Here is a 72,089-nt window from a genome sequence, read left to right as displayed (position 1 = left end):
GACTTAGGGAGGGGTTAGGCATCTGAAGCCTCAAAGCTTTCTTGGCTGCCAACTAACTCCAGAATGACCTAGATCAGGAGGCAGATTGTGTCAACAAAGATTCGAGGCATGTTACATTCTGCTTTGGAGTAACCACAGAAGATGCTTGCTCTTGGTAGGCATAAACATCACCCAGGATTGCGCCCTGCAGGAATGCACAAAATGGGCTGTTTTGTGAGAGGAGTTGGTATAATGAGCATTTTCTGGATGCTTCCACTGCAGCAAGCTCTCAGTCAAATGCCAGGGCAGTATCTGTCTTGTTTTCAAAGGCTGATGTGGAGGGGTTGGTATTGCTGCCTTCTCTGCTTACCTGAGAAATTAGTGGTTGGAGCACATGGCCAGAAAAGGAGAGCTGGAGATCTGTCACTTAGGCAGCAGAGGGTCAAATCTGTATCTCTTATAAGAAATAGCCTAATTATTGGGATAAACGGTTCAGTGAGATGGAGGGATGCTCCGTCCCTGCTGTTATGTGCTTCTACATGTAAAAGATGTGAGCAGCCTGAGGTCCTTCTCTTGAGACTTAGTGAGCTCTTTCACTGGAAGGAAACCAGTCCCTGGCAGAGGAATTGGAGTGCAGGCAGGTCCCTCCAGCCTCCAGGCAAGGTGATTGTGCTTGCTGGACTCTGTGTCTCACTAGCAGGCCTGGAAGTGCCGTGCACTCCATGGGGCATCACCAGCAGCACAGAGGCAGGGTGCAGCCGCCAGCGATGGGGCAGGCAGTGGCTTTCCCTGGACAGAAAGAACCTGTGCTTGCTGCCTGGCGTGTGTGTGGTGCTCACTGAGGTGCTGGGTGAGGTACTTGAAAGAGTCTGAAAGAGGAAAGCAACCCTGCTCTGTCTGGGTTTTCCTTTAAAGTGCCCTCTGTCTGACAGAGCGGGGCTCAGGCGGTGACAGACAAGTGTAATTCCCAAAGGGAAACTGTTCAGCATTCAGATTAAAACATCTCGGACTGCAGCCCCAGGATAAAAGTCGGGGGAAGGATGAAGCCCCCTTCAAAACACAGAATAGGTGCTAGAGAGGGAGAGGTGTTGCGGAGGAGCTCTTATACTCTGCTTTCATATATACTGTTAAGTGGTAAAGGCAAAGTGGTGGGCACCTCACAGCCATGCGTTCTCTTCCCTCCTGCAGCCTGAAGCCAACAGGGGCCCCCAAACGGCGAGGTGAGGTGGGTTGCAGAGGTGTTTGGGGCAGGGCAAGGAGCGCCAAAGGCATAGCAAAAGCTTGCAGGCTGAGTGGCAGGGCTCGTGGGCACTGTGAGCACCGGCCAGTGCCCGAGCGGGACCCCCTGCCTCTGCGCTGCGGACAGCCGCGTGGCTATGAGTGTCAGCGGGACAGAAGAACACGAGCCCTGCCCAGTTTCGCATTCAGCTTGCAGCTTGGTTGGATGCTTTTGGAAATCTTAGCCTAAATTTGTACTTACTGTATAGATTACAATAAAGGAAAAAAAAAAAAAAAAAGGGTATTCATTAAAGAGTAAAATTGAAATAACTTAGCTGGAATCGATTTCAATTCCTCAACTTGGTTTAACCAGTGTGCGCTGTGCACTTCATCTGTATGTAGTATGATTGTAATTATGATATCTTTGTTAGTCTAACTCCCAAGAACAAAAAAGTGCTTAGACATTAGCTGGCTATCTTCCTGATTTTTAAAGCCAAATATCTAATTAGAGCAGTTCTGTTTCTTACATTTATTTTCAGTTCTAGAGAGTGAAAGACAAGAAATCTCAACACAGCTGTGGCTCTTTTATAAACTTCAGCTTATTAGAGCTTTTGGGTCAAATTCTCTGGTGGTGTAACTCCACAGACTTACATTTCTGCTGGTGTAACTTTAGATATTTATATAATTCTCTGTACATCTGTCCACATGTGTGTTCCTATGTATATACCAAACCCATAGTTGATATAAATCACTGTAGCTCTTTTGGCTTCTGTGAAACTATACTGATTTCTTACCAGCTGGGTATCCGGTCCACAGCATCTGGTTTTCCTTTTCCCTCCCTTAATAGCACTGATGAATCAGAATTCCTTAAGGAGGATAATACTAAACATAATTAGACAGGATATGTTCAAGAAGAAAATTTAATTTGAAGAGGTTTGCACAGAATTTTTATTGGCCTCAGGTGGGATGCTGGGACTTTATCTTAATGAATCCTTTCTACAGATCCATTTCAAAAACTGCATTATGCTATTATGTGATGGAGTGTACTCTAATGGTGCATTGCACATATGTTTATTCAGTTGGATTTTAAAGTTGTTCCGTAGATTAGTATAATTATTCTGGGCTGCAAAAAAGAAGCACTGTAATGTAAGCTGAAATTTTAAAATAGCTATGCACAGAGTTTATTTAATCTTTGGCACCTACGTACATTAAAGAAAGTCCTGTTATTAAACCAAATATGGGTCTGTGGATTGGAGCTATCCTCAGCATTAACTTGCTGGCTAAGTCACGAGCTTGTTTTGTTTTGTTTTGTTTGTTTTGTCCCTCACTCGCTCACAATTCAGTCCCAGTATTTTATTTTTATGTAATATTTTTGACTTTTGAAATCATATCCGGGTGTTGCCTTTTTATTGAGATTGTGTAAGCACAACGCAGTCTGGGATTATTTAGATAAATCCCATTAGATTTTGTTCAAGCTACTGGGTGAATTATCCTCCACTCTTGCTGATTCCATATCCATTTGCCTTTTATCTTCAGAAAAGCTTGCTAATGTTTATTGTTAACAATAACAGGCCACATCTATCTGTCATTTACCACGGTGTAATTGTATTCTAATTAGGATGCAATGTTTGGGGGACTTGTATCAGAAAGGGTAACAGAGAAAAAAATAATCACTTGATATTGCAAGCTCTCTGCTAAAGACATTAAGAAGAGTAAACAGAAAGAGGTGGAGAGAGGAGAATTGATAAATGATTCAGTAGTCTTCTGTCTGGTGGAGTGTTTCTGAGAAAAATGGGATGGAGCATCTCTGTTCCCTGCTCTGCCCCCAGTCTTGTTCAGCGTGGCATGGAGGGAATTGCGTGAAGGGGCGGGAGGGTCGTCTTTGAGGCCAGTGTCAAGGGGGAAAAGGCAAATTACTTCTGAGCACCCAGAAGGGGGAGAAGAATTAGTGGAGCTGCTAGGTCTGTTTCTCTTCTTCTATAATTGTATTCAAAATGATGGAGCCTTAACAAGGAAGTATCAGAGCTATTGTACAAAAGCAAGCCACAGGCTTCCTCTGTCCTGGCACTGTAAAATGAGATTTACAAGGTGATAAAGTCATATGGAAATGCAATGTCTTCAGTGTCCCTGGTATTTGTTTGCTGACTAATTACTCCTAGCTTAGGGTTTGCTAATTTTTTTGTAGCTTCTGTGTTAACACTTCTCCAATAAAATTGCAAATCTACATTCTCTTCTCTATGTGCATAAGACATCCCATCTAGCTAGTGATTGAGTTCTTGATGAATCTAGCATTACAGTGAAAAATTACTTTGCAGCCATTAGGTATTCAAAACATGCAATCAGACTTCAAAATATAACTATTCAAAACAGTTAATGAAGCTTGCAGAGCCCTGCTGAACACTGCAGGCAAACAAAGCAGTAACCTGTACTGCTGCCTGTAGATTTACAGTTGGTTAAAAAAAAAAAAATAGAAAAGAAAAGAATAATGAGGTATACTGTATTTTCATATTTTCAGAATTAATTTTTTAGTAGGTCTTCTGGGGAAGGTTCAAGACAGGATTTGAAGCTCCAACAGATGATTGCTGCTGCCCCAGAATCAGGTGCTCAGAAAGCATCTGTCAGGGTTCTGACACTGGAGTTAATCACCAGCGTGCAACATATTTTATATCAGCTCAGAGCACCTCTTTCCACAAGTTCTAGTGATGAATGAGTGCACCGCATACTCTGACTCCACATGTTCTCTTTAGTGTAATTAACTGTTTTTCTAGCTTGGGTCCAACCACAGTGCAATCTGATCTTAGTGACGAGAGAGGTTCTGTGCCTGTACGGACAGATCTGATGTTAGATGGCAAAAATAAATAGGTCGCCAGGCAGATGTTGCTTCGTGTTGCAAGGCTGTTCCTTAATTTGCATACAGGTGAGAGATCTAATCTCTATTCCCCTCCTCTTCCAAGCGTTCTGCACCTTTGCAGACTTGGAAATATTCACACTTTAAAACCAGGAAGGAGCTTGGGCTCCTGCTCTTGGGGAAGGAGTCTTAATTTGAGTGGGAAGAGGAGAAAAAAATTGCATCCAGAAACGGTCGTTAGGTCCTTCTCGCCTCGCTCCAAGCACTTCCTAAAGAGTGTAAGTCTGGCTTCAGCCAGGCAAAGTAGCACCAGCCTGAATATCCTACCTTCCTGTTCCTTTAGTATCCTTCAGGGTGGGAGTGGAGGGAAATCATTCCAATAAAATTAAAACAAAAACTCTGAAATGTGTTGTGGCAATCAGTAAATCTATATTCTTACCATTAGATATCATACTTTGCAATGATGAGGAAGATCTTGGCTCAGAAACACATTTTAGAGACATCTTAGTATATCAGGCAACAGAAATGCCCCGTGTGTCTGGGCTGGATCTCCAGCACTGAAAAACTCACTTCCCAGCTTCTGGGTAGCTGCAAAATGTACGCAGGGAGCTGACCACCTCAAGGATGAGAGATTTCTATGTATCCTTATTTTCTTTTGGTCCTGTTAGAGCTGCAAGTACCACAATGGTTGCGGTGTTCAGTGTTCACCAGGGCTCTCGGAGAGCGGAGTGTAACTCTTGTGTGCATCTTCATCTGATTCCTTCCTCTCTCCTGCCCTTTCTATAGGAAATCGAAAGGTTAATGTAAATGGCACTTTCTTTACTTTTTCCACCCTGAACAAAGTTCCACTTTTAATAATCTGACATCTCCCGGTGAAGTAGCCCCATCAGAAATCGGGCAGCATCTCCAGCAGCATTTCATGCTGCATGGAGGAAACACGTTGTGTTAATCCTTAAGATTAATTGATCCAGCATTACAGGAGTTAAACACCATATTTAGGAAACAGATTTGAATCAAAAGTCATGGATTAAAATAGACGCAGTTCTCTGTACAGCTTCTGCCTAAAGCACTCCAGACTTTCTCTGTTTGAGGAATTCCTATTGGCAAGGGGATTGTAACCAGCAATGTGAGAAATAAGAAAAAGGTGGCATTTCTGGAAAGCAGAGGTGTCTGTAAATTGTTCCTGACTAGAGCAGAATTCAGCAAAAATTGGTCCCCTCTCCACTATCTAATAGAGAGTTAAGTTTGGTTAATGGCATTCATGTCACCTGAGGAGTGTGACTTGTTTTTAAGAAGTATGTACAGACTCTGAAAAGTCTTACCTAGTAGCAGTAACGCAGGGCTAGGGTAAATTTATCTATGTGGTGGGACTAAGGTGATTTTGGCTTTCTATTTGTCATGAGTGTTTAAGATGTCATATTTATGTTTCTTCTTCTTTCAACTTCTCTTTTGTTGACAGAGCATAAAAAGATTTCTGTGTTTCCACAGACTACTAAAAAGCCCTTGACTTTCATGCCTCATGGAAGACACTGGTCTGGTTAGCTTATTAAAACAGAAATTGCTTAACAAAGCATTTACTAATGTTATTTGCTGTAATTAAGTCCTGAAATAGGTTCTAAATGGGACTCAAGTCCATCTGCTGGGACAGTTTTGTTGTTTTTTCATACTTTTTTTTTTCTTCTTTAGGAGGAACAGGTCAGCTCCTAATGGTCTTATTTACAGCCATCAGTGTGATACTTTCATGGACACGCCCCAGCCCCCATTTCTGAGTATATACTGTAAGTTCAGTTTCTTAGCAAGTAACTTTGGTGTAGTTTGAGCCGTAAGAGACATGAAACCCCAAACGAAATGGGTTAAGATGGCATTTCCCTTAGAAAATGCCTGTCCAGCAAAATTGAAAGTGTCATCATAACCTGCTGGTTTTTATTAAACTTTTCATTTGGAAAGTTCTGGGGTTTGGCTGCTAGATCAGAGTCAGTTGCTACAACAGAGCCCTGCTGTAGATTTGGGCTCAGGCAGATAAGGCTAAAATAGCTGTAGCCTTCCCAGGCTGTGTCTGTAAGTCATGAATTTTTTGCAGGAAAAAGCCTTGGCCACCAAGGTGACTGGGTACCTTCCGCTACTGCGCCTGATAAAAATGGAGAGGCTTTGATTATACGTTGATGCAGAAAAAGCATACTTCTTTATGATCAAGTTGCAGGAAGGAGACAGCTTCTCCTACCCAGATTTGCTCCCAAAAGACAGTATTTACTGGCCAGCCTGTATAATGATGCAATCTATGCACACAAATACAGAAGGAAAGGCAGCTTTCATAAGACTAGCGATTCTGAAATGATTTACTGGGAAAGCAAACCTCTGGGGTTGCAATGACTTTTTAAAAATGTTGTTTTCCTTAGAAGCAAGCTAAGAACACGAAGGAAACACCTACACCAGGAAACCGATGCACTTAATTAGATCTTGAATTTGCATTCAGTTTAAGGATGGATCAGGCTAACTTTTCTCCCTTTTGTGTGCGCTTTTGCAGAGTTTAATGGGGTTGGGGGCGGGGGTTGGAGGAGTGGAACTGAGTTATTTCGTTTATCTTCCCAGAATTTGAGTTTGCTGCTACAGGCTGTCAGCTACCCGCAAACGAGCACTTCATTTAAAATGTTGTTGAAAAGTTGGGTTCAGTCCTGTTGCATCTGGTATGCAGATGGGATGCTACTTTTTGTTCAAATAAACAGAAGAAGCAATTAAGCCTCTTTTGGAGTAAGATATCTGAAACAATAGGAGGCACCATCTGAAGCACAAGCTCAATCAGATGCTGAACGACGTGGGTAGCAGAGATTCATAAAAGGTTGAATGCAAGCAGAGATTGGCTGAGTGGTTGGGATTATTTTTCCTTTTCCTCCCCCCCTTGTTTTTGGTTATCTGTGTATGAGCAAAGATATGACCAGAAGCAGAGATGGTGGCAAAAGGGGCTAGAGAAAAAAGTCCTATTGTCCCCAGCCTGTTACCAGTGTCCCAGGGCACTCTGGAGGAGCAGGCTCTTGCCCTCCTGCCGCCTGGAAGTGCTGGTGGGGCGTGGGGCCCCCAGGCTGTTACCATTTTAGGTGACTCCCTCTGCCTATGAAAAACCAACTGGTACCCAAAGATCTCATTTGTTTTCTGATTTCAGGCACCCCCTTGACTCAGCCACATAGAAGGCAGTATGTTTGCGTCTCTGGTAGTGGTTAATCTTCTTTTTACACTTGCAAGTAGTTTCATGGCAAGAACAATCCTATACTTTTTAAAATTTATTTTTCTTTTATTTTTCCTTTTTTATTTTTTATTTTTTCTTTTTCTTAAGATTTTTCCTTTTTATTTTCCTTTATTAATTTGTCTTTTTTTATATTTTTTCTTTTTAATTTTCTTTTTGTTTTATTTTTCCTTATGTTTTATTTTTCCTTTTTGACTGCTGCTGACTGCTTTTGGTAGTGGGATATTTATCCCAATAGAAGAACAGACAGGTGATGCACAAGAATACACATACAGCACAGGAATATACAAAGTCCTCTTGGAAAAAAAATATTTTAAAATGCTGCATTTGTTCTCTTCAGGAATGTCATCCTGCCATATGAAGTGACAAATGCATGCACTCACAGTTTATGGAATGTGATGCATCTTTTAAATTAACCCTCTGTTTGTGTCCCATCAGTTCTACCTCAGTAACACAGATAGTTGTCATCTTCATCCTGCCTGCCTTTGTTGGTTTTTTTCCCTAAGAAACCAGGTGCAAACTTCCTCCCCGACCATTCTTCTGCTAACCGACAAAGACAGCACAACTTCTCTCAATTTCCTGTGAAATATGGAAGTAAGATTTCTCCCCAAAGGCTCCATCTGCCCATCTTGGAAGAGCTGCTTCATTTAGTGGAAACCAAGAAGGTTTGGTGGCTCATCCAAATCCTAAATTCATGTCAATGGCAGTGTGAATGATCAACCACTATTTTAAAGGTCAAGTTGGTGCAAACAGGTCACTTTGAAATAAAATATTATTGTTTTATTATTGTTACATTATGGCTTAAAAAAAAAAAGCATAATAAACCACCCTTTCTCAAAGTGGAAGTAAACCAGTTGCATGAGGTTTTTATAAAATGGATCAAAATCTTTGACATTTACAACTGTCATGTACAAATGCAAAGGAAGTACATGTAGGGGCAGAAGCTATTTATTTAATTCAGCTTCAGCATGCAAATAGTTTTGGTGGTCCTAAGATTGCATTATGAAAGCAGAAAATTATCTCAGCCCTATTAGGGCTGCCATAGATGAGTCCCTAACACAAATCATGAGATCACTTTGGACCTCGGTTTCCCATCTGTGCAATGGGATTAGGATTGCTTCCTTAACCTGCAAGGTCACTATGAGAACAACCACATCAGTGATAACGGGGTTGACACCGTCCTGCAAGTGCTGTGGGCAGGAAACGATAAATCTCTGGGATTCTAAAGTCTCCAGATTAAAAAAAAAAAAAAAAAAAAAAAGGATTGCAATATTTTTTTGTTCTATTAAGGCAGCTTCCCAGGATATCAGTGCGATGGGGATAAATACATAGAGGGTGAAGCACAGCAGATACAAGTGAGGCTCATTGGAAAGAACTTCAACCCCCCAGTCACCTAACTTTCTGAAGTCTTATCACACATGACAGTTTGTGAAGGTGATCTTGTTGAAGTTGAGATTAGCAAAGATAGAAGAAGCAAAGCATTTTATTATGTAATAAAATATATTTTATTAAACTTGATAACATACGGGGGTGGGGGGTGGGGGAATAGATGAGCTTTCTGACCCACCTCAGGCCTGAAATATGGTCTGAGGAAGATCTTGGGCATATGTCAGTTTGTCCATCAGTCTAATAAGAGGCACCACTTCCTACAAACTTTGTCCTGTACCGTATACTACACAGTTAAAATACATAAATCAAAATCCTTAAATATAGAGCTGGATAAATAATAAAGCAAAAACAGTTCAAGAAAATATTATGGTTAAGGTAAAAAAAGCGCATCATTTTTGGAGGGTTTTGAGTGAAATGAAAAATAGGACTTTGCATCAATTCAAATTCTTCCTGGGTTGAAACAAAATGTTTCTTTCAACTTTTAGTAACCTTTTGCTTAATCAGATTTCTACAAGTCCATTTAAAATTAATAATTGGTTTAAAAAAAAAAAACAACCAAACACACAACAAGGCTTTTGCAAATAAGTCATATTTCTGGTATGAAATTTTTTGCTTAAAATGTTAAAGATAAATGTTTCAGCTCTCTTCAAGGATGTTACTCTTATCTTTATTGGTAGGAACCATACTCCACACTTCACACATTTGGATGTAAGATTTTCTTTCTCCACCAAAACTTTATTTAGCGAAGTTGATATCCACCCCCTCCTCCTCCACTTACAGCCAGTTGTATTAGAACTCAAATTATGTAGGACTCCAGACTGTTAAATTACGCATAAAATACAGTGATGCTGACATGCCTTTGGGTCTCTATCATGCATATAAAGAGGCTGCATTGTACGCCTGTCTATACATTGGTGCATTTGCTCCTGCCTTTGTTGATCTTACGATACGCTGCTGATACCTTCTGACTTTTGCACGCTGTGGTGAAAATTCCTGTAGGAGAAATACTTATCATCAATAAATTTGATTAAGCCTGTGTTTTCTTCTCCTGGGATTTGTCATCTTAAAATCTTAATGGCATAGCTTTCAGGGCAAAGAGGAGAAAAAGGACAAATGTACTTCTGAGTCTGATACGAAGCCATGGAGCTGATGATGTTTAGGCAAAAGCCAGATGTTATGAAATCATGTTCAGAATCAATTCCGTTATTAATATTCCACTGCTAAAATGAAGAGGGAATTAGATAAAGGCAGAGGGAACCTTGAACTTCTTTAATCCAGCAAGTTGTTGTTTACCTGCCAAAATAATCCTTGTTTTAGATGTAAATCACAGCAAGTTCCCATAGCCAGTACTTCTAGGGTAACCTTATCTCTTGTGGTAGATTTCCTGGGGCCAGTCAAACATAATATGCTTCCAGATGACTACTTTTCATCCAGCAACAAGCCTGAGGTTTGTTTAAAATGCTGTTGAAAGTCAGAAATGAGCAAACTGAAGCATTAGAGTCAAGTATGAACTTGGTATAGTGTACTTTCCATGAACCTGTACAGCAACAACAGCTAAATCTCTTAACAAATACACATCCATTAAGCCTTGGGCTCTGAACACTGACCTCACCCCTCCACCCTGGTCCCAGCCCTGACGTGCTCCTCGCCGGGCTCTTTGGAGGTAAGCCATCTCCTAGGCAACTTGCTTTCACCACCTCTCCTTTGCTCTCCTCTTCTCCATTCATACATAACATCGCAGCTGAGCATCGCTGACCTATTTCAGTCTGTCCAGTAGAATGTCTTCAGTATGCAGGGTTATGACTAAGAAATTTACCTAATTAAAAAAAAAAAATAATTGAAACCAACGACTTTACTTAGCTCTTTGAGCTTACAATTGCCATAACAAAGGTCTTTATTTAAGGGAGTGAAGGAATATGAAACAAATATTTAATGTAAGTATGAGATACTCATATCAGGTGTTGATTTTTTTTAATATATATTTTACTTTTAATGGTGGTTCCCTTTGCCAGCACCAGCTACTCTTTCATATGTCGTATTCCATTGATTTGCATAACAGATCACTACATTGCTGTTGTATGATATTCTCCTGTTGGACAAGAATTAGCAAAAAACAGTTTGATCATAGCATGCTATGACTGCTGTAGATCTGGTTACGACAGGCCATAAATTTGTGGGAGTATTTTTTTTTAATTTTTTTTTTCTTTCAGATTTGAGGGTGCCTGACACAGAAAAGGATGGAAGTAGTGTTGTTTGTAGGCTGGGAAAGTGTATGTCCCATGTAGAGTTGGGTTAATGTTGCAAGCCTCCTTCTTAAATCAGTTACACAGTACTAAAAAAAGAAAAATCACTTTGGTGGTGTCTGTAAGCTTTTATGGTGTTTTTTTCCCTGATATATATGAAAAAAAATGCGTTTTTCTAGAAGGAATATTTAATAAACCCACTAACTGTGAAACAGTGTTGCAGAATACTTGTAGGATGAGAACTACATGGCAAGAATCTCTAACGATGGCAGGACAGTCACACCCAATGATTTCCATGAGAAGCCGCAGCAAAGTTCAGATCTTAGCAGCTGTTTACGATAAAAATGTAGATTAATGAATTGGAATAATGAACAAATTATTCCTGAATGGAATGCAAATAAGTTTATGTAGAAAGTGGTCTATATCATGGTTGCACTGACTTTTCATTCTTCTTTCTTTTTAGAGGTTGACTTTCTCCCCTTTCTTTCATTTGCAGTTTTGTTTTATAATTGTGGCTTTTACACTATAAACTGTCAAATAAATTGTGACAGACCTTAAGTAATTTCAGTAGGAAACTTCAGAATAGAGGAAATGCAATAAAGGAGGTGCAAAATAACCTGATCTATCAGTAATATGGAGAAAATTTTAAAAGAAAATGGGTATATAGCAGAAGAAAACAAACTAGTAATTTGCCTTGTCTGTTCACCGAACTTAAACCTTCTTTTGCTATTAGAAGCAAGGAGTGCATTTCTAGAAAACTGGTTGTGTTAGGCAGGGGAACCCAGCTAGCTACAGAGAAGGAAGATTTCCCATCTCCCTTGATCTTGTCCTCAAGAGACTATGTGACACGCTCGCTTGACAGCATCAACAAACTGGTTTGCAAAGGAAATACCTTTTATGTTCCTTACATGAATCTGTAATCTAGTAATCTTTTTTACCTCTCCCAGAGTCCTAAATTATGCTGAGTTAATAGTTATCTGAGGAGAATTCATGAAAAAGGCAAGCCATGTCTGTCTGAGCTGGTGTCCGTCTAGGAGCACCGTGTAGAGCTGCCAGGAAGAAGTCCAGTGATTCAAAGCCAGATCAATTTTGTGCTCTCTTCAAATGAAGTACACTTGCATCAAGTGGCCACGCCACAGAGCCGCGTGAGTGCTGGTTGGATTCCTCTCTGGTTAAAGAGTAGTTTGATTAATGGTTCTTGATCGCACCAGCTTGGTAGCCTGTATCAGATAAAAGAGCTATTGAAAATCCTGATGGCCACTTACATTATCCCACTAGATGATATATACAAGGGGTATCTCTTGGGCTAAATAAATAAAAACAAATGCAGAATGTCTCTATGGAGAAATGGCAACAAACGTGAATGCAATGAAAACAGAAAATGAGTTAATTGCTATTTAATGTTTGCATGTCATAGTTTTAGGTAGATGCATGTCCAAGCTTTTCTAGCCTGTTGAGACATGATAATTTTTGACTTAAACCTCTTGGTTTTAATCTCAGCACTGTTCATCTGCTAAATACTACATCAAGACTGATTGTTCAAGTTATATCTTATTAGAGAAAAAGGAGACAGAAGTTAGAGATGTTTGAGTGGAGTGAGGAAGGCTATTATGGCAAAGTTGAGGCAGTAATAAATTACGTGCCTCGTGTCATAATTGAGAAATAGCTCAGCTCTGGATGGCGCTTCTCCTTGACACTCATTCCCACACTCACATTCATGCTGCCAAATGAAGTACTTGGAAACATTGGCGATCCTAAAAGAGAAATACCAAGAGAGATGACAGTACAAAAATAAAACCCCAGTGACATAAAAAAGGAACAGATTATTTGTCCCAATGTTAGAGCACAATGCACGGATTTTCCTTTGAAGCGTCTTGAAAATGAGCAGATTTTTTCCCCTTTTTTTAATGTAAAAAAGTGGTTTGAACTATTAAGTTAGGCAGCCAACTTTTAGTCTAGTTTAGGCACGTTTTCAGTCTAGCCTCTGAGTGTATGGATAATTATCAGCAGGTATGCAATAAACTGGTCTTTACACTAAGGGCAGATAACCATCTTTATTAAAAAGACTCGTAAGTGTATCTGTGTCTTTAACTACTTGCTTAGTTCCACTGATATGGCCATATACATAAGGATGACTGTGTTAGGTGAGGTTGATGCAGTTTAACTCTGCTCCACTGAGTAAGGACAGGTTTTCAGAAGTGAGATTATCATTGATTTCCTTTTAAGTTGTGTATGCTCAACCACGGACTTATGTTCTGGATGGCTTTTTTTTGGATATGGATTTTTCCCCCTCTTAGAAAAAAGTGAAACGTTCTCCACAGACATCTCTACTTTTCCGTGCTGATAAGAACAGTGCCTTCTAGACACCATACTGCAGAAAACAAAACCATCCTGCAACTGAATATTGAGCAAAAGTGGCTTTTTCTGTGCAGGGATAACACTTAACCTTGAAATCTGTGTGCTGTGTTCATGGTGAAGTACTGCCCACCACAGAAGAAGATCAAGTTCAAGACCATCTAAAGAACCTGAATGTGCGCAAGTCCATGGGACATGATAAGATGCATCTGTGGGTCCTGAGGGAACAGGCAGATGACGTTGCTGAGCTGCTGTCATATCTGAAAAGTCACGGCAGACTGGTGAAGTTCCCAGGGACTGGAAAAGGGGAAACATAGGCCCCATTTTTAAAAAGGGAGAAAATCTAAAATATGGGGTAATATAGGCCAGTCAGTCTCATCTTTGTGTTCTGCAAGATCACAGAGCAGATCCTCCTGGAAGGCACATGGAAAACAGAGAAGTGATTGGTGACATCCAACATGGTTTCACTTAGGGCAAAACATGACCAAAAAATCTGGTGACCTTCGATGAAAGGGTTGCAGCATTGGTAGATAAGGGATGACTGATGTCACCTACTGGGACTTGGGCACAGCATTTGATACTGTCCCACACAACATTGTCTCTAAAACGGAGAGACATGGATTGACAAGTGAATCACTCAGTGGAAAAGGAATTAGCTGGATGGTCGCACTCAAAGGGTTATGGTTGATGACTTGATGTCCTGGTGGAGACCAGTCATAAGCGGTGTTCCCTGGGTCCGTATGGGGACCAGTATTATTTAACATCTTTGTCATCAATATGGACAGTGGGACTGAGTGCACTCTCAGAAGGTTTGTGGATGACACCAAGCTGAGTGGTGTGGTTGATGCTCTAGAGGGAAGGGCTGCCAGCCAGAGGGACCCTTACAGGCTGGAGATGAGCATATGTGAACTTCATAAAGTTCAACAAGGCCAAGTGCAAGGTCCTGCACATGGCTTGAGCAAACCCAAACATGGATACAGGCTGGGCAATGAGTCGACTGAGAGCAGCCCTGTGGAGAAGGACTTGGGAGTATTGGTGGATGAAAAACACAATATGAGCCAGCAATGTGTGCTTGCAACCCAGAAAGCTGGTCACATCCTGTGTTACATCAAAAGTTGTGTGGCCTGCAGAGCAATTCTTCCCTTCTACTCTGCTCTCATGGGACCCCACTTGGAGTGCTGCCTCTGGTTCTGGGGCTTCCAGTATAAGAAGGAAATGGACTTGCTCAAGTGGGTCTAGAGGAGGCCATGAAGATGCTCAGAGGGCTGGAGGACCTCTGCTGTGGAGACAGGCTGAGAGAGTTGGGGAAGTTCGGCCTGGAGAACAGAAGGCTCTGGGCAGACCTTAGAGCAGCCTGCCAGTACGTAAAGGGGCTGACAGGAAAGGTGGGGAGTGTAGTGGTAGGGCAAGGGGAATGGCTTTAAACTCGAAGAGGGGAGATTTAGATTAGATTTGATTCTTTGCTATGAGAGTGGTGAGGCACTGGCACAGGCTACCCAGAGCAGCTGTGGATGCCCCATCCCTGGCAGTGTCCAAGGCCAGGTGGGATGCAGCTTGGAACAACCTGGTCTGGTGGAAGGTGTCCTGCCCACAGCAGGGGGGTTGGGACCAGATGGTCTTTAAGGTCCCTTCAACCGAAACAGTTCTATGATTCATCTTAATGGGATTCTGGGCAAAGATATGAGTTTTTATAAAGGTTTTTCTTCCTTTAAATGGAAGAACTAAGGTCAACTTGAAATTACCTCCCATTTCAGGAGGTAATTCAGGACTTTCAGAGTAAATACCAACAGAGAAAAGTTGTTACCTCATATGTTTTCTAAGGAATTCTGTCACATTGCAATCCCTCCAGGAATATGCAGATTAAATGGCAGATCTAAGAGGTGAAGAATCATACAAACTGTATCTTCCGCCGCCTAATTACAGCAGCTGGAAGAGGATACTTCACTTTTTAAAAGCTCCAATAGATTTATAAAGGCAACAGTGGAAGTACCACTGGCTGTCAGTTCTGACAACTGTCAAAACTTATTTAATAGCAGCACCTTTACAGATATTGTATTTGTGCCCAAAATGAAGCATTTTCTCTTAGTGTTTTCACTGAAATAACACCTAACTTTTCTATAAAAGTATTTCTATTCAATTATATATGTGTATATATATATACATATTTAAAACAACTATTGTAAATAAGAGCTATTGTCCCTTGCAAAGCCTCAAACCAACTAGGGAGCATCAGAGAGGGTTGGGAAGGATGGGATAGTTCTGTGGTGTTTCTAACAGTGTCTGTAACGGCAGCTGCAGCTGGAAGCAGCACGACTGCATTGCCCTTCCGACGTGCACTGTGCCTCTGTGCCACTCCGAGTGGGCAGAGGTGCTGGTACCCCTTGGCTGTTCAGTTTTGTCTTCATTCTGAACAAGTCTGGGAGGCACAAGAGTTTCTAGGAAGTAGTTTATTAATCTTCAGACTTGTTAAGATATTGCATTGGGTCACAGCAAAGATGAGGTTTGAATGGAAAGATGGAGCCAATCATTCCCAAACCCAGGGTAGCTTATCCCAGCTTGCTGAGTTTTCTTCCCATTTTGAAACAAAAAACCACACCAATCAAAGCGGAGTGATTATAACCTCTTCTGAAAACAGCTTTTACAGTGACAGATGAAATGGCTTCCACTGTGCTAAAGATCCAGCCCCCAGGCTGGCAGCAGTGAAGTTACCACTCTAAGACAGCACTTCCCTGGGTGCAATCCTAGGAAATTACTTGAATGTTGGACCAAAACTACTAAATATTGGTCAGCAGGCACAACTGAGACCAACATGGAACAACAACCACTTAATACTAGCTCCTAAGGCCATTCTGTTGGGATGCAGTCAAAGCTGAGTAGCTTACTTGGTTTAGGGGAGTTCACAGATGGTGTGCCTTCCTGGGTGGGGATACACCTATGTTCTCCCAAAGAACATAGCTGATTCCCCACAGGAGTGGTGGTCTTCAGCTACTCTTCTTGGCAGATAGGGACCTGGCTTTGCCCTCTGTACTTTGGCACTGGAAACTTTTAGGGTTCCTTAGAGTGAGGGAAATGTAGACAAAACTCAGGATGGTGAAAGCATTTTCCTTCTAGACTGGAGCATCTGTGCACTTCATTCCACTTTACACCACTGTAAGGAAGGACTAAATGTAATCTGAATAATAAGAAGAGAATGTTTTGGCACTTTGGTGCCCTGTTTTTAAGGTGTCTACTGGCATTTCTTTGAAATAGAGCAATCCTGACAGTGGTCGCTGATTTTTTTTTGGTTTTCTGTTTTTTTTGTAAAGGACTAAGCAACATCAGTGATTGGAACAGATAGTCACCTAGAGTCTTTCCTTTCTTGAAGAGCAACTGCAGTTTCAAACCACTCTCAATGCACTGTAGAGCTAGCACGCAACAGCTGAGAGAAGTCTTTGAGTAATTAGATCTTAAACATAAATAAAGGGTGTTTTTCTTCATGGATACACTATTACTTTGACATTTTCTTGTCAGTTAAAGTGGATAAAAGTTTACGTTTCAGCTATCCAAGGGAAAAATAAAAATCAGTCCAAACTAAACTGTTAGGTTTAGGCTGAAGTTTAAACAGCAGCTCTGCCATCACTTCAGAAAGGACTCCGCAGATGCTCTGGTGCCTGAGTCAGGCAGTGGACCAGAAAAGTTTCAGGAGCTAGAGCTGTCCCGGGAACCGTGTCTGCAAACACACTGCGGTCACGTGTAGAGAGCGGAGGGGTGAGAACCTCCTTGTAAACTACCCTTGCAAAACGCACCCTCAGAAAGAGATGCCCCAATTTCAAGAAAATTAGGAGATTTAATGTGTGCAGGTGGCTCAGCAAGATGACCTCATGTGCCAGTGGAGCCAGGGTGCCCTGATTGCTCAGGGTATAAGCAGAAGAAGGTAGTTAAGCAGAGAAGCTATTTCCACCTTGGGTGAGGAAGTTGAGGTCAGTGTCAGGGGACACTCCGTCCTTCAACTTAAACTGTTTTAAAAAGAAGAGAAACCCCAGACCACATAACACCCCATGGAAAATTTTATCCCACTTGAGGAAGGTTTTACAATACTTGCTGGCTGCTGGGGAAAAGGGTTTTATAGCAGGAGATGCTGAGTGATATTATTTATGACTGGAGATCCCAGTCCATTGTGCAGTGCTGAACTGATGCCTGCCTTTAGATCTTCTTAGTCTATATGTAGCATGAAAACTTTTTTTTTCCTTCCTGCCTTTTTTTTTTATATTTCTTTTTTTTTTTGGGGGGGTGTGTGTCTGTTTTGTTGCCAGACAGCTTGCTGAGAGTTCCAGTTCATTCCTTCCATGGCTCCCACCCCAGCAGAGCACTGACAGCTGGCAGCCCTACTGCCCCTGGGGCTACTGGTGGCTGTGTTGGGAAATGGTCATGTCGTGGCTCTAGCCAGTCCCAGGACACCAGTAAAACCCAGTGCTTGCAGCTCTGAGTGCCTTGCTCTCAGCAGCATCACCACCCAGACACCCTCCAAAGGGTCTCTGCTCTGCCCGCTCCCACCCACCTTGGGACACCCAAAACACTAGTGGAAGGCCCCTAGATAGTAAAGTCCTTTTCTGAAAGCCCACCTAGCTGGAACCAGTGACAAGAGAAGAAAACACTTTTCTTCTTCATCCAAGGAACCTGGGAGTGATCTCTGTGGACGCGTGCATGGACAAGGTCTGTTCCCACTGGCCTGGAGCTGCAGCCCCTGGTCCTGAGCAGGTCACAGCTGCAGGTGGCCCTCCTGGCCTGGAGGAGGCAGATGAAGAGAGGAAGGTGGGATCAACAAATCTTTGGTGAAGGAAGCAAGTGTGTGTGGCAGCAGGAGATACCACAGTGGTTTTGGGCTGCTTTGAAAGAAAAGAAGTTTAGTAACTGTGTAAAATGTCAGTAGTTTGAGGCAAAAGTGCTGGACTGCCTAGAAAGATGGACTCCTATGTTTTTTCACCCATAATATAGGATGTTGTGGGGCAAAAGTATTATGTTTATTTTAATTTTAAAACATTGCAAAGATTTTATCAAATAAGGTATATATAGTTCCAGGAATTTTCTCATTTGGGGGGTGTGTGTGTTTTATCGGTTTAAAAAAAATTGTGTGCAGATGAGAAGAATTCTGCATTTCAACCTACACTGAAAACTGTGTTCAGTGGGTAGTTATTCTAGTTATTAGAGATTTTATAAATTAATGTTACTTGCTTTTTCTTTTTTTTTAAGGCTAGATTTATTTTGGGGGGGTGGTGGTGGGGCAAATATACCTGGAAGGAAGAGCAATAAAATATCATCATGGAAAAATGATGATTATGGAAAGCCATGCTAATATCTTAGAAGAAATTGTTGCTATTTGCTTTTTTGTACATCTGAAAAGGCTTTCTCTTCTCCACCCCCCACCCATCCCACCCCCACCTAATTGTGATCTGGAGCCTAAATTGTTCAAGTAATGATCCAAACACAAGAAAAAGGAATATTGATACCATGTCACGTCTGGCAAAAGCCAAAATTAAACAGCAAGTCTTTTACCCCGTGGTGGCATGAGGATATCAGGTTCAGATAGATTTAATTTATCAATAGGGTCAGGCTGCACTGAATGTAAAATCAAATTACACCGAAGCAGATGTTGAAGTTCAAGAGGAGAAGGTGTAGATTGATTGGAGCAAGGCCGCCCCTCAAAGGGGCCTTTGTGCGGGTTTGGCTGGGTGAAGCAGCTGACAAGTGGCCATGGGGTCCCGCGGGGCAGCTGTGCCGGGAGCCTGGCAGCTGCCTTTGTTAGGGCCAGGGGCACGCGGGAGGGATCCGGCCTTTAATTGAGCTGGGCCAGGAAATAGCACCGAGGGGGCAAATGAGAGTGAAAGGGCTGAAAGGGACCCAGAGGCCAGATCGGTAAATGTAAGACTCTTACGAGATTTGTTGTGTATGTTATATTTGTATGTATGACATTTGTGCATTTATCTCCAATCTTAAAAGACTTCAGAAGTCAAAATATAAGTGCAGGAGAGAAGTCAGTGGGAAAACTTCTTCCCGGGTGTGGTGGAGGGTGACAATGTGCATCGACCTGGGAGTCCCACAGGTGACGACGACTCTGTAGAATAGCCTTCCACAGCCCATGCTTCTGGGAAGAATTCCTGCCTTTCTGTTTTTGCATTAATAACATAATTTCCTGCTTACTTAACAGATAAAGTCTGGAAAGCAAACGCTGAGGCTTGAGTACAGTTTTTCTGTTTACAGCTCAGTGGTGTTTGCTCCTGGTGTAGCACTTCAGGAACCTGTCTTGGAGCATTTGTCATTGTGAAAACCTAGATGAAGTCCAATTGTTAATACAAACGGTGTTAGTCTGCCTCACGTGGCTTTTCATCTCACTTGTCAAGAGTCAGGGGTGATTTTTAAACACAAAGTGGAGGCGATGAATGCTCTGTAGGGGGTGGAGGAAGAAACTCCTTCCGTCCATCCTCAGGCAAAATGCTGACAGAAGGCAGGGCTCCTGCAGAAGCAAACAGGAGTTTTGTTGTAATATAGACTGTACTTTTTAAGTGTCCCTATCAAAGTAGCCTTATGTGATGCTCGAGCTAATTAATGTACAAAAAGGACTGTGGTGCAAAGCTGTAACACGTAATCTGAGTCCTCTAGCATCAATGACACTTAGATATGTATATCAAGTGGAGAATGGACTCCTTTATGTTCTTTCAAAGCATAAATACGTGATCAAAGAAATAACATGCACTAGAGCTGCCCTTCAGTAATGACCCTAACCTTATGCTTCTCTTCCCATCGCCAGCATCCCCAAAGCACTCAACAGATGTCAAATAGAGTTAAAGTGGAACATATCCATGCATCTAATTTGGAGGCAGAATAATTGCTGGCAAAAGCTGCCAAATTCTAATGTGCTTGTTCAAAAGCTACCTTGATTTACACACCTCTGAGCAACAGTTTTACAAATTATTAGTATTGAGTAACAACCAATGAATTTTGAATGGTGAGACATCAGCAACCGAATTTAGTACTAAACTGTGTAGAAGCATAGCCTGTGAGCTGTCTCAGTCCAGGATGTCTGTTGATTTTGTGTCTATACAGCTCTTCATTTGATTGCCACCTTTACAACCTCTTGCTGTTCACCCAATGCATAATAACAGCTAAATGTCCCAAAAAACTACCCTAAAATGAGGAGCTGTTAAAAAGTGCATATCTACCTTGCATAGCATATTTACAGGGTTTAGCAAAAAAAAGAAACAAACAAAGAAACAGAAAAAAAACCCAAACAAAAAACCCCAAACCGTACCCAAACCAAAACCATAATGAATTTATGTGTTAGTACTTTTGAGATTGCTCTGGTCACTTTGTGGCGCTTTCTCTCTTCCACTCAGGCAGTTTGCTCCTGCTACTAGGGATAAGTAAACCAGTCCTCAATTTTGTGACCTTCCCATTATGCTCCAGCAGTCTTTTCTGTGAGGATCTACAGGACTTTCATGCAAAGGAGTGACCCTCCTGAATGAGCCCAGGAGATACCTTTTCTCCCTTAAGACACAAGAAGATGCTTGGGCAGCCAGTGTCCATGGAAACTCTGCAGGAGCTGGGAATGACTGCAGAAGTCTCCGTCTTTGTTGTATAAGCTGTTCAGAAAGAGAATGGGGAGGGGAGGAGGAGACAGGGAGGTCATAACTTTCTGCTCGCAGAGGTTGTTTTTCTCACCATGCCGGGGTGGACATCTCGATTCCCAGCAAGCTGTTCATGGGTTAAGAGCCTGTTTGCCAGAGAAGGCGGATCCAATCCTGTATTACTTTTCTAGTGTTTTTAGCGTATGCTACGCGAGAAGGCACTGAAAAAACTCCCCTCCGTGCTGAAACTGGTTGTTATCCAGAGAGTTCTCCCTGGTACACTGGCCACACATCCAACAAAGTAATGACTAACTTTCAGCTAGAGACCTAGAGTAACCTCCAAAAACTGCGGGCCAGGAACTTTGGTTTCAGTTCTGGTCTCGGTGATGATTGAGTAGAGTTCCCTCCATGAGACTGCTCAGGTCCAAGCTTTTATATAAATTGTTTTGTGATCTGGTTAGGCCTGGGGCCAGCCATGCTTCCCCATGTGAAGCGTGTTTACAGCTGGAGTAAGACCTGGAGGAGGAGGGAAGGAGGATGATTTATCTAGAATCTGGTTTGATGCCCGGAAAATAGGCATATCATGTGTAAAGAAAATTACATTCACTCTGACTGCTCCAGTGCGCTTAACTTTCTTTTCCCCTTATCTATAGAAATGCTGAGACAGGACACAGACACATCTGAGAAAGATTTGGGGAATACACCTCCTCTTTGGCTTCTTAGAGCAGGAAGCCCTGCCCCACGTATAAAAGACTTGACAATAACACTGAAAGGCAAATCCACAGGACAGCTAAAAACTGACAAAGCCTAGCTATGCCAAGGGCTTGTTGAGCAGGGTAAACATTTCTCCTTGACATACACATCAGCGTTTCTTTAATCGATACCATGAGGGAATTTCAATCAGCCAGCAGTGCCGTGCGGAGCTGTGGTGCTCTCGTCAGCTGGAGTCCCCATGGCTGCTCCGGTGCAGCCCCTCTCTGGGGGTGGGGGGGGCTCTGCTGTTGCAACTGGGACCCCCCAGACTGGGCTGGCCTTGTGTCTGGCCACCCTCCACTCATGGGAACTTTGCTGCAATATAGTGGCTTGAGTGTAACGAATGCAGCCCCTTAGAAATCACTATAATCTCATCTATTTTGTTTATTTTATTTATTACACACTGGGGTCCTGTGTTTTCCCAGAGACTGGCAAGTCCTCCTTGAGCTATGTCCAATGTATTATTCTTACTCTGGAATAATTGCTAGTATTCCATTTTTCTTCTACTTTTTGGCTCTGCTCTGTGCTGTCTTTTCCTGTCCTTGCCTTCTGTGAGTAATACACTTTTTTCCCTGTTGTTTGAAATATTTGCACTTTCGATTGCCATGCTTTTATGCATGAGACCCAAAGGCAAGGAGATACAGAGCACCTTTATGAAGAAGAGTGGGTTTATTGTGTTTAGTATTTTCACTCCCGGCAAAGAAATGCAAATGCTGCCATGAAGCGGTGAGCAAAACCTCGGTTCCAGCTTCCCCTAGCATTAATGATGGGTGTATTTTGCTGCGGCTCAGCATAGGTTCCACCAGGAAAGCACATTCAGACCTGCCAGTTGCTGTAACAGGTGGAAAATTGTTGCTTGCCTTCATGGACTTCCTTGATAATTACTTTAAAACATCCTTGTTCTCCTTTCTGTACTATTTTGTAGGTTTCTAAATGACATCTGTACATTTTTTGAGTACAAGCAAATGATCGAGTTTGATACAGAAGCTTTTAGGTAGAAACACAATACCCTTTTAAAAAAGGTTATATTTAGCCAACCTGTACCTGTGTCTGGTGCAAGTGTTGAGACAGCTGGTTCATTGATTAATAGAGTCACAGGTAAAACCTAATATAATAAACATTTGCTCAATATTGTCTGATTCACTAATCCTTTGTAATGGCATACAGAAAGTCAATATTCCCCGAGTAATGGCATTACTATACAACAGATTCACAGTGTAGGGATCCACGTAGTAAAAATCACAGCAAAATCAATTGGTTTGTTGTGTATTGTGCAGTGGAATGAACCCAAACCTACAAAAAGAAAACAAAGGATGTTAAACCAAGATTGCAGCTCTCCCAGGCTGGGTTTGCACTGCAATACTAACAAGCAGGCAACTGCCATTTAAACCATGCATGCCCCCCCGAGCCTGCTCCCCACTTTGCTGGTGCCAAGGCCAATGGCAGGAAATAGTTACTTTTTTTTTTTTTTTTTAGCCCACTATCTTCATGAAGCAACTCAAGCTGCCTATCTCCAAAATAAAATATTGAGGAAATTGGATTCTAATTGCATTTTGGAAGTAGATATAGGATCCAGCAAATGATATCAGAGAGGCAAATTAATTCCTAGTGTAATTACTTTGACGTCAGTAGAGTTAATCCAGGGATAAATTTGGCCCCATGTCTTCAAGCATTGTTTGCACAGGGGAAATCTGAACACCAACAAAACCCCTGCCCTGAATCAGAAAGCCACCATGTTTGCTGGAGTTCTACATGTTGTAATGGCCAAAAATAAAAAAGAAGGTGGACCAAAGCCTCATATATTTCTATTTGTGAAAGTATAGATTTACAGTCTTTTGTTTGCTGAGCTGCTAAATTCTACTCTGTTTTTCTTTTTTATTCTATTTGGGTTTTGAGTGCAAAGCTCTTAAAATACTCTGCAAAAGAAAAAAATTGTTCTCTTGAGGGAGATCCTGTAAGTTTTACCCAACAAAACCAGTGACAGAGATGGAAGCAGGAGACAAGCAGCCATCCCTGAGGCTAGGCTCCCAGTTTGCTGGCTGCATTAAGCTCTTTGATGACTAACTAGGGAATTTCAGACTATAGAAAGACTAATTAGGGAGTTCAGAAAAGTAGCTGAAAGAAGACACAGTGGCTACACTTGCAACATGTGTCTTGATGCACGAGCTCAAGCCACACCAAACCAGCATCACGAGCCACCCAGGTTTAAAGGCAGTCTCTGGAGTAAGCCAGTGGTGACAAACTGGCCTTACCCTCTGCTTTATAGCAGACCCAGGTGCCTTTGTCCAGTTGTCCAGCTGTTTTCATGCTTCCCCACTGCCTTACTGGTAAAGTCCTGTGGCCTTTGTCAGGTGGACAACGTGTCATGAAGTCTCTCCTTGCTCCTGCTGGCAAAAGCAGTTGGTGTTTGCAAGGTGATGCAGCTTTATTAGAGGCAGCATAGATGCGTGCAGCCAGCTCAGGGCTATGTGCAAGCTTTAAACTTTCCAGCCCAGCCAGTTCAAGTACAACAGAGAAATGCTTTCCATTTGCAGGTTGCACTTTGTCAAGCCTGAGCACTTTGGTGCAGTTTACCAGAGAGGTCTGTATATTCCATCTGGCTTTTGGTAACACTTTAAAAAAAAAAAAAAAAAAGCTTCCTCGAATGGAGCACATCTTTGTTTCCTTGCTACAGTTTTATTTATTACCTGTATATGCTTACTATGATAATATAAGCCTGCTGTGTAAACAGCATGCCACTTCTGCATGTGGACACTGATTTATACATCTCATCATCCGCTGAAGATAAAGCAGGGAAAAGTCCAGCCAAAAAAGATAGCCACCTAACCTATTAGCTAGTAAAGCACATCTTTTGTTTGGTTGATGTGCTGTTTGGCTCAAAAAAGATAATAGATATGCTGATAAAAAGGATTATCACAAAAATTTCTTTAAGTGCATATAACTGAATGCAGTGCTGGAGCCAGCAGTTGCTAAATTAAATTCACCCTTCTGTGATGGAGTCAGTAGATTAGTGACTAGACCTTCAACTTTCCAAGTTCTAAGTTAAACGATTGTAGTCATACAAAAGCGGTTTTGGAAAGGCTTGCTTTTCACTTGCTAATTTATCCTTGTGAAGTATAAGGAGTTTGGTTTGGTTTCTTTCCAGCGAGGTATGTGTCCCAGTGCACTAAACATTTATTAGGGAGCAGAATTTTTATATCAAAGTTGGAAGGCAGATGGTTAAAGTAAAAACCCTGCAGGCTGTTCATTCTAATAAATAAACAATGGGATCTTTATGTTTTGCCTGTTCAACGTTTCTTGAAAGTTGTTCTTCAGCAAACCGCAACACCTGCGGTAACTAGAGGCAGCTCTTTCACTTGCTTCTCTTGCCTATCACCAAGGTTCATAAGGTGCCGAGTGCCCAGTTTCCATCACCCTCACGGGCGCTCTGTGCCTGCTGCTTTCAGAGAAATTAACAGGTGTTTGACAGGTGCTCTGACACCACAAAATGTGTGTCCTGTGTTGATATGGAGACAATGAAAATAAGCATGTGCCTCAGTCTTCCTGAAAAATAAACATCAGCCAAGCCTTGGAGAGCAAAGGGCTTTTAGGTACTGAATTCTTTGTGAGATATAGCCCATCACAAGCTCGCAACTGGTTTATAATTTATAAATGCATTTTATAATATGTGGGAAGAAACTGTGTAACAAACCTACAGGCGCAGAACAAAGTAAATGGGTAAAATGTTGTGCATAGATCACGGACTGAGCTTGTTAACAGACATAACACTCCCATTTCTATTTAACTGGAATGGCAAAACGCTCCAAGTGAGGCAGTAAAACACGGAGTACCCGTGTAAGTACCGAGATGCAGAGCCCACCTTTGTTAGCTGACTCCTGCTTGAGTACTGAAAGCCATTAGCTTGTTAAGACACTGCCGCTGCTGCTACGGTAGCATACCCAAATCCTTCCCATTCCTGTAAACTAAGCAGCATTTTGCTGTGACTAGCAAAAAAAAAAAAAAAAAAAAAAAAAAAAAAGAAGAAGAAAAAAAGAGGAATTCTGCCAGTCAGTCCCATCTGAGCTTTATCCTCTGAGTGTCATATGTCTGTCACATATACTGTGTCCCTTGGAATAATAATAATTGAGCCAGGCAGCTGAGTATTGCTGTGGGTATCTACTGGGGAGAGGGCCCCCGATAAAAGACTCATCAGTTTCAGCTCAGTTCAGTAGACATCTGTGCAGCAGAGGACCTCGTGATGATCCTGGCAGCAGCTCTTTTCATTTGGGTTTGGCTTTTTGTGCTGAATGCTTTTTGTACTGAGTCCCCCGTACCAGCCTGTCTCAGCACTTTCAGAGCCAGAGCTTTTTCTCTCCATAAGCTCTAGGCTTTTTTTACAGGCCACTGGCTCTGACTGGAGCTGTATCCAGAATTACAGAAAGCAGCAACCACCTGTCACCAGGACACTGTGCACGGCGCAGGGGGAGGGGGGGGGGGAGGGGCATGGGGAGATGGAGGGAACCAGCTGAGCACAGGGGATTGCTGAGAAGCAGGAATTCTCCCTTATCCATTTGCAAACATGGGATGTGATAACAGTAGTTGGAAGTTTTGGAGGGATGGGGGGAAGGGGAAATAGAGAAACCAGAAAGAAAAGGATTAGGGGCTAAAAGAGACCCTGCCCAGAAAAGTTGGATAAATTCATCTTTTCAGATTCCTTTATCACTGGTAGGATTTGTTCTACATATGATCTGCTTAGCTCGGGCAGAATCTACATGCGTTCCACGTGTTTCTTGCATTAGTGTAATTTGGCAAGAAATGAAGAGCTGTAGCTTCTAACTCCGGGAAGGCTGTATCGCTTCTCCAGTACTAGGGTGGGTATCAGGGAAAAGAAAATACTCAGTCGCATATGGTTCCTGATTCAGCCACATCAATAATGCTTCGGACTTAATGGCGATGCAGATTCAGTACCTTTCTCATAAAGAGGGCTTAGGGTTACTCTCTGACTACTTGCTAACTCTGCTTAGGGTTACTTATGTGTGGGCTCCTCTGTTCTCACTTCTTTCCCTCGAACAGCATTTACAACGGCTGGTCAGTTTATCTGAGATACTACTGCGAATCGTGCAAGCATCTTAATAAAGCAGAACATCCTAAAAATGTTAAGCCATTTCAGTGAAGAATAATTTTATTTTCTAGCAAGTAACAGAAGTGGATGGAAATTTACCTTGATACTTTATTTTAAAGTATCAATGATAAAAGCTGTATTGTCCATGACAATATCAAGCTTTTATTGGGCAGAATAATGTTTTATTCTATAAAGTCTGAAAAGCATTAAGCTCCCACAGCATAACAGAGGTGTATAATAACAAGAGTTGGACAAAATTCTAATGCTCTTTGCACGAAAACAATTTCCACTGATACTGCTAGAGGAGGTCTTTATTGATTGAAAATTTAACCATCAAAACTACACCACCCATTTTACCTCCCCCTGCATCTAATGCAGAAAGGGCTATTCCAGAGGCTAATCCTCAGATCAGGCTTCTTGGAATAGGACAAATTGCCCTCTGGAGAAGATGGTTGCTCCTTTTGGGTATGCTGTGTACTCTGAAACTGAGACCTAGTTAGGTGCTTGACTTTTAGCTTGCTGAAGCGAAATGAAGTGAACCCCAACCCAAAGCACCCGCTTCTGTCCCAGTGTTCTTAAAGGAAAGGCATGCCAGAACATTAGGTTGTGCCAGAACACAACAGACATTTACCATGTGTCATCACTTTTGGGGGTCTTTGTTTCATCCTGTGCACTGTCTAGAGCTTGCTGATGTATTTCTTTCAGGTGCTGTAACGCTAGGGCTTTCTCTGCAGTCGTTCACTAGGGGCCATTGCCAGTGGCAGGGAGCAGAGCAGAAGGTAGGAGCTCAGCCAGAGCAGCTCTGTTCCTGGTCAAAGGTGTCCTTACAGTCCTGCCGGTGGTCTCACTCCTGAGATATTCAGTGAGAACGCTGGGACCTTTTGACCTTAAAATAAAAGCATTAACAAGATCATAAAAGAGTGTGATGAGATTAGTTTGTTCCTCTGTAACCCAGTAATGTTGGGAGTGGTACAAACAAAGGGACATTCCCTGCTTAGCAAAAACTTCCTTTGCTCCCCTGATTGTCCTGCTTTAGCTTTTCCTGCTTCATTCACCAACTCAATACAAGACCTTAAGAGTGTTCAGCCAAGGCCGGTGTCGGGTCCTGCCCCTGGGCAGGGACAGCCCCACGCACCAGCACGGGCTGGGCTGGCCTGCTGGGGGGCAGCTCTGCGGGGAAGGGCCTGGGAGTGCTGGGGGGCAGCACGTTGCCCCTGGGCCAGCAGCGTGACCTGGTGGCCAAGGGGCCAGTGGGACCCTGGGGGGCATGAGGAGGAGCTTGGCCAGCAGGTCGAGGGAGGGGATGCTGCCCCTCTGCTCTGCCCTGGTAAGGCACATCTGGAGTGCTGGGTCCAGTGCTGGGCGCCCCAGTTCAGGAGACAGGGAGCTACTGGGGAGGGTCCAGCGGAGGTTGTGAAGGTGATGAGGGGCTGGAGCATCTCCCTGAGGAGGAAAGGCTGAGGGAGCTGGGGCTGTTCAGCCTGGAGAAGAGGAGGCTGAGAGGGGACCCTGTCAGTGCCTACAAATATCTTCAGGGTGAGTGCTAGGAGGACGGGGCTGGGCTTTTTCCAGTGGTGCCCAGTGACAGGACAAGGGGCAATGGGCACGAACAAGGAGTTCCACCTGAAGATGAGGAAGAACTTCTTTACCCTGAGGGTGCCAGAGCACTGGGACAGGCTGCCCAGAGAGGCTGTGGAGGCTCCTTCTCTGGAGACATTCAAACCCGCCTGGACGTGACTGTGCAACCTGTTCCAGTGACCCTGCTTGATCAGGGGGTTGGACTGGATGATCTCCAGAGGTCCCTTCCCACCCAACAGTCTGTGACTGTGTGATTCTGTGTGGGACAATAAGAGACAGAAATATACTCAAAGTTGGAATATGGTGGTGAGTGCTCCTGAATCAGGATAGTAGCACGTGCCTTGGCTATTCAAAGGGATATAGCTTTGCAGTGATGAAGGGTTGGGCCAGACCAAATTGATTCCTTCTTGTGCAAATATTACAAAATATATATACTTAAAATATAACCTTACAATGCTTTCATGAAGATGTAAAAGATATAATATGTTTCTAGTAGAGGAGGTTACATGTGTCTTTATTGGGGACTTTAAGATGCAGATGACAAGTTCTTGCCTTCACCGATGACAGGTAACTGCTGTAGTCATAAGGCTGGAATCATGTTTTGGATTTTCTTCAGTGCGATACTTCAGTATTAATGTCAAAAAGTAAAAGATGCAATGTAGTATGTAATGACTTGATTAATTTCAAGTCTTGTTCTTACTTTTGGGTTTATCAAAGACTCTGGAGGCACAAAACTGTAGATATGTACTGAGAAAATTGGGAAATAATAGCTGTACCTCTAGTAACGTAAGGCTCTTGTCTTGTCAGTGACCTGTCACTGAACATATGTTGCAGTTTTTAATTTACTACAGGTGTCATACACCATAAATACGTGCATGTGTTAGCTAATTCTGTTGAACTATAATTTTTTTTGATGGTTTTAGTAACTCATATGCCTGAAAATCCAGGAGGGATCAGGAATTTAGTGTATTCCCTGCAGAAATAAGAAATTAGTTTTGCATGAGGTAACATGCTAGAAGGAGCACAGTGTTATTAAGGTGTTGGGGACAGGACTGCACTGCTTATGACTTACTTAACCACCGAGAACAACTTTGCTTTGAGAGGTGACCTCTTCCAAACTGTCTTCTCACAAGAACTCCTTAATGCCACTGAAAGACAACTCAATATAGCATCTTCACGTCTGTTAGCGCTGCATGTTTGGCTTTAACTTGCAAGTTAGAGGACACCAATACATTCATCTTCTTCCTTCTCTTCTGTTTTCTGTATGGGCTATACTAGGCCACACACAAAGTCAGAATTTGGCCCTTGGTTTCCGTGAGAATACATGTGAAGCATTACTCAAAATGTATTCAAGGATTTTACTAAATCAGTTGGCAATGTCCCCATTTTTACTTTATTTAATCTTTGAAAGATCCCTCCCTGTACATTCGGTTATTAAAAAGTACCAAAACCCTTCAAACCGTCCTTAAAGCAAAAAAGTGTTTCTTTCTTCAAAAATCTTTAGCGAGTTAAAACAAGGGGAAAGGGGAGATGTAAGTGAAGCAGGCACTGCTGATTTTGGAAACCCCTGTTTGTTACTGTCACCTGCCCGTGGCCACCTTACAGAGACACTGGAGGAAAGAAACTTCCTCCTTTCTTAAGAAAGTCTTGAGGTATTCCTTAAATTACTTGCTACTATTTAAAGCTCAACTGGGACAACTTGAATAGCTAAAATTCCTCAAATAAGTTCACTGAATGAGGGCACTTCGATTTGGATAATTTACTTATAATATTTTCTGATTCTTCTCAAACTATATGGAAGAAAAGTGACATGTCAGTCATGTAAAACTTTATCTCCTGAATGATCTTGTTAGTGTGAAATATTAAAACTAAATTTTGATGTTCTTTTCTCAGCTATTTGGGGGTTCTGAAAAACCTTTTCCATATTCCCACTTTGTATATCTATCTATATCTATATCTGTATCTGTATCTATATCTGTATCTATATCTATATCTACATCTACATCTATTATATCTATATCTATATCTGTATCTATATCTTAGACCAGGACATTTTTCCAAGTATAGCTGAAACTTTCACCTTCTCAGGGAATTAGAAAATACTTGAAATGAATATTAAAATTTATAACGTTTATCCTCCTCATGTTAAACCTGGCCTCAACAAGTGGAATCTCTATGGCTTTGTTTTTAGAAAGAAAAAAAAGAAATGTATCAGTGCAGATATCTCCATCAATCAAAAGCATATTTATAAAAATACTGGTTTTCATTTACCTATAAAAATGGCAGTCTTCAAAGGTGAGGATTTGTATGTCTGTAAGAGACATACCGACATACCTGGAAAACTGAACTGGTCCCTCCTTCCCCTACAAGGGCGAAGGTCTGTCCAATGCAGGTGTGTTTAAGGAGGAGGTTACTGCCCTGGGCACGCACTCCTCCTTCAGCCCCCACCCAACAACAGCCCAATGGCCTCAGAGGCCTCACTAACCCTGACAGATACCTGCCATGGGCTCGCCAGCCCCATGGCACTCCAGTTTGCTGTGTCAGGGCGCTCGTCTTCTGTTCTGGTTCTTACTGGAAGAACAGTAACCTCAGGAATTAACTGTTTGATTAGTCTGGAAACTCGGTCACCTAGCAGAAACAGCAGGACAACGCCTGCCTGAATGGAGGATGGCAGTGCTGTTGTACGGCTCTCTTGCAGGCTACGCACCCACCTGAAAGAGGACACTAGGAAATGTTGGTTCTCCCACATTTCTTGCATTCTCCTTCCAACACAATATGTTTTATTTTATGTGGGGGTGTTGGGGAAACGGAGCTCAGTGAGAGCAGCAGCAGCAGAAATAGCAGCGGCAAGAGTCAAATAAATATACACAATGCCTTTGTTAGAGAGAAGGCAGTTTATCAGGGTTTGACTTGGGAGTAGCCTTCCTTCTCATTAATTTCCAAACCACATGATTTTACCTCTTAAAAAGTGTATAGATGCTATATTTAAAACACAATCAGAAATCTGATCTCTGGGGCAGATATGGAAACAATACTAGAGCAGGACTTTGACAGCTGGCATAAGCATAGGTAACTCCGGAGCGTTAAGCGTGATGGAGATGGGGGAAACAAACTCTGACCTCCTTAATATTAACCTGAATGTAAAGTGGGTGGTGCTGAGCCTTGGCAGATGACAGCAGATGGTTGTGATGAACTTGCTGAAGGAAACACTGGGGCTCAGGAGAAGCCAGGGACTGATGTTGCTGATTGTTACCCAGAAAATTCTAGACAAAAATCAAAGATGATCCTGAAGACATTATGGCATAAAGAAGTAAAGTCAGAGTAAGATGGCTTAAAAAAAATAATCAAAGGAATATCTTTGAACGTGCTCAAGATTCTCCTTGTCATTCTTCAGTGCTAAACCTGTAAGCGTGAAGCACCTTGTGAGCTATGCCTGTTTTTTGGTATACTGTTAGGCTGTTATACGGGGAGGTTTCCTTACAGGATGCTATTCCATATTCTAATCCTCCAGCTTCTGCCTGCAGGAGGGGGAGGTCTGGATAGTCCTTCAAAAATGGGCTGAAATGTGACACACCATCAGATGACTGTAAAGATGTGTCAGATGGCTGTACGGCACGTGCAAATCATGCCTCATGCCATCATATTTTCATAGTGTGTTAAGTTAGTAAGTAGTTAGAGTTACAGGGAGTAACCGGTGTACGTGGATGCTGGTTCAGGGGAATTTATGAATGGGGCACAGTATGTCCTCTGCACGCTCTTACAGGACGTATCTTTCAGCAGCATCTGTTTGTTTCTGCTGCTTCTCCGAACAGTAAAAGGGCAAAATGTAGTAAAGGAAATGGTGTGATTATTTTTAAAATATTCCTTAATTACTATTTTGGTTATTGACTTGGTACCTGTACACCTAGAGGGGTCTTCTGTTGCTGAAAATGTGGTTCTAATCAAGTCAACATGGGGTTTGAAGTAGCTCAGGTTATGGCCTGTAGAAATCGAGGTCTTGGCTGACATACTGAATTATCAACATCTCTTCAAAGCTGTTCCGATTTCACGCTTAAAGACTTTGTATCCTAAGAGCCCTTGTGAAGTAATGTTTATGGACTTGTAGTTAAATGCATAATCAAACAGCTCTTAAGAAACCCAGGAAAGGATCATTCTTGCTACTTTTTTCTGCTTCTTTTTCCCCATCAGCTCAGAGCCACCTCCTTCCCGTGGCTGCTGTGAGGTGGCCATGCCACAGTTCCAGCCAGGGGAGCGTGGGGTGCTGGGCACCCTCCCGCCTGCGCTCGGGGCACTGACGCTGCTCCTGCTCCCACAGGAACTCCAGACTGTGCTGCCCAGCCAGCTGCTCGCTGTTCCTCTGCTGTGCCACGTTTGTCCTGCTCCTGTGGCACTTAAAGAGGCTCCTTCACTCTCTTGTTTCTTCGTTTGCTGTTGAGTGTGAATTCTGGGGGGGGGGATGCAAGAATTCATAACAAAAACACAGGGAAAAAAAGAGCGTCTCCATTGAAGTTAATAATCAGCAGGGTCCAAATTACCTCTTATTAGCATTTATTTTACAAAAGAGGCAGGGTATAATTTTGTGATAGATTCAGATTTGGAGAGGGACTATAATCAGCCTCCTGAAGAGCTCTGCCTGAAGTACATGGCTGCTTATTTCTTTTCCAAATTGCACGGCTCTCTTTCCCCCCTCTCTTGCTTCCCCCGCCCGCCCCAGTCCCTTTCTTGATCTCTTTGAATAATGCAATCACTTTGAATAGCCCAGACAGGCCTGAAGATTAGGGAGCCTGTTTGTGGAGCGGGGGGCCAGCTGAATAGGCGCAGGAGGCTGGCTCCCCGGGAAAACAAGGCGCTGGGAACTAGGCCAACTGTGAAGAGCATGTGCTGGGAGGGACTGAATAGGCAAGCAGCCGGCCAGCCCATATGTCAGGCTGTGCCACAAAGACTTCTCTGCACATCTACCATGACAAACAGGATTACCGAAGACAATTAATCTGGCACGCTTTATCAAAATCAAGCGCTGACCCCCAACCTCTCCCCCCAGTGTGCAGCAGATGCCACGCTCCAATTCAATGGAGCTCAAGTGTTCCCTTTTTCGCCGCTGAAAGGCATCCAAAGCCTGAATAAGGTTGGCGTGGACTAATTGCAAACACTGTCTGATGGTGACAGTCCTAATCAAATGAGATGAGCTCACCTTTTCTGTAAACTTCTAATGGGAAGGCTGGCGGCAGCTCCCCATCAGCTGCTGGAAGAAAGAGAAACGCACGGGGCTGAATGGTTTCTCCCCTCCTTTCTCCCCTTTCCCCGCTGGCTGCCTGATGGAGGAAGGGCACAGCCACACACATCCTCCCCTCTTGAGCCTTTTGGGTGTTGCATCACGGGAGGGATGGAGGAGGGAAAGCATGGGAGCTACCTCTGCGCAGGGGCAGGTCTCTGCTCGGCAGCTGCCGAGGAGACGCCGAGAGGCAGCGTGCCGATGCTTGCTGCCATGCTGGAAACCAAGCTAAATGTTCAGGGCCGGTCCCTTGGCTGATGTCTGCCGAGTTGCAAACACCCTCTCAGTATCTGATCCTGCCTGTGGGATGTTCCTCTCAGCATTGCAGTACAGAGTATAAACTTACACTCATTAGGACCAGTCATTTCTTCTCATCTCCCTGCTGCTTGTTTTATTTTATTTACATTTCAACATACAGGAGTTTCAAAAAAGCCTGCCCAGTTGACCTTAATAGAAAATGAAAAGTGCGGTTTGATAAGGGAGTGGGGGAAAGCAGGGGAAAACTAACAGTATTTTATCTTATTGCTTTTGTATTTACCTTACTGCTGTTCAAATAAGCAGCTCAGATGCTCACTGTTCAACCTAGCAGGCTTAGGCTTCTGTCCTACAGAAATCCCCGACGAGCAGCCTGCTCTCAGCAACTGCTCATCCTTCCGCCAGCTTAGCGCCAGCTGCACGTGCTTCTGTGTTTGCACCCTCTTGCACGTTCATATGGATGGAGTGAAGGTTGGCATGGGCATGGATGAATGGTTCTTTCAAGTATTTATTTTTTCTCCCCAAGTTTTCAAGTAAAACTTTTATTCATTTTAGTTAAAATTCAGTAGAACCTCCGTAGTTTTATTAAACAGAAAACACTGATAAATAAATACAAAATATAGTAGCAACCTTTATGAGACAGAAGGCATCTTACAGGATTTTCTACTGTTTTGTAATATTTGCACAAATGAAAGGGTTAAAATGTTTCATTTGGGAAGTACTATAAGAGCTTCTCATAATGTTTTAATATGATTTTTTTTATTAGTCAGACAGAAAATTATCCCTCCTCATATGCACAAAAAAACAAAAATGAAGTTTAAATTATTCGTTACAACCTAAATTTTGTTCAGTTTTTTTCTGTCAAAATGGGCAGCATTTTGTCTTGAGTGGCATTTGCAGCTCCTCATAATCCATCCTCTGATAGAAAGTTGATGTCTAGACATTACCTCTTTACTTATTTTTATGGCTTTCCTCAGCATAACACCTGATGCTTCACCAATTTGAATTACAACTTTCCGCTTAAAGTGAGGGTAGTAAGAGACCAAGATGCCCCATGTGCAGAGAAGGGATCGAGGGGCAAGGAGTTAATGACTTACCTTCATTTCTGAAAGCAACCTGTTAGGACTGGGGACCACCTGGGTCACCGTTTGACTGTGCCCATGAAACCCCTGTCCCTTGAACCTGGGACAGCAGCTCCAGGAAAGCTTCACATGCCTCTGCTGACAGCGGAGGTCATTGCCCAGCAGTGGTGGCCACATAGGTACTTTCTAGAAGCCGCAGTGCCTTTGATTTACTATTTTTCCCCAGTATCAATTCTCAGCACAGTATGTCCGAATTAAAAAAAAAGACCAGACCTGATTACTTTGTGGGCTGACACCTGCGAAAGCCATCGCTGTGTGCCGGCAGCTTTTGCTGGAGCAGCGTTCTCCTGCCTTTAGGTGAAATAGGCAAGAGGTCCTTATTAGCAGCGCATTGCTAATGATGCCCCTCAAATCTGTTAATGTTTCTTCTTCCTGCATATCAAGAATGGGATGTTCAAATGCTAGTTACAGATGGAGGAGCAGCTGATTTTGATATTACAGTGTTTACACTCCAGCAACATGTTCCAGCATCTGAGAAGTGCCGTACTCAAAGTGGGTCCAAGCGGGAAATCAGAAAACAGAGCGAATATTGCTCAAGGCACCCAGCAAAAACCAGCTGCAGATCATGCAGCAGCTCATTGCTGTGATCCTCTGACATCCCATAGCCCAACACTTTCCAGAAATCAAAGGCCAGGTTGTGTTTCTATTCGGAGTGCTAAGGTTGATTTCTAAGAAGTCTCTTGTAATGAAGTGATATATGGAGTTAGGACAGCTAAACTGTAGCTAATGGCTGCTGTGCAAGGAAGGTGAAGGAATGAACACTAAACCTACTTTTTTTTTAAAAAAAAAAAAAGAAAAAAAAAAGAAAAAGAGCACAACAAACATGGAAAACTCATTTCACTGCAAGCTAAAGCAGCAGCAAAAGAATGAAGCAACAAGATATTGATCTCAACTACCTGGGGATCAGGAGGAGATGTTTGCACCTCCCCCCTGGGAGGCAGGAGCTGCTGCAGGGTATAAGCCCCTCTGTGCAGGCTTGCCCAGGGGCAATGGGGGTAACAGCATCCCCGAGGCAGCCAGAGGCTGGCACCTGTGCTCAGAATGAGCCTGGCGACACCTCTCCAACTTCACCTGATCACTGGTAAAGCGGAGAATAATTTGTATCATAATTAGATTAGGAAAGAGAAAGACTGTGATCCTTTTGGCTGCAGGTAATTAAAACGTTTCTCTAAAAACCAGGGATACTTCTTACATGATTTTTATATGGGTTTTGGAGCAGCTCTGTAGGTCACAGTAGTGTACACCACTGCCAGAAGTACCACCGACAACTGAGAGTCTGGAAGGTGGAGCTGATATGATAATAAACGACATAGGTGGGAATTTCTCCCAGCCGTTAGTAGTAGTAGGAACCTGCTCTTAAAAGACAGACTCGAGTCAGATGACATTTTTTAAATGTCATCTGGTTTATGGTGGAGTATCTGCTGCTTCTTCTAAAATGCACTGTATTTGTAATCGAAGTGAAATTCAGAAATGACTTGGTGAGTGTTGACACAGAAAGGGTTTCCCCTTCTCCACCAACCCCCAGGGAATTGTCACTGCCTGCAGACAGCAGGAGAAAGTTTGACCTACTTTGTCATGCCTACTCACTGCTGTCAAGATGTTTTTTACATCCATCAGACAGTAGTCACTGACTTCTTTATTTTCAACACAGACACACACACAGTTTAGTGAATTGGATCAGAATAACAGAAGCCCCTACCTTTCCCAGTCCTCATTCCAGGACAAGATCAGTCTTTCTGAAGGTTAAGTAAATATGCCTTACTCATTTTCTTTTTTTTTGGTGGTGGTTTTTGGGTTTTTTTTTTGTTGTTTGTTTTTTTTTTCCCCTCCCCTCTGGACTCAAACAGATCCCTTCATCTGTGGTGACACAAACATCCTAAAATGCTTCGGAGACTTTTGCTTCCCCTTGAGCTGCTGTCAGGTCTCCTGCCTGGTTCATGCTGAAAGGTTTCCTCCAGGCCAGAATATGGGGTTTAATTCAGATGCCTTACACATAGGAAAACCATTCCATGTCACACTGCCATAAAGCATGGTGTTCCACTTGCAGTAGTGTACTTCTCACGGGTAGAAATACAAGAACAATACCAGAGAAATACAACCAATACATGAAATCTGGTTGTCTCTTGTCGCTGGTGATGTTGTTAATCCCTTGCTACATAGGAAAATAAACCCAAAGTGACTTGAAGAAAGGATCAGCTTCAGTCAGCACAATAGTGAAATGAATTATAACATCACAGAGTAATGTTTATGGCAGAGGAAAGAAAGTGTTCAGTTGCTGGAAGAAAGAAACGTGCGTGTATGAATATGTAAAGAAACTCTGGCAGAGTTTGGTCTAGAGGACTTTGTTTCACTCACATGAAGTATTTTCCTTCTACAAGAAACACTTTCCAACATGAAATGAGGCTAAACTTTCTTGGCTCAAATATCAAAGTGATTGGCATCTATCTAAACATAGTAGATAGCTCAAGCCAGCAGTCTCCAGCTCCTTTTGATTTACAGCCCCCTAAATATAGAGGTACAGATCCTGTCTGAGTAACTCGAGCCAACTGACATGGGGCTTGCTTTCCCATTCGGGTTTTACAAACCTCTTCAAAGTGGTGTAGGGAAGGCTACAAGTCCACAGAGCAGTTTCTGGTTTAGGCCATGTCCCAGCACATGGCTGTAGGGCAGCACGCTGCTTGTGGCACCCCCTGACGTTATTCTTGGCCGTGCATACATATGGTGTTGCCAGGATCCCATTACTTGCTCGGGAGATGTTTGGGTTTGTTTTCTTTTTACCTCGAAGCCACTAATGGCTGGTGCTCCTGGCTAAGGTATTTTTCATTGCTCAGTAGGAAACAGGGGTTTTTTTGGTTCAACTGGAGTTTCAGAAAACAGAATTAGCATGGGGCTGAATGCAGAGTTCAGTTTAACTGAAAAGGAAACATTTCCTTTCTGAGGTTTTAACAATGTTTTATAACTAAGATTGCAGCAAATAATTGCAGGTCTGCAAATCAAACCCCTAGGTTTAGAAAATGTCCAAACATTCTGATTATTTTAATAATTACAGTAAGTCCTTTTTATGCAGCCAAAAGGATTTTCTGAAATTTACAGGAGCCTGCAAAACATTTTAGTTGATTCAAATCCTTATCTCTTAATGAATGTATTTCAGCCAGAAAAAGTTTACTTAGCTGCAAGTACTTGGTCACATAAATAAGCAGAAGGATCTTCTTGTCATTAAGGCAGATTCAGATTTGAGAATGCTCTTAGGACTGTCATGGCATTGCACCCAGAAGTGATGTCTGCTTCACAGAAGGTGGTGGAAAATGGACTCTGCTTCCCTGAGTGCAAAACTGCAAACGAGTTAGTGAGAATGATGCTCTCGAGAGGGGGCTCTGTGTGTCCCATCATGACAGCAGTCACACACCTACTGATTTTCTACCTTCTAAAGTAACTCAGTGAGCAGGACACAGGCCTTCCAGGGATGGCAACTCAGCAGAGCTTTTCCTCGCTGGCTCAGTTTTTAAGCTCCCGCCTTGAGGACAGTACACAAACTATCTCCCACAAGAATACACCCCATAGCTGGATTTCTGAAGACATAAGGTCTTGACAAGAAGCAACAAAACCTGCATGTGATCTGCACCTATGTTAATTATCAGCTCATCCGTGCACTCTGAAATGCATTTGGGAGTAAATACAGAATTTATTTAAAAGTCACAGAAAAACTTATTCTAAATTTCTGTAGTTTGAACAAAAGCAGGTCTTCCTTTTTATATTTTTTTTATCTCCTTTCTTTTTAGTCCTTAAATTGTTATAGCACCAAGTGAACACTGAGATAAACTGCTGTTAAGATAATTCACTGTCAAAAATATTGAGCATACTTTAGTCAGATAGCAGTAGTAATGGTCTTTTCAAGTGCCACTACACAAAAGCTGAGCCTATCAAGATTTTTTGGCAGGCACTGCGTTTAACTTGTCATGTTATATATTGCAGCAACGCAGCTGAGGATCAGTATAAATCAACTTACAAGTCTGGAGGAAATGGGGGAATGTGCTCCTGCAGCCTATTAGCAGCGCAAGCGTCTAACAGAAGGTGGCAGCGTTTTAACATCGTTCAGTCCAGAAAAAAAACCCAACAAAACAAAACCCCAAAAAACCCCAAACCAAACCAAACACCTCAGTCCACATGTCCTTAAGGCTGCTCTTTACATTCAGGCAGGATGTACACGCTGCTACCTTGAATTTACGGGTCTGATGAATTTATGTGGTTACAGACAGGCAGGAAGGTGAAGTTTTGATAACTCTTCAGTCTTCTTAATGTAAATGTGGGAAACAGGCAAAGTAGGTACTGGAGGGAAGGAAAGTGAAAAATAAATGAGAAAAAATGGCTGCTCAAAGGGTCAGGAACAGCCCACCCCCAACTAGAGGGCTGTTCTGTGGTGCCTACACTAGAAATTTTGAGTAAGAAAACATGCAGTCCCTAATGAATTATTGGGATTTGATCTCATACCAATTTCACAGGAGATAGCTCTAAAAAAAAAAAGAAAATACTAAAAGAGTTATCATACCCTGTATTGTCATATTGTCAGCTCTCATGATCTCATCACCAGCTTCTTTTTGGCATTTATTGTTTTTCCTAAAAGCCCCAGCCTTTGAAACTGGGCAGCTGCATGGGAAGCCCAGCTTTTACCTAACCGCCACTACCACCGCCAAAAATAGCACGCTTTGAAGCCTTGCGGTTACTGGGAAAAGTCAAAACCCCCGAGTGAAATGCTCTCACAACATTCAAAACCCAAAAGGCAGACTGGGAAGAATAGCAGAATTTAAACCTGAAAAAATAAAACGCACATCTCGTCAGGCTAAGTTCAAGGCATACACGGAGTGGCCCGGCTGACAGTGGCAGTTGCTGCTGGGAGGCCTGGCCCCAGGCGGGAAGCCAGGCGAGCCGCCCCGTCCGCGGGCAGGGCTGGAATTAGGTGCCTGGCCTGGTGCGTAACCATGAGTGCAAAACGGTGCTGTTCACTTTGGTGAGGTTATTTGCTGATTTACAGCTAAAGTAATTCACCGAATTGAGCTCTTAACTCGCTTAAGGACTAATCCAGTGCCCAGTGCGGCTTGATGGCGAAACTCTCAGATTTGGCTCACCGGCGTTCTTAAATTGCTGGGTTGTTTTTGACCACGAAACTGCTTCAGGTAGCATTTGATTTGTCTTTTGAGGCAGATACGGACGGTGCTAAGGAATACCGCACCGACGGCCACCATGAGGAGGCCACTTGTTGAGAGCCCTTAACACCCTAATACCCAAAGAACCTTGACATGTTATTTTGAGTCTACTTGTGGTGGGCTGAGCCTGGCTGGGTGCCAGGTGCCCACCAAAGCTGCTCTGTCCCTCCCTTCCTCAACCTGACAGGGAGAGAGAATATAACGAACAGTTTGTGGGTCGAGATAAGGGCAGCATTTACCATCATGGGCAAAACAGACTCGACTTGGGGAAAATTAATTTATTACCAATCAAATCTGTCAGATAATTAGAACTAAAAATCAAACCTTAGAAAACCTTCCCCCCAACCCTCCATTCTTCCCGGGTTTAACTTCGCTCCAGATCTCCTCTTACTGCCTCCCCCTGAGTGGCACAGGGGGATGGGCATGGGAATGTGGTCAGTCCATCACACGCTGTCTCTGCTGCTCCATCCTCCTCATGCTCTGCCCCTGCTCTAGCGTGGGGTCCCTCCATGGGAGACAGTCCTCCATGAACTTCTCCAGCATGAGTCCTTTCCAGGGGAGGCAGTCCTTAACACACTTCTCCAGCCTGTGTTCTTCCCATGGGGTGCAGCCCCTCAGGCACACACTGTGCCTGACCCTGTAGGGTCACAAGCCCCAACAGAAAAACCTGCCCCAGCCCGGGCTCCTCTGCCCACAGGGCCACAGGCCTTGCCAGGAGCTGCTCCAGTGCAGGCTGCCCATGGGTCACAGCCCCCTGCTCCAGCATCGGGTCCTCCACAGGCTGCGAGTGAGGATCTGCTCCACCATGGACCTCCATGTGCTGTAGGTGGAGACCTGCTCCACTATTAACCTCCATGGGCTGCAGGTGGGTGTCTACTCCATCAAGGACCTCCATGGGCTGCAGGTGGGGACCTGCTCTACTGTTAACCTCTATTGGCTGCAGCTGGGGCTCTGCTCCACCCGTGGAAATCCACGGGCTGCAGGTGGAGATCTGCTCTATCATGGACCTTCATGGATGGAGGGTGACAGCCGGCCTCACCATGGACTTCACCATGGGCTTTACCATAGGCTGCAGGGGAATCTCTGCTTGAGCACCTCCTGCCCTCCTCCTGCACTTACCTGGGGTGCTGCAGGCTGTTGCTCTCACATAGTCTCACTCCTCTCTCTGGCTGAAGTTGATGTTGCATAGGGGGTTTTTCCCTTCTTAAATCCATTATTCCAGAGTGCTGCCACTGTTGTGATGATGGGCCAAGGGCCTTGGCCAGTGGCAGGTCCATCTTGGACCCAGCTGGCATGGGCTTCATCGGACACGGGGGAAGCTTCTGGCAGCTTCTCACAGAAGCCATCCCTGTACCCCCCCCCCCCCCCCCAAAAAAAAACAAACCTTGCCAAACAAACCCAACACACTATTCCCATGGGTTTCTCTCTGAAATCAGGTGAAAACCGGGAAATCTCTGTACGGTTCCAAAATGGAGTAGATTTAATTTCTAGATTTTGCATATGGAAAAGAAATGTTAATTTTGAAGTGACTTCCCTCTGTATTCACCTCGGAAGCTTGACTGCAGCACAACTAACGCAGCGGGCAGGTTACCAAGTGGTAACCAACTATGGAGGAGCTAAGCTTTCCAGATTATGAAAACCTGTAGGAACTGAGATTTGAGGGTTTAGCACAGATAACTCTGGACACTGACCGACAGTCACGTAGTCAAAACTGGCATTCAGTGGTGGAACCTCAGAGCCACTGACAGCCTCCCGGTGAGCGACAGCAGAGCTCAGGCTAGGATGCTAGGATTGCGGCACCATTCTTTCTCAGATCCAGCAAGAGTTTTGTCAGACCACAATTTTACATCTCATACTGAACACTCAGTTACTGTACTTGGTAGATGACTCAGCCAAATACCCACAGGTCAGGAATGGAGCTGGCAGGCAGAGTGTACTGATTTCATTTTGTTTGGCTTTTCCACGTGCCTTCCTGGAGTTCCGATTTGCTGTGTTGTTGGTTAAATACTGAAACAGGAAATCAGCCCAGAGGATCGGCTGACCATTTTAACCTTGTGGAAACATTTGTCCTTGCCTGCTTCCCAGAACAATTCAAAGAATGTCTTGTTTCTGGTATATACAACTGAAGTAAAAAAAAAAAATAAAAAATCTGCAGAGAATAACTTGTGGACCGAACAGTTTGGCAGGGTGACAGCACTGACTTCAAATTAAAGACTTTCGAGTCAAGATCAATATGGATATCTGCACACCTAAAGGCAAGAAATTCTGCTTAATTTTGATGTTCTCCTGTAGACAGCCCTCTGACTGAGTGTTGTGCCTGAATTGTTACACGAGTCTATTAGCTAATCATCTATTAGAGTGGTTCTCTCATGATTAATCTAGCCAAAATTTGACATAAATGATCTAGAATGACAACAATTATAAAAATCACTTTACAAAAGAATGACCTTTAACAGAAGAAAAAGCAAATTTAGGCTAAATTGATTCAAATGACACACAGGCAATCAAGGAGGGATATCTTTCTTTCTTCTTGTCATTCTAATAAAATCTCCGCTATGCCATAGTTCTGTCAGGCTTACAAATGCCATGTTTCATATTTTTTTCAAGGTTTTTTTTTGTTATTTTTACTGTTACTCCATGCATAAGGAATAAAACTTCATGCATGACTTCTAATATCATCATTAAGATCTTTATTAAAGTTCATTCCATCATAGCAGATGTATTTTAATTGCCACTTCTTTTTGCTCAGCTCTGCAGCGTTGTTTATATTGCTTTAAATTAAACTCCTTCTTACCAATGGCAAGATCTGTCAGTCCTTTAGAAAGCAATGTATGAAAATTATCATTAAGATCTGTGAATTAGATGGAAACAAAAGCAGAACTCTGTGGAGGCGAGTATGTCTCTTCAGGCCTGGAAGAGGTGGTTCATTTTATGCCACTGCATTTGGCAAGTCAAATCAACTCAGTTAAAATTTCTAATGAACTCAGGATAGAGATTTGTCTGAGAAAGGATCGTGTGAACCGTTCAGGATTTTGTCCTACATGAAAAGTAATTACCTCAGTGAGTGACAGACATTTCTCTCCAAATCTGGATATCAGGGAACTGGCCTATACTGGGATCAATTAGCATTTCCATTGCTTGTGGGCAGCAATTGCTGTATGTGCTAAATCATGGCATGGGAGGACACCCATCAGGTGTCGCAACCCTGATTTCTAACAGAAGTCAGTTCACCCCACGGACATCATGGTCCTCTGTGTGTTTTCTGAAGGGCTTGCACAGTTCTTGACAGGTATCTACGGCTGATGCCAAGGAGAATCCCTGTAGAATAAAAGACCTCAGATAATTCCTACTCAGGGGTCTACACTGAGTCTTTTTTTGTTTTTATTTTATTTTCCAAATACTTGTAGCTTTCCTTAGGAGCTCTGAAGACCTGACTTATCATCCTAACTTTACCACTTTCCCTGGGCAGGCAGTTTTTGTTTCATGGTCCAGGCCATCCTAAATGAGGTGAGACTTGGGCAGACCTTCCTGACAGAATAACCAGAGAGCCATTTCTTGGAAGAGCAGTAAAAATTCATCCTGTTTGAGCACAGGCTTTTTCGCTCCCATATGCTCTGTTGACATGAGAGAGGCAATTTGTTGCATTCTACTTGTTTTATGAGTTGATTTATTTAGCTTTAATTCAAAAGCAAATATTTAAAGGTTATAGGCCTAGTTTGAAACACAGAGCTCCTAAGGCTTGCATAGGAAGCTAGGGTGTGAAGATCATGGTCTTGTAACCTGGAGGAGGTAAAAGCACAGGCAGCACGTGTCAGTGTGAGTGGAGCCAGCCCACCTGTTAATCAAACTCATCCTCAGTGTCTGAATAATGCTGCAGCAAGGGCAAATATTTTTGAGAATTATAGTACATATTTTGGAAAATTTGATTCTAAGGCTTGTCAAATATTGCAAAGTTTATTGCTAATCAGTACCTGGGGAAAAAAATAAAATAAAATAGTTGTTTATCAGGAGGTATTGAGAAGAAAAAGTCCCTAGGGAATGCTTCTCAAACCTGTGTGGGTTTTGTTTGTTTCTTTTTTAATGCGTGCCTTACGTGCCCGTGGATTTATCCCAGGACGCTTGCTCTGGGCTTTACATCCACAGCAGTTGTTAGAGGTCTGTGCAAACATGGCAGCGCACAGACCTACTTAATGAGCATCGTAACACAAACGGCATCTTGTTTATGGCCATAAAGGTGAAACTCTGCATCGCCAAAGGCAGTGGCAAAACAGCCTGGACAACATGGAAAAGAAAGACTTGAACACAAATGCTGAACTGTTGCATAATCTGTGCTCTTCCATGGTACACTGAGGTGACAGCAAGCCTGAGCCTTCTCCGGGTGCCTAGGCAGGCAACTTTGGGGAAACTGGCTTTGCACAACCTGCCTCAGCTCCTGTCATAGCCTCTGCATGGGAAAGGTTTACCTTTTCCCCTGATTGGGGTTTGGAAAGAGGGCTTCTGCACACTTGGACATACAGCCAGAACTGGTGGCAGAGTGGGTTTGTCCTCAAGAGTTTGGTGGTGGTGCTGAGAGCCGGTCCCTCACCAGCTGTGCCACTGGGCTGCAGGACAGACCATCTGAAGGCTCATTTCCAATATCATTACAAGTTGTAACTTGAGCAAAGTCCTCAATTTTGAATCGATGTATTTGACAGTGACCTTCATCATCTTTCATCTACGGATAGAAATGTGACTAATGTCCACCAGGACGACTTATCACCAAAACCTTATCCTTGTTCTTCAAGTATTTATTGACAAATCTAATTCTGAAGCTATTTTCTGCATGCCTAATCTCATAAGTGTATTAATATTCTGCCTAACGTGTTGTTTATAGGCAAACAGATCCATTTTTCAGAAGGGCACGAGAGTGGTGAATCTATAAACTGAAGATGACTTTCTAATCTGGGCAGTAAGACTTCTTAAAACTTCCCAAAAGTTTCTTTGCTACTGCGCCTGGTTTCCACTCAGATAAAACCATTTTTGGCAGAGCTGTGACGGGAATTAGTGATGACAAGTAAAATGCCGTCAACACCTACTTATGCCACGTTGCTTTATGGGATTGATAAACAGTGGGAGAAACTTTGGGGAGAAAGGAGTAAGCTTGACTTTCCTAGGTTGCATGCTTTAGTATATGAAGTTCAGGAGAGACACAGAATAGCTTCGCTCCAAATCCAGCTTTGCCATGTTTAGGTTAGTCCTCAGCTAGTTGTGTCAAATGGCTGTGCCTCAGCTCTACCTCTGTAACTAATATGAGAGTAAGCTTCCTTATTTCCATGGCAAAGTGCTGCTAAATGATGAACTTCTCTTCAGCAAGACGAGTTTCCCACACTGTAGCCTCATTTGCATTGCAAAGGTGAAGCAATACATCAGACAGGTTTCAGGTAGGAGCAAGGGTTTGGTAGCTCTGGGTATTCTCTAATTAAAAGTGACTGGCTGGGGCTGCTGGCAAATTCACAAGGTTTTCTGCCCGCTGTGTCAATAGAAATCAGGGGATGTGGCTGTTCACAGCCAAAGAGCAGCCCCCCACAAACAGCGCTGTGAGCTTCGGCGCATCATTTCGTTTGCATACATTGAGACATCTGGCAGCTTTGCTGTAGTATGGGAGGCGTCAGTGTACGCACAGGGTTTCTCACCCACTGGGAGAAAGATTATGAAATATAGGGGAGTGAAAAGCCAGCAGTTTTTTTACCGAAGTTGGAGTCTGTAACAATACTGGTGGGATTTGCTCAATTTTATTTTTGGAAGTTCATGCTCAATCAGCTCAATATTTCCACTAGGAGAATACAAAACGGTGTGAATCTGATTTGTTTCTCTTTTTTTGACAATGGATGCATACACTCGTTACGATTTTTGTAGGCAGAGCTTTTATTTCCCATATAGATGAGTGGACTATACACCCCTTTTTCTCCCAAGCCTGTGTTTGCTGTGTTTTTCCTGTGTCACACAGCCATATGTGCAGGGAGGCTGTCAGCAGTGACTTGGTGAAGTGGGCAGCAGAAATGTGGTTAGGGTCACAGATATTGTCCACCCTTTGCACAAAAACCCTGGCGGTTTGATCTGCCTCACAGATACAGAAGAACCAATTGTCTGTTGCAGTAAATTGTAGGGGAATGTGATATATATACATATACTATGTATATATACTATATATACACACACTACTATACTACATGTATACATTTATATACATATATACACTCACATATATACACATATTCATATATACACATTAATTGAGGCAACTGAGCAAAGCCAGGACCCTAGAGTAGTTTCTGGCTTGAAAGGTGTTGGCTAAAACAAAACATAAATGCCCAGCCCAGTGCCTCACAGAAAGTCCCAGGCAGTGTTGACTGGGACAAACCTCAAGGTAAACCTCAACTGAACTGCTCTTTGTGACCGATCCTGTGCATCTCTCTGAAGCATCTGAAAATACCTGGTGCCAGACAGGTAAGTGGCCTGGTTGTCCCATGGCAGCTGCCATCTAAGCGAGCTGCACGAGTCAGGGAGGCACGGAATTCAGCCGAAGCAGAGGCGCACGCAGGGCGGCTCAGCACCATGCTCCTAATTTGCCTGGATGTTATTTGAGAAGGGATGTCATGGGGATGAATGAAATCTCTGGTGTAGGGAATACAGCATCCTGGAAGGGGAGAAAAGGAAACGTTAGTAGTGCTTAAGTAGCAGTGGTTTTGGGGTGCCTGGGGACATCTGGAGGATAGGCTTCAGGCCAAGCTTGAAGGAGCCTTTCAGTTGTAAACTGGGAATCCTTGATTCCGGAAAGGGATGACTGAAGACAGCCTTGTAAACAGAAAGCAGTGGGTAACCATAATGATGCTGTTGCTGTTATCAATTCATGGCTGAAATCACTTCCAGAACCAACACTTGGGTTAGGCACTTGGGCCAGGGCGGGTGACATATCAGCTCCTGTCTGCCCAAAGGAGCAGAGTATTCTCCAGAACAGCAGAGAAGTGCGGGCTACTTGTTGTCTCGTCATGACCAAGATACAAAGTACAACCCATGTCCAGCCCCGTCTACTTCTGGGCCCTGCTTCTGTCTTCTCTGGGTCACTCGCAGGGCTGCATATACTTCTTCTAAGGTATCTTTGTCCTTCATGTCTCAGAAATGTTATATTTATAATCTGGAAAGACTCAGCACAGGATTTCTGGATGACAGCTCTCTCACAAGAATTATGCGTCATTTACAACCACTCCTAAGAGTGGGAATGGTTTTGAACAGACTACCTATCCCACAACAGACACATGCTCAGTGTGTTTTAATAGCAACAAATCAACATCTTAAGGATGGGCATTCAAGGATTTCCTTAAGGAAGACATTACAGCTGTTGGAAAGCAGTTTAACCTTTTGAAAACTAAGATGCAGCTTAAAGTCTGTCCCACGCGTAGAGGAAGGGTTTGCTGAGGGGAAACACCGAATCATCACATGAAATGTTCTCCTAAATGAAGGCCTGGTTTTTGTGGACTCTCAGACCTCACAACATCACTGTAAAGGTCACTAGGTTTGAACATTTGTGCTCTATGTTCAGTTCCCTTCACACCTGCAGATGAGCCTGGGGGAAAAGGTTGCAGGGAAAAGTGGCCAAAGTGTTTCATTATGCCCTCCAGCCCAGAACCAGAGAGTAACTGCCATCCTACAGGTTACAGTTTTTGCTTGTGTCGTCCCTCCTGCACATTTTGTCAATGCAACATGAAGTGCTGTATCCCCGGGGTGTTTGAAGTACACACGAACACCTGATGAGATGTTAAGGTGCCTCCTCAAGAGCATTCCGACAATGAAAAGTTGTGTCTGCAGGGATGAAAGCCATTCACATTGATGGTTTTCTGACTAGACTTAGGAAATAAGTTTCTTATAAAAGTTTTGTCTCTGAATGGATGAGACCTTAGACTTTGGAAATGTAACATGAATGTTAGAAATTATGTTTCTGCTCATTTTACCGGGTCCTTCACAAATCGCTGATGTCGTTGGCCTCAGTACTGCCCCTTGCTGTGTTGTACTTCCTCCTCTTTCAAAGCCACATGCCACTACTTGTGGCTTCTCATGCTGAGCAGCAATCTTGATCCGATGGCATGACTGGCTTTAGTTTAGCTTCTTTGTGGTCCTGCTGTGTACATTCCTATTCATGTGCTCTTCCTCTGTCAGGCTGTGTTCTTCATGGTAGTACGCAAGGGTCCAAGCCAGCAGATATTGCACAGCTCTGATTTCAGCAGAACAGTCTAAACAAGATTTTTCTTTTTTTCATCAGTTGTCTCTTTATTCATCAGCAGGAACAGAAGACTGTTCTCTGTGTTTTGTTTTTGCATCTCTGACAGTTTCCCCTTGATTAATTGGAGAAAAAGTCTCAAGTTACTGTGGAATAAACAGTTGCTGTTCGTCAGCTGAGCGGCCATAATGGGCCCTATATGCACTTCACGATGAATTAAGCTAATGCGTGTTAGCTTGCAACAGGGGCGGGCGAACTGTATGGGCTGGACAATTTTGTCAGGTCTGTTGACACAGCAAACCTTGTTAAGCTGCTGTAACTGAGTTATAGCTCAGTCATGTGGCAGAGTCCGCGATTCCAGCGGGAGTGTCCAGAGACGTGTGGGTAACAGCAGGTAATGGCTCAGAAAAGGATCTCTTTGTATACGTGTGTTGATGCCATAGTTTTGGCAAAAGGCCCCGGAGTCTTTATCGGACACCTTGAAGCAACACTTTTGCTTTTCTCAGCCCAGACGTATGTGCTGCATTGGCTGGTAAAGTGAAGCCACCGCATCCCAGTTCTTCCTGTAAAGTTAGCATGAAAAGAAAAGGTTTGAAGAATCATTATTATTATTATTATTATTATTATTATTATTATTATTATTATTATTATTATTATTATTATTATTATTATTAAGTTGGGGAGAGGGTGAAGGGTGAAGGCTGACAGTAAGGAAGGAAAGTAACAAAAGCAGAAGCAGTAAGGAAAGTAACAAAAGCAGAAGCAGTAAAATAATTATACACCTGCCAATTCCTTTCTTTCTCATTAAACTCACCCACTTTTTGTCTGCGAAAAGTTCATTTAAAGCTGTCTCTGCTGTGCAATAGGAAAAATAACAGTTCATTCAACAGTATAATACAAATCCCAGAATGTTTTCAAATTTCCCTCTTTTGTGTGTTTTAAGATTGACAACTGTATCATTAGGCACAACAAAGAGAGAAAGGATTTAACAAGATTTACCACAACTTGGGCAGCTTGGGGTGGCAGAGGAAAGGAAAGTCAAGGGCAGATGCGAAGTCAGTCTGTGGAGTTACTCGCCAGAGGTGTGCAGGCTCGGGCTGAAGCACTATTTTAGGAATGGAAGGGATTACAGAGCTACATGCACAAGGGATGCTGCAGCCTGCAGCCACGCGCTGCCTGCTGAGGTCCCAGAAGTGATGGTGAGTGCAGGAGCCAGCCTGGTGATCCCCATTTGCAGAGGAGATACACACAGCCACCCCTCCTGCAATGGCAGAAGAAAGCTCTAAAGCACTTTTGTGTCCACCAGTGGCTTCTTTGCCTTTGTCTTTCCCTATCCACAAAATGAGTGTGGAGGTACGTTGGAAACGTACTCTGCTGTGTTATCGGCTAGCCTGTGCTCTACAGCATGCCTTCCACCCTGGATGCAGCGACTGTACTCATCCCATCAGGTCTTACTGATGTCCAGCTTCAGATAAATCCAATGAAAACCTACCCCTGGAACTTCACTTGAGAGAAGCAATGAAAAATAAAGAGAAACTCTGTGTCTTCAGATAAGTCGCTTGTCTTCCTGGGACCGTTTTATTCCCTTCAGAGGTTGTTCCTCGTTTTATTTCATTTTCTACATCCATCTTTTCTTTACATATGCAGTTTCTTAGATTTTTCCACTTATACAAATCCCATTTTTCCTGCTTACTTTGTCAAAACCTTTGTGCTTATGTAACTATTTCAATCATCACACTGGTTTATTTCATAGATATCCATCTATCATCATAATTGTTAGAGTTTGAAAAGCCCTCCTGAGAAGGATCTTAGACCTTTTAGATTTATGAAGAAGGGGGGGAGAATCCTGTGAGAATCCCACAACAAGGTTCTCACAGGTTCATTACAAGCCTAGTTTTGTTGTTTTGAGAAGTTTGATGATATCCAAGCAGGTGACCATTTTCAAAATTTCTTGCAATAGTCTAAAAATAAAAAGTGGAAGGGTTTATGGCAAAGAATATAGATAATTAAATGAGAATAAAATTCTTAATTCCACATCAAAATTTCCTTCATAAGGAGGAAGGAAAACCCCTTTCTGTTTTCAAAATTTCTTGCAATAGTCTAAAAATAAAAAGTGGAAGGGTTTATGGCAAAGAATATAGATAATTAAATGAGAATAAAATTCTTAATTCCACATCAAAATTTCCTTCATAAGGAGGAAGGAAAACCCCTTTCTGTTTCCTAAGTAACCTCAGCATTCACTTACAAAGGTGCTCTGTCTGTTCAGTGTTTATTTAAATAGAAAAGTGGTGAACCCTGATAAAAATGCCATTTCTGCTCCTTTGTGGGAGCTCACAAAATGCTATTTCACTATCTGAAAGTACCGTTGAGTTAGCAGATTTAGTCAAATCCTGTCTAGACACACTTCCATTGCTTTAAATTCCATTTGAGCTTAATTCAGTTTCTAATGAAGTCGCAAGAGAATAGGAAAAGCCCAGATGAAAATACATGGCGTATCTGCACCACTGTGAAAACGTCTGAAGCTACAAGAAAGTGACAATGCTGAGTACCATGGGTACCCATGAACACTTCCCAGAGAAAGCAATTTTTATTGTTTATCTCATTTTCCTTGTCAGACACCGACTCCAGCTCAGAGCAATTTCTTTTCAGCTCTGAGGTAAAGAGGCCCTGCAGGGCTGCGTGGAAGTTTTCCTATTCTTTCCTCATCCCTTCCACATGCCTGCCCTGCTAACTTTATACCATTATACCTTCTGACGTCCTTTCTCTGTACCTCAGAGTTAGACACCTATTTAATCCTTCTTACAACTGATGCCATAAAATATCCCGTGCATCTAACAGATGCGTGTGTGCCACCAGGATGAATGGGCCGTAGACGCAGAGCTGTCATCCCGTCCCATCTGCAGGAGTTCACCATGCAGCAGAACAGCCTGGCTCCTTGCCAACACTTAGCTGACGTTATGAAGTGCATTGCTCTCTTTCTTCGAGATACTTGACTCGCACTGCTTTTGCCGTTCTTAAATAATGATGGGTCAGATCTGCTCCCCAGTGGTTCCCCCACTCTGAAGCCGCAGGTGCTTTGGTCTTTGGTAAGAGAAAGCAGCTGTGCCCATGGCATGGCTTCATTCTTCACCTAACAAAGGCACAGCGCTGGAGCGGCCGGAGGAGAGAGAAGCTGGCTCCATTGGCTTTGCACCAGGAATGCTGGGGCCAAGCAGCTGCAAATGGATTTGAGGCTTTTTGCTTTTTCCACAATGCCCCTGTTACACATAACTGATGTGGGCAGACACCTCCCAGGAGGTGTTGGCTTTATCATTTAAACAAGTTGACTTCTTCACTATGACCTTCTAAAATTAGCAGTATTAAGTTCATTATATCCTGTAGCATCTCAGATGCTGCATAAAAAATAACTTTTAAAATAACGTAATGAATTCCTTAACATAATTAATGTTTCAGTTGAGGCTAGCCCAAAGTATTTCTCACACCTAGAGTTTCCATATGTGAAAAAAAAAAAAAAGACACAAAAAAAAGAGGCAAAGGCAAGCTGATCCATGTAGCTATAGCTGCCAAACACTGGACTAATCAATTCTATCTACAAGATTCTTAGCTTCAAGGCATTCTTTGGCCATGGTTTGTGAAGAAATAGAGATGGGGAAACTTACAGAATTTCCTGCAGGAAGGCCTCACTTGTGGTGAATAAATATCAGTCTCATTGCTTTTTCAATAAGACTTTGGCTGCAAAGTCTCTCAGGCACATTTGATAAAGTTGTTACGACCTGCTCTTCAAGACCCCAGAAGTGATTTCTGTAGGAGAAAAAAAGTGATACTGGAACAAGATGTTTGTTACCTCTGCTAAAGCTGAGTTCTTTGTATACTTTGAAATGCCAGATTTGCTCTAAATTAAATGTGTATTACTTTCTTCAGTTCCAGCTATGAGCTGTAGTCCAGCTGCTTGGGTAATCCAAAATATCATTATTTTATATGCAGCTATATTGTTGCAAAGGAATGCACCACAGCTGCCAGGTCTGACTGCTGGTGATTATATCTGAAATGGTAGAATTGAGCCTCAGTCATAACTGATAATTGATCTCATAGTTAGTTCTATAATCAAACAGCATGTCTAGACAAAATCCTTGGTGACTCTCCTCATCAAAAATCTGCATGATTCTCCTCAAAGGTAACAGTTCTCTCTATCAGTCATTATAATTGCAGTTTTATCATCTTTGTGGAGAAACGGGTAACTAGCTGTCCTTGGCAGAGCAAAGGCAACATAACCTGTGGCTTTACAGGCTGTGTGTGTGCTGTGTCTAGCAGTGCCTATTCTCTGAAGCAAGCTCTAGATACCAAGAGAACTCATGAAGAACTCCAGTATGAACCTAATTAAAGCAGAAGAAAGACCCTTCACTCTCAGTAGCGGAAAGTGCGTTCTTCAGAGCCAGCACAACCACCTGGCTGCTGCTGTATTTGAGCCCCAGTGCAGAAGCTGTGCCTCAGTGCAGGGTCCTGAGGGGGCAGGACAGTGCCCCACAGGCTGCAGAGTGGTAGGCTTCTCAGGGACATTGAAATCTGCAGAGCTTTTAAACATGCTACCAGCATGCCAATAGTATCATGATATATAATAATAAGAAACACAGGTCAAAACAAATAAAGCAAAGTGTGAAAAAGGAATAACAAACCCCACCCCCATACTCACAACCACACAATGGTCATTGTCCAAGCTGGTAAGCCAAACACGCCCCATGGCAAAACAGTCATCTTTTTTTGTATGGCAACACAGTCATTTTTTTTTGTAACTAACTTTTTCAAATTTTCACTTTGTGGGCTGAAATGTTCTATGTTCAGTGGATCCAAAAGGCTATTATTATCACTTGCTATTATTATTGTTCTAAAAACAATATGTTCAGGCATTTCCCAGAACAAGGCTAGGGTAAAATCCATTGTGTAGCCTGCCTTGCCCATGAGAATTCGGCATGTGCTCCTTTTAACAATTGTTATGGTATGGAGCAGGGTTTTGAGCTAATCTGCCTTTTCACACCTCCATGTAAAGCCATCCTGAATCTCATAATTTCTTTGGAAATGTAGTGAGTAAAACTGAAACAGGCTCTTCCGAGTACATATTGCAAATTAAATCTTTCAGAGTTTCCACCCACATTAATGGTTCCTTGCCCAATAGTGGTTGTGGGTGATTGGCATTTATCTCGTGACCATAGTGCTGCAATATGCTAGAGATACTGGAGTCGGCAGAAGCTGGGACGTGGGGTGAGGGAAAGGTCTAGCAAGGAAGAGCATCTAGGATTTGGACCTGTGGGATGTAGGTCTCCTGGGAAAAGAGATGGGCACTGATGCCAGAGCCTAAGAGACAAGTATCTATCTGGTGGGAGATGCAGAAGAGCTGAGAGGGTCTTGAACTATGAGGCACAAAAAATATGCAAAGAGGCAAAGTGGTGAGAGGAGAAGGCAGAAGGTGCCATAAATTTTGAGAGGAAGGAGAATAGAGCTAGGACTGAAAAGGGTAGGGCCTGAAAGGGGTGGAGAAATAGTACTGAAACCGGGGGGAGGGGGGGGGGGGGGGGGGGGGGAAGGCAGGGAAAACAAGGTGGTGGGCAAGGCCTGTCGGACTGGGATGCCTGAAGAGCAGGCAGTTTTCCCGGCCAGGTCCCAGAGGAGTGAAACACGGATTAGAAGGCAGGGAATGGGAAAACCGTTACAAAGGCAGAGACAGAGCAGGAGAGACAGCGTGTGGGAGGGAGGGACTCTACCAGCTGGGTAGGAATCGGTGGGGACCCAAAGAGGGAAGGGGTGCCTGGGAAAGTCTGTGATGTTGTAACATGTTTCCCTTCATAGCCCTTGAGGTTAGGAAGCAAATGCAGCATTTTTAATTCCAAGTGTAACTTATTTTCCTCCCAAAAAGAAATAATACATGTATGTATATATGTGTGTACATAGATGTACTTACCTCCCAGAGAATGGAAATTTTAAACTGTTATCTAGTGCTTCACCTGCTCACCTGGCAGGAAAACTTAAAACTGGTGTTTCCCATATTTTGCAGCCTGATGTTCTTAAATATTGGGTTTATGCAGTTATGCGTGTGTGTGTTCCCAGTCATAACCCCAAATACATGTCAGAGCATCTATCGATTCCATAGTGCTGTGCATCAGCAAAACCATACTGGTTTGTATCCATATCTGATTTGTACATGGATTTACATTAGAATGAAGTAAGGTCCAGGAATTTTTCTGCTGGAGATAATTTACAGGACAGGATTTTTCTCTAAGGAGTGGTAAATGTGTTATGATACGGGCACTGTACTTAGTTCCTTATATTGTCATCTGTTTCTTAATTGCTAGTCTCCAAATAGAGTAAGCTATCTTGGCAATCATCACATCTGTTATTAGCCTGTGAAAATGTTATTTAATCTCAAGAAATTCCTGTTAGTTATCATTTTATAAACCGGGAGATGGATTCCTGTATTTGTAGACTTTTCAGAAATCAGTGCTTTAGCACGAACTAATGGCCTTTTAAAATATGTGCTTATACCACAAGCAGTTCTTATAACAATACCAGAAACAAAAGTCTTTCTTTAGCCACTGTGGTAAACAGATTGCATGTGATTATGGGAAGGGCGAGTTTTATTACTCTTTCTACATCCAAAATCCTGATTGGAATTGTATCATCTGGTTATTGCTTTCTGGATATTTCTGTAACTCTTTTACCCAGGATCCTGGCCAACATAGTAGGTTAGACATTAGTCGTTCATTTTCCAGTACCCTTGGCTTCAGCAAGATTTATTTTAGCAGGAGCTTCACTAGCATTTTCTTTCCAACCGTGGAAACATCCCCCTCCCAGCAACAACTTAACCACACCGAGTGGTGAAAAGCTGAAATTCCAAAAGGAAATTAGTTGGGCAAGAATCCATGGGACAGGTGGTGGGATGAAGCTGGGTAACGAATTTGGACATCGCTAAAGCTGAAACTGAATTGGACGGTCCTGCCTCAGGAAAAAGGAAGAATTTATTATATTGCAGCCTGGCAATAGCCTTTATGAGCAACACAGATATTTAAGGGAAGTGTGTTGCCACTCTGCTAGAACACCACTACCAATGTTCCCTTCCCTCCCAAGCCATACGTAACGCAGATATTTTAGCACTGTGTTATCTAACAGCCAAGTGAAAGGGGTGTGTGTAAACATTTAAGTAAGATTTGTTGCCTCTCTGTGGCTTCCTTCCTATATTGCCAGGCAGTGCTGATCGGGTTTGCATGTTGTTTTTGCAAGACTATTCCTGTAGAAGCCGAGCTGGGCTCTGTGAATAGCCATCAGGGATTGCAAATTAGGACGAAAGCATATTAAAAGTAGTAACTTAAAATTAATATGATGTGTGGGTAGCAGTAGTGCCTCAGCTATGAAATGTATTTTGCATCTTTGGGTTATTACTAATAGTTTATGGAAATATCAGTGTTCCTATGTTTATTTGAAATTATTTGCAATTAGAACAGATATCTGTGAATCATATTTTTCTTTCTGAATATCTGAAATTGAAACACTAATTCCCTGGCTTAGTGATGATTTGGTGTACGAGCTTGTTCCTGGACAGAATAAGTGCCATTCCTAGATTCAACACATATGGTACAAATTCTCATGTGAACAAATACAGAATTGGATTTCTTTGACCAGTTGCCAATATTTGTTTAAAACAAATGATATTAATGAACTTTCTTGCCACAAAGCACATTCACTGCAACAGGGGTGTATAGCCTGGGATTGATCCATCCTCCCTCTTTATGGGATCAGGCTTTCTATAATATGAAGCAGACTGGGAACCACTGTGCTGCAATATTAGTGGAAAATAAACACAAGCTAAGTGAATTCATTAAAAACATTAAACAAACATTTACACAAAATCTTCTGCAGTGTTTGCCTACCTCTCATTTGAACCACTGACCTAGAAGGAAATGCTCCAAGCCAAACGGGACTTGAAACCATTTAGATCATTGTTCTTGTACTAATAACCTTGTGGATTTCTTATTTTCAGAGCATTTTATTGTTGTTTGCACACTACCTGGGGCTTTTTGAACTCATTCTGGTTGCCACTGTTCTATATTCCTATATGAGAAATGTTCATCTGCCTTTCTAGTAATCTTGCAACATTTCCCATAGTATTTCCCTATATATCATATATTCCATACTTAGATTAGAAATGAATAATATAATACTAAGTGGTAAACCTTGTTGTCATTCATTCGTGTGAACAGCAACTCTTCTGCATTTGGGAGTGCACAGCAAATGCTAATAACTACTTGTAGAAACCAGACATTGGGTGCTGTTAGTCTCCTTTGTCCCAGAAGACATCCTCATTTGCATCTGTGTCTTCCTCCTTTGCTGCCTGCACAAAGAGAAGTGCAGACGTTGTGATTACTACCACTTGCAGTCCCACGGGAGACTGCTCAGAGCCCCTCTGCCAATAGGGTTTGAAGCAGGGAGGACCCTCAGCTCACAAGGAGCAGATCCTTGCTGTTAGCACAGGGCTCTGAGGCTTTGTCTTCTTTCTAAGCCATGGAGCTCTCCTTGGACATTGCGTGAGCGCGATGCCAGCAGCTTGCAAAGCAAAATAGCCGAAGGAGAAGCATCTTTCCAGGAGATGCTGGGCTGAGCTAATGTCAACCTGAAAGCATGACGGAGTCAGGTACCAAGCCCTCTGTTGAGGCAGTCTGGCTGGAAGACCCACAGTGGCATGCTTTGGGCCAGATCATCTATTTATGGGGGCAGGGAGGGGCTAAAGGGACAGGTTTCCCTGATTCTTTTATGTAAGGAATGTTCTTGCATCCTCCCTATTCTGCTCAGTAGGAGTTCAGGTACCCATAACTAGAGCACTAGCTAAGAAGCCTCTTGGGGGAACAGCCATTTTACTGAGCATGTTCATTTATTTCTTCTTCTTCTCCATTAATCTTCTTTGTTGAGTCACAACAAGAATTTGACATCAATTACTTTGGAGAAATAAATAACCTGCAGCACCGTGCTAAGTGTATATGTGAAAGCATAGGAAAGGAACAAGGAGAGATCGATCAGCAGTTGCTGTAGCAGAGCCTTATGCACACTTTCAGCTGAGATATTATAGGCATGGGGTTTTTTCTTTTCTTGTTCCCTTCTGTAGAAAATGTTGAGACATTTCTGAGATTTAGAATTTATTTTGTTTCTAGAAAACATTGACTTAAGGGCCACTTATTTTCTACAGACTTGCATAAAGCTTTCCATAATGGGTAGAAGTTGATACTTACCTTGGGACACATTAGACACTTTCTGCTGGCTTATATTTGGACCAATTTTTGTGAATAAGAAAGCAATGGTATTTGCAGGAGGGAGAATTAAGAAGAGAATGTCTTTTACATCAGAAGGAAATTACTTTTCAGACAGATTCAGTCTTGGACATCCTGCCTCTGGCCTGCGACTGGAAATATTCTGCAGTTGTGTCTTTTTCCTTAGTACAGGTTTGGTAACATCAGTGGATACAAAGCATGCTGGTTTTAATGTTGAAGGACAGTTGGTAAAGATAGCCAAATTGTTATGTATCTCACTAATGTCCAAGTATGAGACACCAGCTTTCTTTGACTGCAACTTCCAAGGGGTGATGAAGAATAAAACTTGTACACTTACAGACTTTTACTTGTACTCCAGCAGTCTTGTGCAAAGACAAGCTGGCTTAGTGCTGGTGTCCTTATTTCAAAGGACAGCTTATCACAGAATGGCTGAAGGAGGCATCTCTGGAGGTCACCTAGTCCAACTCCGCTGCACACAGCAGGGTCAAACAGAGCAGGCTGCTCAGGGCCATGCCCAGTTGGGCTTTGAATATCTCCGAGAATGGAGACTCTGCAGCCTCTCCAGGATACCTCTTGCAGTGTTTGACCATGTCACAGTGAAATAAATAAATAAATAAAATAATAATAAAAAAATCTTATATTTAAATAGACTTCCTTGCATTTCAACTTGTGCCCATTGCTTCTTGTCTTGTCAATGAGCACTTCTGAGAAGACCCTCTTGTCCCTCTTCCCTTCAGGTATCTATACACTTTGATAGAATCCCCTCTTGAGCCTCCTCTTCCTCAGGCTGGACAGTCCAGGCTCTCTCAGTCTTTCCTTGTACATCAGACACTCTAATCCCTTTATTATCTTTGTGGTTTTTTGCTGGACCCACCCCAGTATGTCTACATCTCTCTTCCAGCCCAGAACTAGTCTTAGCACTCCAGATACATCTCACCAGGACTGAGCAGAGGGGAAGGACCTACTCCCTCAGCCTGTAGGCAATGCTTTTCCTAAAGCAGGCTAGTGTCACAACACTCTCAAATCTAGCCAGCTGCAATAAGGTCTTTTACTATCACATACCAACACACTCTTCATGCCAGTCCCTCTGCTGCCTTCCTCTAGTCTCTCCTCAGCCCAGGCATGCTCTCTCTGCTTCTTCCTCATATCTCTTCCTTGGCCACTCTCTCTTCATTGGCTCTCAACCACTCAACAGAACCAGCCACAGCTGCACCTTGTCTACATCGGCCAACCCACGGCCCCTGAAGCCAGCCCACAGTTGTATATTATCAATGCTAATTAACCCAGCTTCATTCCTCTACAGGCTAGGATGCTTTTCACGGTGTATACTTAAAAGCTGTAAAAAGCAATGTATAACCCCCTTACATCAATGCTATTTGATAGTGTTTGGGGACCCATCTCTGGACTGTGCTTAGTTGCTCTGACACAGGGCACTCCTGTTGTCTAGTGTCATTCCATGAGTATCGTTGCTACTGTGGTAGTTAACATCACCAAGGATTAAGTGTCTGTTCCTGGGGAGTCAGTGGACAAGAGGCTTATAAGCAGGACTGTTTGCAGTTACTGGGAAAAGCTTTGCAAGGTGTTGTTTTGTGGAATGCTAGAGCAGCTAGGGAGCAAAGGTGTCCATGGGATGCTTTGTGCCGGATGCAGCAGAGGCACCCGGTGGCATCGTTCATGGCAAGAGGACAGTCTGTCCACATGTCTGCACATGGGCAAGCATGCTCTGGGAAGGGTAAGGAACTACTCCATAAGGGAATTCTCTATATAAAATTGCTTTTCTACTCAGCTCTGGTGGGTTGTCCTCAGTGTGTGTACCACAGTGCTATTGTCTGGCAAAGCCTAAACTCTACTCAGCTGTCTCCACAAATCCAGGCCTGCATGCAGCCTGCGTGATCTCCTCAGCAAGGCACCCTGCTGCTTCTCAGGGCAAAACCCACTGCCAAAATTCCTTCCACCAAGTCTCATACCCTTCATCTGCCTCTTTTTTCCCTTTTGCTCCCTGTCCCAAAATCTGCCTTGCATTAACAGCTGGAAGAGTTCATCTTCTAGAGCAGGATCTATGTCTTTCCACCAGCCATTTAATTTACTGTGCTGGCAAGCTGAGAGCACTTGCACACAAGGGCTTAGGAAGAACAGGCATGTTCTCCCACAGTCTGCCACAAATGAATCTACAGCGCAGTACACAACGTAATGCAGCGTGACGAGCCATCAGCTGACCTGCTGAAACCCAGCCTGCCCTAAGACTAACCCAGCAGCAGGACTTTGCTCGAGGCCCACTTTACCTGGCCCAGAGAAGTCCCAAGTCACTGGCAGTTAAAGTATATTTGCAGGTGATGCTGTGGAGTTAGGCTTGGGGGCCAGCATCTGGTCTGAGGACCTGGGCTGGCTGTAGCCAAGTATGAGTTTTTCTCAGCCAAATTTGACCTGTTCTTGCATCCTCCCTATTCTGCTTTGCCTGTGCATCTCCGGGAGGAGATGTCAGCAGTCTGTGCCGGGTTGTTCTGCCATTGTTCCTAGCAGGACAGTCCCTTCATCGATGGGGATAGTGGAGGGCAGTCAGCAACCAAGGACTTCTGCCATCATCCTCATTGTGGGTGGGTGGCTTGCAGCCTAAGCTAGAGAACAGCATTAGCCTTTAACCCGTCCCACCAGCCCTGCGAGCAAGGGGACAATGAAGCATGTGCTTGTAGTGCTGCGATAAAATTATGCCCAGGTGAATAGCCCAAAGAGTGCATCTTGCTCAGTTTCAGTCACATTTAGATTAATGCCAGCTTTCCTCCACCTTCGTGTAAAGAATATGCAAAGTATATATCAACCTATAACCTTTATAGCATAAAAGTGTATGGGTGTTATTTCACAAGTTGCAGCCACACACATGTAGGCACACAAAATTATGTGGCCTTTGTGGACACTGATTAACACCTTTTCATGTTTCCATACTTGCAAATACTGAGGTAAACACACCTGAAGTACAAAACTCAGTCCTGAGAGTACCGTGGCATCACCAGTGCAGATTTGTAAACATGAATACAACAAATGTTCCCAAAGAGTTTTTATGCATTTGATAGCCAAGATTGGTTCAGACAACCTGGAGGGGCTTTAAAACCCTCTTGATAGCAGACATGCCATGAATGAGGAGCAGAACACTACTGAAAGGCCAACAAACTGCCTCTTTAAACAGCTTTGAGCTGGTAGGTCTTTGTAATCTTCCCAAATCCATTTGCAATTAAGTGATTTTTTTTTTCTTTTCTTTTTTCCTTTTTTTTTTTTCCTAGAAAAACAACCCCTTCATTTTCATCTGCCTGACAATCAAGTTAAGTGAGGGGTGAGACTGCTGCTTGCCATAGGGCTAGGGACAGAACCCTGGAACATCCTGGACAGAACCACCAGGAACATCTGAGCTGCTCGAACCTACGCTGGGACAACAGAGCCCCACTTCTGCCCTCCCCTCGTCACCCCTTGCCTGCCCGTGGTCTGGTGGGGGGCAGGTGGGATAGAATACAGTTCCATTCATGAGGAGTTTTCAGCTGTAACTTTAAGCGAACCAGTTTTATCACAGCTGAGGATCAGTCCCGACACGTTTTACCTCCTGGCTCAGCTGAGCAGAGTGCAGTTTACAGGATGTGGCTTGTTAGTGATTTAAAATTGGACATCCTGTTTGCTTTGCGTGGATGTCAGTCTGTGGTAGCACTTAAAAGCGGAGATTTCTCAAGGGTCCTTGGCCAAACTGTCTCCTTTCCCCTGTGCCCGTGCACTTCATTGCTTTGGGTGGACCAGCGCCAGATTACATCAGCTGAGAATCAGGCCCAGGCTTTCCATTGAGGAAAAGAGAAGTGAAAATGGCAGTCCTGCTCAAATGAAGTTAAATATAAATTCAGACTTTTTCTCTCTCACACACATACACCAAGATGCTGAAATTGCATATGAGAATTTCCTTCCGTGCCATCTGGTAGAGAATAAAACCCACCCAGACCCTTTCACTGCCTCTGTTCAGAGATCTCCTTGCTCGGGTAAGCACACCAAGTGTCCGTGTTTACCCTGCTGCCACCTGTGCCGGGCTTGTGCCCGGCTAACAGAAATGACCGTGGAGACTTACAGTGTGGTGGCCCTCCTGTGTCACTGTTTTTTATGTGTATCTTTACATGGTTCTTCAGTTTGGGGAGGGATTAGATACTCTGCCTGGGTATCAGGTAACCTCTATGCAGCAGAAACATCAAAGTGTGGGGACATTTGGTTGATATTATCTGCCAAGAACCAAAGGAAGGACAAAAGATATCTTCAAAAAGCCAGTGACACTGTCAGAAAACAAAGAGGCAGTTTGGGAGAGAGTGTGATATCCTGCAAATCTGTCTTTGAGAGAGAGCAGGGAGACCATCCTTGTCTAGAAAACTGTTGAGCAGAATTAAAAACTCATTTGTACACTTCAGAGGTGCAGCATCATGGAATGACATTTTGTGCAAACGAGCTGGTGGCTGCCACTGCCACTGCCGGTTCATACTAGTTTGTCGATGTGATCTGTGACTCATACAACAAAAGATCATTAAATGGACTTGATAAAAATCCATTGGTAGATGAGGTGTTTTGCATGCTAGCTGCAGCATCATGTCTGCCTGCTGTCCCAGCCAAAGGTGCTCACTAACCGTAATGTCATCTCTGAGGGCTAAATGTAAGTAATACCATATATTTAGTCCTCACAAAAAGGCTTTCGAAATCCATGCCACAAAAGTAGTGGTTGTTTCTTTCTGTCTGGCTCCTGTCCATCGTCTGTTTTCTTCCCCTTTCCCCTTTCCCCCCATATTTTATTTTCTTTTTTCTGATCACTTATGCTTTCCCATTCTAACCACGTCTTCATGTTTCACTCTGTCTTGTGCAGAGCAGTTTCTCTTTAGCCTCTGCACAGAGCTGGCAAGGGGACAGCCTAATGCAATGAGCTGTCTGGGGTAGAAAATGTCCAACTGCAAGGATCAAAGTTCTTCAAAGAGACAGAAAGTCAATGTTGTGTAATGTCTGAGTTCCTGGTGACCTCCTCGGCAGTGAAATGGGAAGGATGAGCTCGTGATTATGAGGCTAGTCTGGGGATCTGGTGGCCTGGGTCACGTCCTCTCTCTGCTGTACACATCCTTTCTGAGCTTCAGCAAGTCTCTTGCCAGATTTTTGGACATCTCTGCAGGTGTGGGACTTCTCACAAGTGTATGATGAATTCTAAAAATCTGATAAGGAATCATCTACCTTCTTTAGCACCGAGATACTTTTCAACTGGTGGCTGTTTTCTTTGCCCAGTGCCTCCATTCCTGTCTGTAATGCTGTGATTTCTTGCCTTGTAGCTGAGACAAAACCATTGTTGGTGGTGGAGCCGCGCACGGTGCTGCTCTATACGGGTGCCATAAGAAGAGAGACTGTTCTGCTATATTTGGCTCTAGAGCATGCAGACACGCATGCGTAGCTTATTTAAGGCCCAGTCTCATGAGCCCCCTCTGAAATAAACGAGTGGCCTTTGTATGTGAAAATTAGCATTCTGTATATTTCTTTAAAATGAGTGGATTCTTTCTTGGTCATGAGAAAAGAATATATATTAAAATACCCAGGCACAAACACTTTTTAATATTTTTTTTGGCACCAGTGGGCTCTTTTTCAGTTGGTTTTGTCAGCCACATTTCCTTTCTGAACAGAGGTTACATACAACAATTGGATGAACCATTGTAGAAAACTCTCAGGGGGGCATTCTTGAAGACAAGCCTGCATGAGATCATGTTATGAGTGTGGCTTGGCTGTGCTTTTATTCAGTAGGTGATCTCATTCATTTAAAGTACTAATCATTTTAACAGGGAATACTGCAGCTATCCAAAAGTATAGTAAAAAAGTGACCTCGCAAGATTTCCTGTGAGTTTTGCACAGAAATATCCATTTCAGTGCTAACTGATTGGACACAAACTGGATACCGGTGGTTAGACAAATGAGTGAAGTTTAATACAAGCAAATAAGATTATTCACTGCAGTGACGGCTTTACCAGGTTTATTGTTTTTCTCTAAATACGCGTTTTATAGGCCACTTTTAGATTGTTAGCTTTTGGGAAAAAGACCATGTAAACATCTGCATTTCTACAATTTCTGTCTCACTGAGGGTCTTGCTGGGGCCTCTGGATGCTGTCATGGTATAAATATTAAATACAATCTAACAGATTAAATATCCTGGGACAGGTTAGCCTATGATTACCCCTAAAATGCCTACAGAGCATTTCCTCCAGTGTTGCTCAGTAATGAAGAAATCCCTGGCTGGACCAATTATTTGCAAGTTCAAGAGGCAGTACAGGCTCCTGGCTAGAAAACTTACTTGGGCACCATCAGCTGAAAACTTTGAACTGTCTCTCTGGGCAAAAAATAAAAATGTTTACAGCCAGAAATAACAAGGCTGGGAAGTTAAATTAGAAGCAGGGACCAAGAAAGGCTTTGCCTCACTCTGGTTTCAATCAGGGGCCGCAGCAGTCTTCGGGAGCAGGCGCTGCTGTGGGTTGGAGAATAATGACTTTATTTTAAGTAGACAGAAGTTGTTGGCTTGACCCAATTGCTGACAACCAGTCTCCCCTAAACACCCCACATGGGGCCAGATCCTGAAGTCCTCCTGTGGTTTTTATCCAAGCCCATTCTCACTGCCGGCAAAATTTGAGCAGACACAGCCTTGGGATTTAGCCTACACCTATCGCAGACTCTTCTGGTCTCTTAAAACCACCATAGAGAAAGAAATCCCAGTGCCCAGGTTTCATTTTCAAGCCTCGAACTCCTCTGCTCTGTTGTCCTGGGGTTTTCTGCAGTGGGTTGAGAGTGGGATATAAATTATAAGTCTCTCCACTGTTAGCTTCTTGCACCTCCTGGGCTTGAGTTTCAACAAAATAACAGATTACCAGCCCTGACCTCGTGCAGCAGGGACAGCGTTTGTATGTGAGCTTGATCCTGCCGGGGTGGAGCGACCTGGGAATACACAAGGTGCCCTTTGCTGAGAGCAACCGAACTAGATGTTACTCAGCTTCTTGGAAGAAGAGATCATGTTAGCTTCCCTTGGGCAGGCTTCCCAGGCTGGCTTTGCCAGTGCTCAGGATCAAGGCCTCCCAGGCAACCACCACAATGTAAGTGTTTAAATATATGATTTAAAAAAACAACAGGGAGGTGAAGAGCTGAAAGGGGAAGCGGACGGAGAGGAGAGAGGCTAATGAAAGCATGCATGCACCGTCAGAGTGCAATGGGCAGAGAACCATCACAGGAGAAGTTGAAATTGAAATCGAGAGAGGAGAGGCTGGTGGGGTTAGCCTGAGGGGGCAGCCACAGTGAGGAGGAGAGTCAGCCTGGGGCACTGGGCTGGAATTTTGGAAGGTTTGTGTTGATCAGCTTTTGTTTCCTCTTCTTCTGGTGGTGTGGTTTTTTGTTTGTGCTCCGTTAGGGCACCTCATCTCAATGTGCCTCAGGTCCCCCTTTGCATCTGTAGGGAGGCTGCTCTTACTGCAGAGGCTGGCACTCCTAGTGCTAGTGAAATGCCAATAATCCCTGTCATGTAGCGCTCAATGTCTCCAAGTCACTCGGTGGAAATGATTGCTATTTTTTTTCTTAAGTAATGACTTCTTAGCAAACACAGGATGAATCTGAATTTCCAATTCCCACCTGATTGCTCTGTATTATTTCGATAATTTGCATCTGAGCTTCATTAGGTATCTCAGTGTGATATCTATCCTGAACAGCAGTCAAGAAAATCTGAGGTTTGTGCAGGAACTAGAAGAATTTTCAGACCAACTTTAATTTGAACCGATTTGGTTTGTCTATCCATTGGATTGAATTAGTTAATTTAGAGAAAATAGCAACATGTTGTGATGTGCAGGATTGTCCTAGTGAAACTTTCTTGCTGCTCTGAAAGTGACCTTCCACAATGATGATGTATCTGCCTGTCCGGATACAAGGAAAGCTTTTGTGCACTCTTAGAAACATATTTCAATGTTAAAGCTGCTTTGCCTGCATCCCTCACAGATGATGTCTGCTGCATTTTGAGCTGTAGGACTCTAAAATACTTCCATGGATTTAGGAGCTGGAGTGTAATGGCACTGTGTTGGGCTGTAGCTAAAGGAGTTTAATAGGAAAATAGACTGAGCTGTTGAACAACTATTATGGGATCTTTTAAAGGCAGAGCTATTACTGCTAGAGTTATTCCAAATGATTCCAGTGTGAGTTCCTGTGCATGTGCCTTTTCAAAGGACTAACAGTTAAAAGCTGGTTTTGGTTTCTTCCCCTCCCCACCTTGTTTCTCACGGTGAACACAAATATCATAGGGCAAATTTATTTGCTTGCCACAACAGCAAGCAGAACAGCTTTTTTTCACTGCTACCCCTCTCTTTGCAGCAATGTAACCTATGCCTAGGGCTGTGGTGGAGGTGGTTTGGCCCTGTTCGGCAGAACTGGCTTTTAAGATCCCAGGCGGCAAGTGAATACGCCGTTACATGTGGCCTCCGATGAACTGCCCTCCTCCCGCATCCAGAACCGCTGGCAGCTCTGGGGCTCTGTGGGTGGCATCACCACCTCCTCCCCGGCTTGCTCAGCACCAGCCTGGGCATCCTCAGCAGGAAAAGCTGGTGCCTGAGGTCTGGCCAGTGCTCGCAGTCGCAGGGCTCTCGCCTTGGTCAGGTCAGGAGTGCTGCTGCTCCGGCGCCATGCAGCCATCGCTGCGAGTGCTGGGTGCCTCCAAAAAGCATCCCAAATAAGACAGCTGGAAAGAGAAGATCCGCTAGGATTAACTTTTGCTTACAGAATGTGACCCTGAGTGATTTCTGTCGTGGCTAGCCTCAGAGGATGATGTGTGATCTTTGCACCTCTATGCCACAAAATGAATGGCATCAGTAGAGTTGGGAACCTGCATTTAAATTATGTTGGTAAATCAAGGGAAATGAACTAATATAACAAAGTTATGCATGCTCTGAGTACTTCACAGTGTGTTCATGTAACTCCTCTGAATGCCTTCTAAAGTATTAGCACCAAGAAAGAAGAATAATTAAGTAAGCTATTAATAACTCAGGGAGACTCCCTGTCTCAAATGTGCTTTTATCTTATAAATGTAGGGTCAATCTTAAGAGCAAAAAGACATTAAAAATGAATGCTACAGAGAACCCCTGTCCCTTGCCACTACTCCAGCTGTGTTTGAAAGGTAGTACTTATTTTCTTTAATAACAGAACTTAAAAGGAACATAATTAAATAAAGAAATGCTATGGAAATGCATGGAGTATTGAGGTCTAAAAATTACCATCACCATCAGTGAGCTTTCCGTGATGCTAAAGGTGATTCTTGTAAAACAAATACTTGCATTGTTTTAGAGAGAGAGAAAAATTCTGATGCCACTAGTAGTAGCTTTAATCATCCAGCCAATATAAAAAAAATACTATTTTTAACATTCATGTGTCCTTTTGAGGATGTCATACAAAAAAAGGAAGCAAGCAAAAAAGAACTGATTTTCTCTGACCCTTATTTTAAATATTTTAGCTTGAAGGAATGTTATCAAAGATTTTTCTTCAGCCTTTTAAAATACTATTTTTATTTATTCCTCTCTGTGGCTTTGAACTGACCTTTAGAGCCTGGAAGGCGAAACTGACTGTATTACCCATTTGTTTTCCTTTTACTTTGCATTCACAAGTCCCCTATTAATCTTCCTGTTTAAATAAAACTGGATTCAACTCACCTAACTCCAGGCATCTAATTACGGTATCTAAGTTCAGATTTTGGTTGGTCCACTTGCTTTCTACTGTCAATTAACACAGATAGGCACTTTCTGAGGGTATTATATGCACTACGTGCCCTCTGGATGTATCCTGTCTCTCTGTCGTGACAACAGAGGGTACCTAGAGTGATGCTGTGCCTAGACGGTGCGTCTCATTTATGTACCTGAAATTAGATAAAAACAATCAAGACCTAAGAAGCTTTATAGTTGAATTTGCTATTCCATAGTGTATTGGTTGTTGGCAGGGGCGTATTTTCTCCCTTTTTTTTAAAAAAAAAAAAAAAAAAAAAGAGAGTGTATGAAATGTGCATATGTGCTCATATATATAAAATGTAACTGAAGTAGATTTGTATACAGAAATAGAATTGAAAGGGCAGGTGTCCCCCAGAGCCTGACTCAGAATAGCAGAATGACTAAAGGCTCTGCTGAGATCCCCCTTGACAGTAGCCTACTGTCTTCTTCCTCCAATAACATCTTTTTACCCTATAGCATCTTCTCACCTTCAGTCACTTTTATTTTCTTTGCAAAGGATAAAGCACTTGCCAGCTACACAAACTAATAAAAAACATTAGTTCTCATTTTTCTTTCACTTCTCTAATACCAAAATTACCATGAAAATCCTTGACTGGAGAAGCATTTTATTTTTTTTTTAGTAGCTTAAACTCCTGCAAGAGTTCATGTGCCATCCTTCACAATATGGTCTTAAATCACTTACCTAGAAAAAAGTCAATTTATTGACTAGCCTATGTTCATTTCCATGTAGAGAAAGTATGGATTAGCTAGTCAAGTCCATTTCTGCACTCAGCGATATTGGCACGGTTGCTTAAGAGATGTTGCTGTTAAGGCATCCCAGCCCTAGGTAGATCACATCCCCTGGGGCCCTGGCTTTGGGAGAATGTACTTGCTCTTTCCATAAAAAGAGGGAAACCCAATGTCTCATTGCCTTTCACCTTTGAAGAGGAAGGCTTCATCTAGACCAAGAGGCTAGTGCGCTGTGACTGCCTGGGGTCCTGCCCCTTGGTGGTCCGCACAGGGGATTTCTCTGGGACAACCCATGCACCCTCCACCTGGGTTACCTCTTGCAGCACCTCATGGGGTGCTGGTGCAAACCCCAGGTCCGCTGATGGCAGCACAGGCTATAGTCATGCCAAGCGCCTAAACACAGAAATGGCTGGGTCAGCTAGAGGTAATCAAAGAGAGGTGATGAATGATGCTGTGTTAGCTAGTCTGTTAGCATGGACAGTGTAACCGGTCATTTAAACAGCAACCAGAACATGCCCAGAAACTAAGCAGCCTATTTCTCCCAAAATTTTCATAGGAGAAAAATATAGCTGTTTCTATATGGAAATGCTTGGAGAGCAGTGCAATGCTTTAATGGCAAGAACTGTCCTAGCACCTGTATTACTGGTTTTGGACTTCTTAGCTGTGAGATATACGTCTTCTGTACAACAAATATAAAACTTCTAGAAATAGGTTGTCTTTCCTTGGCTGCTTTTCCCTGAACCCTTAGAAATGGCCCCTGCAAAGGCAGAAAACTATTGGCCTAGGTACATGGAAAAATGAGTGTCTTAACAGTTTACTTAGACCTTTCAGTGTATTGTAATATATTATCATTGAGGTGAGAACAGATACAAATCTAGATAGATTACATTAGATAGCTAAGCACTTTTAAAAAATTAATAATTTGCTTTATTTGGTAATGAACAGTTAATAATTACTTCATACTGAACATAGAGCTTTCAAATGTGATTATATAGCTTAGATTGTGAAATCATATATTTAGATTTATACTTGGAAATTAGGAGCCTAAATATAGTTTAAATACGACGGCATTTATTTCCTTCATGTCTGTGTCACTTTGCAAGCTGAATGCACTGTATGTATCTTACTCCAGCTTGGTTTATCATACCCTGTTTTAACCACAGTGGGTCCAGCATTAGAATTTCAGATAGCAAAGCTCTCAAGGGCTGGGAAATTTCATATTCTGAAATGAAATGGACTGTATAGCTCCAATTCCTTTCCAGAAGTGACATGTATACACCAGTCTGGGGGTTTTGTATACTCTCGGTGCTGACCTTGCTTTGCTCCTGCTGGAGCAAAACCTTTTCTTAGAGAAGTTTTCAGGAATCCTATCCTCAGCTCATCTTACAGTGCATCCAGCATGCTGGGGAGGTCTTCTTTTGACACTAGCACTGTTCAGATTCTGTAGGAATGGGTAGAAAAGTATGGAAGCATTCTCCAAAGCAATGTATTACACTCTGCTACAGACTGGTAGGGGAACCCTGACATGGTACACTTCGGGTATATGCACAGCTAGACAATTTTTGCAGTGCTGCTTTGCTGTCATGGCCCCCAGGGCACCACCAGCACTGAGCATCCCTAACCAGACCCCTGTGGGTTCTCCCACCCTGCCCATGGCCCAGGACCCCATTTCAGTCCTCATCAGCTGAAGTGATGCCACAGCAATATCAGTCCTCAGCCCCCCACAGCCCTGCCCTGCTCAGCCATGGGTCCCATCGATCCAGGCATGTCCAAGCCCATCTCCATCCCCAAGGAGGTGACTCACAGTCTGGCCTCTTGGGTGAACCTGGCCATAGTGTCTGTCTGTCCCACTCCCTTGCTGGGGTACTTGCGATCAGGATGGGATGGCATTAGCCACCAGCATTTCACTATCTGCTCTTGGTACAGGCTCAGCACCTACATGCAACGCATCTTCTGGTGTTAGTCTTCTCTGCTTCTCATTTGTTTTTAATCAAAACGCTCATCAGCCCAGGAAGGTTTAGTGTCTTTCATAACTTGCCTGCTTGTTAAAGCTTAAGTTCTTCAGAATAGTCTCTTCTCTGATTATTATTCTCTTCTTGAGATATTTAGTGCAGCTTGCAACATATTAGCCTATGGTTTTGGAGAAGCTAAATCACCAGCTAGAGTACATCTGATGGACTGGATGAGCAGGCTAAAAATAATCCCCAGTGTATTTTTGTTACTTTCTTTGGAGTAACATTAAAATGGAATTTGACCCATAGAGACAATTTCCCTGCATTTGCAGTAGCAATATTATCCTTTTAGCAAATCAATAATGAAAATATATGCTACTCATGCATGAGTTATCTCCATGGAGGCATTTGCCATGTAAGTCTTTACATTAAGATGACTTAGAAATGTAGTCCGTATCAATAATTTATTCTTCACCATATGAAGCAGACCATCAGACCTTTTTATTCCAAGGCACTATTGCCTTATCGACATACTCCACCGAAGTTGTCTTTGTTGACAAGTGAGACTGTTCCCTGGCCTTCATGTTGTATCATGGCTTATCGTCACAACACTGCCAAGAAGTATAGTTTGATCCTAGTGCAAATCGGACCTTCATTTCAGACAGAATTACTTAGAAGTAATACATGTTGTGTAAAGTTTCTCTGTGTCGGACAAACTGATCAAACATAGGAGCTCATATAGCATAAATAAAGGCACATTTTGAATTGTGGAAATTTAAGGAGATTCCCCAACTTGCTTATTCAGCCCTCAGAGTTTAGTTCATTCTGCTCTTCATTATTGCAGAGAGTTCCTCCTGTGTATTCAGAACATCAGCTAACAAATTTTACACAGATTCTTTTTGTGGTACACTTTCAGTAGGAGATAACACCTCAGCATCTTGACATTAACAACTTGTTTCAGTGTCACTTCAGTGTTCTTGATTTAAAATAGTTAAGGTATGTGAGGGTGGGGAGCATGCAACGTGCTGTGCCATAACCCATGTGTTCTTGAATGTTTTGTAAACCTCTAGTGTTACAACCACCTTGTGGTTCAGATTGATGGCTTGAGATGGTAGACTGAATAGAGATGTACTCACATTTTGCAGCACTACTAGATCTGTTTCTCAGGGAGCCCTTGATACATTCTCACTTGATATATTTCATGAGGTTTTTCATGTTCAGTAGCGGTGTTTAAAGTGTCAGGTATAGTCCAACCTCCGCTTCTCTTTGTGGTCCCTAGGTAGAACTTCTCCAGTCAATCTCTCAGCATCAGGAGTTATATTCTCTGTAGTTTTCTGAGGAGTGGTATTGCAGGACATGCATGATGCAACTATTAGCATAAGCCTGAGGCTGTAGAAACCACCAGCAATAGAGAATCATAGAATCCTAGAATTGTTTGGGTTGGCAGGGACCTTCAATACCATCTATTCCCACCCCCCCTGCCCTGGGCAGGGGCACCTTCCACCAGACCAGGCTGCTCCCAGCCCTGTCCAGCCTGGCCTTGGACACTGCCAGGGATGGGGCATCCACAGCTGCTCTGGGCAGCCTGGGTCGGTGCCTCACCACCCTCACAGTAAGGCATTTCTTCCGGATATTTAATCTAAATCTAACTCTGCACTCAGGCTGCTTCTCCACCAGTTTTAGCAGGTAGGTTCGCCTTTTGCTGTCAATAGGTATCAATATTGATAGGTACTGATGCATGTAGACAGCGAAATCAGCATTGAACCCCATAAGTATGGACACCTAACAACTGTTGGTATGGATAGGTGCCAATACCTACTGATATCAATCCATGTCATCGCCAATTGATAGGTGTTAAAATTGCTAGGCATTGATTGTCTACTGATATCAAAAA

This window comes from Falco cherrug, chromosome 3 (genome assembly GCF_023634085.1).
Source record: "Falco cherrug isolate bFalChe1 chromosome 3, bFalChe1.pri, whole genome shotgun sequence".
Taxonomy (NCBI): domain Eukaryota; kingdom Metazoa; phylum Chordata; class Aves; order Falconiformes; family Falconidae; genus Falco; species Falco cherrug.
This window is presented reverse-complemented; position numbering follows the sequence as displayed.